Here is a 72,089-nt window from a genome sequence, read left to right as displayed (position 1 = left end):
AGCCTTTTACTTCACATTTTTCCTTTCAAAATTTCCCAACTTTGACAAAGCATATCTCCCTCAATTTTTTTAGGTATGGAATAGTTCTAGGACTTTTTAGAAACCTTAGAGAGTCCTCTAACCATTGTCTTTGGTCTCATATCAAAATTCTTTTCCATGCTCTTTATATGTCCTTTTGAAAAAAGTGACTTTTTGTTGACTTTTGAAAAGGACCTATAATGTTTTGGTCCATATCTCCCAAATGAAGCATTTTTAGACTTGGCATGTGAGAGACAAAGTTGTAGAGAATTCAATTTCCTTCAAATTGAGCTTTGGATGGGAAATTTCTGACGTTCCATGTGGAAGTTATGGCTGGTCAAAGTTCACTTGACTTTCTCCTATACAAACCCTAATTTAGAAACTTTTTGATTTGTTGATTTTTGATCTTTCCTTGATGAACCATGATCAATTCTTGATCAAATGGTGAATGATACTTCACTATGAGGATCTTGCCAAAAAATTAGGAGTTTTGACTTTACTTTGACCACAGTTGACTTTTAGGTTAACCTAGTCGACTATTGACTTTCTGAACAATTGAGTGACCAATTCTTTGAGATGAGACTTGATACTTGTCATGGAGATGATGTGATATATATTGAGCCATATGAGATGCCTTGGAGTCATTGATTTATTGATTTTCCTTTGAATAAGCCAAACCCTAATTCTCTGATCTTTGCTTAGGAGAGTGTGTATTTGAATTTGAATAGGAGAAATAGTATGGGCAAATTTTGGGGTATGACAGCTATCATCAAAACACAGAGACGTATTGCAGAACCAACTCTTGTTCTTACAAAGGTGACTGTCATGACTTGCTACCTACATAGAAAAACAACATTTGGATGCCCTAACGCTCCTTTGGGATGTTTTCTTATCATTGTAAAGTCATGTTTCGTTTTTAGCTCGTGCTCTTCCTTTTCTTTCGAACACTTGTTCGTGTTAACCCTCTCTAATACTCGTCTGTATCTTCCTTCAATACACGTCCGTATTGATTTCTAAACACTCGTTTATGTTAATCTTTCTTTTGATAGTCATTCGTATCATCCCAAACACTCGTCTTTGTTGATTTTTCTTTTAATCTTTCTTTTGTGATACTCATCTATATCATCCAACACTTGTCCATGTTAATTCTTTGTCCTTGATACCTGTTCGTATCTTCTTTCGATACTCGTCTGTATTTACTTCTAAACCCTCGTCCATGTTAATCTTTCCTTGATACCCGTCCGTATAAAAAGGCACTCGCCCTTTCTCTTTTTCTCATCCCTCTCTTATTTCTTTCTCTTCCTTCTTATTGTTTCCTCTATTTTTTTGAAAATACTCTTGCAATATTCATCATCATCATGGCTCCCAAAAGGATGTGCACATCTTAAAGTTCTTTGTTTTCTACTTACTTCTTAGAGTTCTTTTTATCTCAAGCAAAAGAGGATCGGTTCAACAAATATTATGCAAGAAAAAAGATTCTTCCTTCCTATCACTTGGAAGAAAATATTTTAAAATATTGTGAGTTTTTGAAGTTGTTTGATGAAACCTTGTTAACGAGGTTAAACTAGACATTAGTAACGCCCCAAATTTTCGATTAATTTATTTAGTTGAATTTTAAATGCCTTATTTGACTTTATTTTAGTGTTGGAATTTTTATATGAATTATATGGTATTTTTTGGGATTTACTAGATTTTTAATTAATTAGAAAAATAGGAGAGTGGAATTTGGGTGGAAAATAGGAATAATGAAAATATGGGGTAAAGTGGTGAAAAATAAAGGTAAGTTGAGACCAAGGTAAAATAATTAGAAATAAGGAATATGTTAATATTAATAAGAAGGGTTAGTGGAGCCTTTGAGTTATCAATACATGAAATTGGAGGAAATTAGGAGAAAGAGTAAATTGTAAGAAGATGCAAAATAAGGGTTTGAGAGATAGGAAGAAACCATAACCAAAGCTTGGATCTTTGCTGGAAATTGAGGTAAGGGGGATTACTCTAATATTTGTGTCAAATGCATGAAGGATAGAGAGCAATATTCACCCTCCTCTAAGTTTTCTATGTTTTTCTCCATTGTTGATACTTAATGTGGTTGAGAAAGATTTATATGAAACTTAATTCATATGTTGTGATAAATATGATTTTGTATGCTCATTTTCATATTGATTTTTGTATGTCTTTGTATGTGCCATTTGATTGGGTTGTTATTTATGTTTGGGGTTTTGGTGTTATGAACATAAACTTAGATTCATGTAAAATTGATGGATTAAGTCTATAGTTAGTGAATATGTGAGGTATTAATCATGGTATGATATGCATGGGTTGTTTTCTAGACGATTTGGGTGATCGCGGGTCAAAATTGGAGCTTTGAATGAGCTCTCATGGGAGAAATCATGTTTCTGGTTTTCTATACAACAGTGACAGGCTGACTGTCATGCATTCGAGGAAGCTGACGGACGTTAGTCGAATGATGGGCTGCCCGTCATGGTCCCCAAGAAGGATTTTATTACTGGTCATCACCTAGGCGAAGGGCTTGTGAGGGAGAGGGATGGTGGATAGGATGATGATTGTCACCCTAATGATCGGTTGACCGTCGTGGACGTCGTTGGCCGATTTTGGGCAGTCGATTCAGTTTTCGATGTTGTTTTTCGTGCACGACTGATGTTTTAATGCCATTTTGATGTGTTTCACGAGTTTATTTGTTGTGAAAAAATATTATATGAGTAAATTATATTTGAAATGTGTGTATAACTATATGATGAGTTATAATTATATGTTATTGATGGTTAGATGTGTAGTTCGAAATGAGAATTATTGTGATTTTCTTGATTGGTATTGTGTACGGTTCAAAGTGGAATCAGTGTTGTCGTTGCACATGTATGTTGTGGTTATATGTTATGCATCAGTGTTGAGAAGTAATGAGTCGTTGGTTCCAAATAAGAGATCAGTGATGAGTTTGGGTTCGAAGAGGAACCGAGTTCAAAGAGGGACCGCAATGAGTGGATGACTGTTAGTAACATAACTCTAATGTCCACAAAATGGTACCACATCCATTTGAGTCAATATTTTGTTCGCATTGCATACATAATCGCATTGTGATTATTTTATTGTTGAGAATAAAGTGTGTGTGATTGATTATTGTGTTGAATAATGCTACCTTTTCTATCTTTTGCACCGCTAACATATTTGAGTGTATTATCACCCCTGTTTCCTTTGTTTGTGGTGTCTAGACTCTCTTAGGGTACAAATAATCAGGTATAGGAGTAGCTTCCATATGAGCTGGAGGATGGCATAGAATACTTCTTCATTTATTTATTGATTTCGAGTTACGTTTAGATTTTACTAGTTGCTCTGATATGTAACACTGGGGACGGGTTGATTTGTTACATTTTACGTTTCAGAAATGTTTTGATGTTATTTTATAAAGTATTGAAGTTGAGAACAATAAATAATTTATTCAAACTATTTGAAGTTTATTCTGATGCTATTCCTTAAGTATGATGTCGTTGAAGATGTATGTTGAGCATGTGTAACACCTTTGTATGAAAATTATATCTCTATCTTTTATAATAAAGAGTCGGGGTTTTAAGGTGTTACAACATCTATGCAGAAAAGTTTCTAGATTTTGTGAGAACTCTGTATCTCAACTATGTTGTGGGGATCCTTACCATTAATGAAGTCTTTAAATTTTGATTTTAGTCTTTCTATCTTTTTCTTCTTGAATAAAGTCTTTAAATGTTGAATTTAATTTGGTTTTAGTCTCTAAAGTTAAAATACGCATGAACATCCATAGGTTTCCTGCAGATTTTAACTTTAAGGATTAAAACCAAAAGAATTTTAACATTAAAAGATTATTTCTAAAATAAAAACGATACATGAGTGAAAGAATTTTTAATCAATATATGATATACTAAGATATTACAATAACTTAATATTAGAGTAATAATACAGCAATGTAATATATATATATATATATATATATATATATATATATATATATATATATATATATATATATATATATATATATATATATATATATATATATATATATATATATATATATATATGCGCATGAAAACGAAATTTATATTTTAAAAAATGTTCATAAACCTTTCCCATCTGGATTGAGCTGCAGGAAATGGGCTAATAGAATTTCAGTACTCTATGAGTTAGATTATACTATTTTTTTCAAAATTCTTACTATAGATAAACGAAAAAAATGACCACATGAGTTTCTAACCAAATGGCTTTTCATCATATCCAATATTTGTTTGTTCTCTTAATGTCCACATTTCTCACAATTCAATCTCATGAAGAACTAACTCCTGATTTTTACAATGAAGTTTGTCCTCAAGCATTGCCAATCATTCACTCAATTGTTTTCCAAAAACTTAACTCTAAACCACGCATGGGAGCACATTTACTCCGCTTGCATTTCCATGACTGTTTTGTCAATGTAAAATATCACATACATATTCATTTACATATTATTATTATTCATAGAACTATCTTAAATGTTTATGATTGCAAATTTGCAATACTATAACTATAGGGTTGTGATGGATCGGTTCTGCTCGACGACACTCCTAACTTCATAGGTGAAAAGAATGCAGTCTCAAATATTGATTCTCTTAAAGGCTATATGTTGGTTGATGTAATGAAAGCGGCCGTTGACAAAGCTTGCAATCGTCCGGTTGTATCATGTGCAGATATATTAGCCATTGCAGCTCGCGATTCCGTCTCCATTGTAAGAATCATAGATGCAATGCAACTATAAACCTTTCTCTATAACTAGTTCAATATCTTTCAAGTGATTATTTATTATGTTTTATAGTTGGGAGGTCGAAGCTATTGGTACGATGTGCCACTAGGAAGAAGAGATGCAAGAAATGCTATAAAGAAAGATGCGGACTTTTATCTTCCTTCACAACTTTTCAATTTCTCTCAACTTCTCTCTAATTTCGAGCTTCAAGGCCTAAACCTTAAAGATCTCGTAGCACTTTCCGGTGCTCACACAATTGGAATGGCAAAATGTTCTAGTTTTAAGGAAAGGATTTACAATGACACAAACAGGGATCACGATTTCGCAGTTTCCATGCAAGAAAATTGTCCTATAAAGGGCGGTGACGAAAATTTTGAAGCATTTGATCATGTCACTCCTAATAAGTTTGATAATTCATATTACAAAAACTTGATTGATAAGAAAGGTTTACTACATTCTGATCAAGAACTCTTTAAAGGTGATGATGGTAGTGAAAGTGATAGATTGGTGAGACTTTATAGTAGAAATCCACATGCTTTTGCTAGAGATTTTAAAGCTTCCATGATTAAGATGGGTAATATAAAGCCTCTTACCGGAATCTTCGGAGAGATTAGAACAGATTGTAGCAAAGTCAACTCATATTTACAAGGTTTAAATGAGTGATTAAGGTTTATGTATTGATTATGTGTTCTTGTTCAAAATCTAGAGAAGTTTGATAAGAAACTCAAGAATCTTAATATTTATAAATAATAATTACTCACTATTTTATGATTCAAGTTTTTTTGCTTTATTAGGACCTACAATTTTGATGTTATTATTGTTTAAATATTTGGGGCCGCACAATGTATGCAGAGACTAATCCCGCGAGATAATTGAGATCTTATATAATCTTGGACAAACAAATTTTTGAAGATCATCCATCTTTTCTAAGTTCTACCTTCTCATGATTTGTGGTTATTAACATCATCACACTCCAAAGCATAAGAAAATACATCTCAAACACAATGAGATTGAGAGGAAAAAAGATTTAAAAAAAGGATTATGCTATACTAACCTAACGGAACCTACTGATTCAATCAATTGATCAGTGAACCAGCACGTCTACGCTTCAGTTATTTGAGCTATTCGAACGATTTTTCATCCTTGTTCTAACCATTTCGCCGGTTCAATGTCTGGTTTGGTTTTCAAAACACTTTGTACAAGATCATATGCGTCGGTACATTAGGATGCCAAGAGTGGAAACATCTTGTGACCTATGAATGCCTTCTTATAAACATTATATCCATTTCTATAGTGCTCAAGTGAAAAGCATAATTGTCTTATCGCCTCGCGTTTCTCTTCAGCTCCTTCTATTATCTCAATCTTTTGCCTCTCAATCTCATCTTCTAGTTCCTGTTCTTTTGATTCTAGTTCGACCACATGTCTATTTGCCTTTTCAATCTGCTTGACTCTTGAATTCATCTCTTCTTTGAGTAAACCAACTTCTTCATTGAGATTATCTCTCTCTAATATTAAACCTCCAAGTCTCGCATTAAGATCTTTGATATTATCCTTTCTTTCGTAAATCTCTCGCCTCAACATCTCAATTTCATCTCGGAGTCTCTCTTCCATGTGATTATGTTGTTCCAACAATTTACACACTTCAGTCTTTAATTGTGATTTTTCAAACAAATTTTTCTGTTCCGTCTCGGACAAAACGGCTTTTAAATCCTTGATCTCATTTTCTCTTTCTGATAGACTTGTTTTCAACTTTGCAACCCTTTCTTGAAGCTCTATGTTATCTCTCTTGTCAGAATTGAACTTAGTTTTCCATGTAGCAGTTTCCTTGTGAGCCAAGTTAAGTTGATCCTGCAATTGTTCATGTCTCTCATTTGCCAATTTAAGCTCATCTTCAAAGAATTTGAGTTCCCTTTTCATCTTAAGATCATCTTCGGTTGATGTTGATATTTCGTTAGTACCGATGGCGCAAAAGTCCATTTCGGATCGGTCTTGACACGGTCTGGAACAAGTATCATCGTCCTGATGAACCGATGATTCTATTGACTTATTTTTTTCAACCTCGATCTCAAGTTTATGAATTTTCTCTTGTGAAAGCCTCAACTTTTCATTCACAATCTTCAACTCTTGTTCATATGCATTGATTTTGACACCATCTTCACTATGTTCTTGTTCTTGTTGTTCATATACTAAAATCTTGTCTTGCGCCTCACGCAACTCGATTTCCAATTCAATTACCCTTTTAGTCATGCCATTATCACTTGCATTCCCAAAGAAACCCGAATAACTATAGAAAGACGAAGCATCATCGTATTCATCATCGCTATCTGACAAAGTAGAACATGCATCGCCATCTTTTTGACATGACGAATCATAACCATTATTATTTCCGCCAGAACCGAGAAAGAAATCGAACCCTGGAGCGCGTGTGCCCGATATTCTACGTACCATTTTCCTAGGTGAAGGAGAAGGCCAAGAAGAAGAAGGTGGTTCGGAACCGTTATCAGAAACACCGCCCGAGGCTTGAGATTGAAGATCAGAAGGTATGTTTTTCCACAAATCACCCGCAGCAGGCTCGTAACGTTCGACTAATGATCGATAACCGCGGTAAAACTCTTCCACGAGGGAAATCAATTCTGGTCTCTTTTGGTAATACATTTCAGCTTTCTGTGCAAATGAATCTCCATTGTCTTCAATTAGTTTCATCATTTGTCGAACATTTCGATCCATTTCGGATGTTAGAGATCTTTTTGCTGATTTCTTGTGAGTCATTGTGATGGAAAAAAAAATGATTACGATGGCATGTAAAAGTTTGTTAGAGATTAACCACCTTCCCTAACTGTTTGAGAAAATGGTTAATCCTTTTCTTTCAATGAATGTAGAAGGAAGAATGAAACAAGATTTTGTTAATATGATGATACAAACATTAATTTGTTTTTACCTGTTTTAACTTTTCCTTGTTTAGAATAACCTTTTTAAAAGGAGCTACAAATATTGTTATAACAACATAATAAAAATACACGACATTTTAAAATATTCTTACATTGCCAATTTTATTTGATATATATAATTTTACAGTGTTATATAAACCTATCATACTGTTATTATATAGATTTTAAAAACATTTTAAAAATAATTACACAATGTAAAGTGTGGCAAGTATTATACTATAAATAACAGTTTTAGGCTCATTAAACAAAGATTAAGACTATTTTCAACATTGTAATAAACTTTCAATATATCAAAATTTGATTATATAACATGGTATGAGGTATCATAATCTCGTTTAAGATCCGTTGAGACATTCTATTATCGGACCATCTATAATTTATATCCACTTACCAGACCCAATATTGATGGACGTGAGAGGGAATGTTAAGAGTCTGATAATATATGACCTAAATATATGTTTATAAATGAAAGCAATCCTAACTTTATAAGTTGGTCTTGTAGGGATGAGGCACAACTCAAATTCTAATATAGTATCGTAGAACTCCCAATGTTTGTGACTCGCTTCCCCTAATGACCGTGTGGTCTGCGATGGCAAGATGATTTTGCTTGATCCATATAGCAGTACATTACTGTTCCAATGTCAAATTTTATTAGTCCTCTCGCAGTCTTGTTAGAACTAGTTGTCGATTGCCTTTGAACGGCAACCAAAACTTTCAGTATTGTGTTTGTTTTCTTGTTGACAACAGAAGTCGGCATGATTGATGATAGAGGCATGTTGAAATTTTCTTGTGGATTCGCGTGTGATGGTTGAGTGTCTCGGACCAATAAAGAAGTCGCCGACCAATAAAGAATTCTCCGACAAAGAAATGCCTTGGATCTGCAAAGGAGATGAAGGAAAAATCGTAATCATCAATGGTGATGGTAGGGGCGGATGTTCCCTAATGTGATAGTGGTACAGTTATCTTTCCTTTGTTCACCATTTTAGATGTTGATTGTGTGTTGAAATCATTGAAGATCATTCTCATAGACAACCACAATGATCTTGAGAAGACTAATGTGATTATCAAAATAGGCAGTGAACTTGTATTAGAAAATGAACTTTAGTATATCTTGCACATCAAGGCAGTGAACTTTAGTATAATATAAAATTGTTCGTGCTGCTGCTATGTTTTAAAATAACTGATTTCCCTCATCTTTAGAGTATATCAATGGCCAAGATATTCCACATTAGTTCCACTCTTTTTTAAGATAAGGATCCTAATCTCACTTGCACATTCTTTTAGAGTGAGATTAGTAACTATACAATATGTTCTGAGCATATCAATGGTGTACAATACGTAAATCAAATCAAATTTAAGATAAATTGAACTTTTATAATCAACAAGATAATACAAAATCATTTTTAATTTATATGAAATTTGATAAATAAAAGTTGATGTAGTCGTTGTAATTCAGAAAAATTTTGACTATACAATTGATAAATCAATAAGTTTCATTAGGATTTTCTTTGCTTTGGATGAGCGGAACCCCATCGTTCCTCCAAACTATTCTGTCTTCACATAAAGCCTCTACCACCTCAACATATAATCGGTGTTCCTAAATTTCAAAATCAAAACAAGGAATTGTTAACCCGTATTCATCTCGTGAAAATCAAAATGCTAAATTATTAGTATTTCTGTTGCATAAACTGTCATTACCTCTCTTAAAACCCTAGCAGACAAGTCTTCTGCAGTATCGTTAGCAAGCACCGGGACAACACGCTGGGCAAGGATACGCCCTGTATCGTAGTGTTCATCCACATAATGAATTGTAGGACCTGAAAATCTAACAAAGACAATGATGCAAATATAAGTAGTAAGGAAAAAGCATAAAAATGTTTTCTAAAAACAAGAATACTTATGTTGAGAGAGAAGTGTACCTTGCGCCAGAAGCAATTACTGCTTTATGTACCTTCATACCATAGTGGCCCTTGCCTCCAAAAGCTGGAAGAAGTGATGGATGAATGTTAAATATCGACTTTTCATAAGCTCGGATCAGTTCCACTGGTATAAGTTTGAGGTATCCAGCTAAAAGAATAAAATCAACCTCCAACCTCCTGTTGAAAAAATGTACCATGTGTTATAGAACTATTCTGATGTGGAACAGAAAATTGGTGATGTGCCGATGAAAGTCACGTATCAGACACATTAAATACTAACAGTTAAATGCAATTGCAGAAAATGAAATAAAGACGCATCTAACCTTAGTGTATCAACAAGGTCATTAGGACATAATCCTTCGGATTCTTCCTTTGCTTTAGGGAACAATATAACTGGTATATCATTATTTCTTGCGTACTCAGCACCTCCACACTCTGGTATCAAAACAAAAGAAAACTTTAGTAAAACTAAAGATTCAAAGTAAATCAAAATAGTGTCAATATGTGTGTAGTCAATAGCGGCGTGGCGGTCCTATACTTTATTTTAGATGTCCGCCACCGGCCGCATCCAATTTGAAGCAAACAAACATTTGCGATAAGGAAGCACGGGCTAGGATAGTTCAATTTATGGGGTGGTTTTATAAGTGTGGAATCCTCTTCAGTGTGTTTCGCGACAAATCCTTCAAGCCAATGATTGACTCAGCAAGAATCACGCTTTTTACCACTAAGTGGGGAAGGGACATTCTACTCATGCCATCCTTTTGGAATGATGTGGCCTACAGTCTTTAGGTCGGGGACCTCTTGTGCACGTCCTAAGGCTTGTTGATAATGAGAAACAACCTGCTATGGGTTACATTTGTGAGGCTATGGATAGGGCCAAGGAAACCCTGATGAAATCTTCCAATAACAATGAAGACAAGTACAAAGATATTTCTGCCATCATTGATAAAAGATGGCAATGCCTTCATCAACCATTGTATGCAGTTGGTGATTACCTTAATCACCAGTTTTACTATGGTGACGGAAGTTTTGAAGGGAATGATGATATCAATGATGTGCTTATTAATTGTATTGAGAAGCTAAGTGCTACAATTGAAGAAGATAAAAAGCTACTGCTGAACTAGCATATTATAAGAGGTGTGAAGGACTCTTTAACTTGAAGGCTGCAATAAGAAATAGAACTGCTATGGCTCCTGGTAAAAAAAGTGCTTCGTTTCGATAACTTTAATTAGGTTTCATGACCCGAAGCAATATAGCTACATCTTATCTATCTTCTTAATAACAAGCAAAAAAGCAGGAAAGCTAGCCAAGACCACAATTAGAGGATCCCTATCGTTAACACATTACGGAGACTTTACGGCATCGTACCGCAATTGCGATGAGAACCTCAATCACGTGTACAGACCATTTTAACCACTATAAAAATGGCATCAATATGCCTCAACACAAAGCCCTTATCTGCTTAAGATTTGAAGAAAAAATTGACATTCGAAGCCTCTCACAACTGTGTATGTCAAGCACAAACGAAAGCAAAGGGATAGTTAGATGGACAATTACCGCTTTTATTCGTAACCAATACAATGATATCTCCATGAACCGATCCCCTTTTGGCTGCCTCGTGAATCGCTTTGAAGTTAGACCCTCCACCCGACACAAACACAGCCAACTTTTTCCTTCTCCCCGTGACCTGAGCTCTCTCCTCATACCCCTTGTTTGGATCTGCAATATCCCTACTATTGCTACACCAAACTTTCCTCCTAGAGCTATAACATCCGCCTTTTTTTGCAATGTTGATAGAGTAACAATCTCCACTCAAAGCCTCGAAATTCTGGGACTGAAGAGAAGGGTATGAAGAAGAAAGTAAAGAAGGGAACTTCAAAGAGCAAATTTGCTTTCCAATTGGAGCTGATGGTGTGTGTGATAATTTTGAAGAAAACCCAGAAACAATATGTTGAATTTCCATGGAAATTTTGGTTAGATAAAAAAAAATTAAAAAAAAAAAAAGACGCTTTGTCAACTTTCAAAAGATGCTGAACAAAATAACTCCCATCAATTTGTAGCTGTTACAAGAGAAAAACATAAAATCAGTTGTCAAAAAACCACACAAGTAATATACAACTAAACTAATAACAAGAATACTTCATTTTTCTTCAAAATCAGTTGTTAGATAAGCTCATTTTGTAATCACATTTTATAAATAACTGCAAAATAATTGATTCTCAATGAACTAGTGAGCTAGTGTGCAAGTCTCATTTTCTCAAACAATAAAAACATCAAGGCATCAATGATACAAATTTTCAGCTTAAGCAGAAAACCGCAACAATAAATCAAAGTAATGGGTTACTTACAAACTTGAAAGTGAGTTTCCGGATAGAAGGGCCGTGTGAGCACACTCATGAACCTGTGCATAAATAGATATATTGAAACAGAGAAGACATTGTCGCCGAGAGGCGGCGAGATGACGAGGAAGCGAGACGGAGTGGAGTTGAACGGCTATATGGAGAGGCCGTTAGACGGAGAGGCAAAATACGGCGAGAAGGTTGAGTTTCGAAGGAGGGGTTGAATTTTAGAAGGTTTTTTATTTTGAGTGTTAATATATGAAATATGAAATCGAAAAATATATTTAACTATTACAGCAATGCTATATTTACACTTGATTTACGACACCGTATTGCATACACCGTAACATTAATGCTTCATTTTGGTATGGCACAAGTTTCAAAGCATGTAAAAATAATAAAATATAAGAAAAAGTAGAATGTATAGTATATAAATACGGTGTCAATGTAAAAATGAGTGTAAATATATCATTTCTCTAACTATTAATAGATAGTATTAAAATTAGGGTAATGATAGTATATATAAAAGAAATTGAAAATTGTGCATTGGTTTTATTAAAAATTGATAATTAATTTTTTTTATTGTTTTTTTTAATACAAACGTTTTAAGATATAGGTTAGCATTATCCTTAAAATATTTTCAGTAAAATGTGTTTTTTCACTTTATGAAGTGCATTTCACACTCATGAACATCCAAAGATCTCAATTTTACCTAAAGATTAGGGATGGCAAAACATAAATGTCACTATTCCCGCAAAAAATTGAGATGGACTTTGTCGAGAGCCAGAGCAAATTCACAGATATTGCATCTTGTAAATTTAAAATTTGCAACAGAGCTTTGTTATATTTGTGTAGAATTATAATTATTTTTTCTTTTTAAGTGTACGTTTCTTTCAACTTTGCTGGGCCGCATAAATGGCTAGGTTAAAATTTACTATTTCTTTCAACTTTGCTGGGCCGCATAAATGGCTAGGTTAAAATTTACTAATAAGATGTCAATTTGTATCGTAATGGAAATCTCCGTCAAGATTATCTCTTAAAGCAAAATGCTTTTATGAATACCGTCATTTGCTGTAAACGGCCACAACAAAATATTAACGGCCACACTAACACTTTTATAGCTTAAAAGAGACTGATTTTAAAAGGTAAAAGATAATATTTCAAAAGTCAAACATATTAGACTGCAAGATACATTTGACCTAGATTTTAATACTAAACGATAATGTTCTAAATAAAATTAAAATGATTTTTAAAAAATTGCAACTCATTCATTCTCATCCCCTTTTAAAACAACATAATGAATAATTTGTTTCAATCTAAAATAATCGACAATAGAGTGAAAATGCAGTTCCACCTGTTTTAAAATATCAAATAGAGGCTAAGTGAGTGGTTGGTTTGGCGTTTAAGGATGCACACTCGTCATGCAGTCATTTCAAGGAAGCTACAGACCATAGGCTAAACTCAAAGAACCATCAACATATATATCGAAAACATGCCAAAAATGTACTGGAACGAACTCAACTCAAATAGGGTGTACATCATGTGTAGGTCAAACAAAAGTTGGGAGATGGTTCATTCTCCTTAGTTTACACATATAGATTTCAAAAATGAAGGGGAAAAAAAGACAATCAAGTCCCCCCTGCAGTTCTACGGCCAACACGAGCAACAAAACCAGCCTTGATCGGTGCAACTGATCTTCCTGAACCACACTGCAAAACCAACAAATATAATTATAAGATATACGACATTCAAAAATACAAGATATTTGTTGAGTTTAACTTATAAATTTGAGGGCAAGCAGTGTATGATCAAAGCCTAAAAGAGATAAAAAAGAGAGGAATTTGGCACATGGAAATTTCACCTTTTCACACCGGAGAAAGAACAAACGGTTTTCCTTAGAAAGTATTGTGTCGGGACTTTTGCATCCAAGGCAAATGACATATTCATCTATAAAAAAACAGAATATAGGTCAATTTTTACAACCATAGGCATAATAGTTCCTATACAGCAATTCGATATACAGAGGATACTTACTGACGTATCGACGCAAAATTCCTTCAAAATTCTTTGGTGCAAACCTTCCCTTGACAACTAATCTCTGCTGTCCATCTAGAGAACCACTTGTACCCAATTCCGCAAGCAAGAAAGCCATGACATGATCTGGCTGCCGATGCATCCTGAAAGACCATGGGTAGCAAGACATAAACAAAAGGAGAGTAAGGAAGACAAAGTTTTGAAGCAATATTAGAAAAAATGCAAGTGGTATATTATACATGTATAGCCAATAGGTAAATAACAAATCAACATACGTTTTGCAAAGGTCCATAAAATTCACAAAAACAGTTTTCTTTGTGCCCTCACGGAGCACTTGTGGAGGCCTCATGACAGTCCTCCGCCTGTCTCCAGCAAGTTCGGGATTATTCTCACGTAGAATATTAAACACTCTGCCCAAAAGCTGCACAGAAAAACATGAGAATGCAGAGGGGTGAAACAAGATCCAACCGAAATTATGACGTCAGAAGAAAATGCAAAAAATTACAACCGGTCAGGAGCAGAAGTACCGAAAGTAAAAGTGCTTAAGGTAATATATCATGAAGCCATTTTTGGAGAACCCATACCAATACTAAAACAATGATTCGATAATCTAGATATTCTATATAACATCTTACATCATACAAAAAAGACACCCGTTAATCCAACAAGGATAAAGCACCCTTGAAAGAAGAATCCATATAATCAGACATATATTTGAGAACGTGGATATGTAGATCATCCCAAAAAAGATGACGTGCAAAAGGTAATTAAAAACAAATGTTTGAAAACAACAACACGCGCCCAATAAAATTAATATGGCGACATAAAAGTTGAGATCCATATGAACCACTATCCTAATATTTTATACCTCCTCGTATTGATAATCACGATCACTCCCTTCCCAAGGGTAACGAGGTTGCAAGGAAACAGCCTCTTGGCCATCTTCTTCAGCGTGATCTGAGGAAAGAATTTAGAAAATCTTAAGCATTCAATTAACTTCCCTTAAGACGTTATATAAAATTTGTGTTCAAGAGACGACTTACCATCCAAATCTTCATTTATAGCATCAGTACTCTCTTCAATTAAGTTACTGATTTCAACCTACAAACAACAATTAAAAAGACATTGTGAAATTGCTTCCAACGAAAAAACATTGCAACATCAAATGCATAACAGCTTATGACATTGAAGGAGTGAAAAAAAATACATTGTTTGTCAATGTAACCATATAACATTTCAAATGACTTACAGGCTTCTTTTTCTTCTTTTTTGCACCAGCTAATGTACTATCAAACCCCTCAGAAACTGCAATTGGAAAGCTAATTAGCATCATTCATTCGTTCATTCACAGGCACAATAACATGAATCAGACAATAGCATTGAAGACAGAACAAATGCTATTTCAATTTCAATACCTGACAGATTTTCTGTCTTCTCAGCCAACTTATCTACTGAATCATCATCAAGATCTACAACTGCAGGTTTCTTTTTCTTCTTCTTTTTAGTAGGATCAAATGGTGCAATCTGCAATCAACAAAATTAAGCCATTCAAAAAGTTAGCACAATTTAAACAAACCGAAGAGCCAACTAGGAATACGGCATACTCAGAAATAGCAATTCACATAATTTAACTTAAAAACTAAAATTTTTTAAACAGCCTCATAACCAAACACATGAAACATTCATAGGAATACAAATGCATAAAATGAAAATACTAAAATCAAGTGAGGAAACTTACATCAGGAACCTCCTCCTTCACATCAATTTGTGCTTCATCTGCCATGATGGTAGCTGAAACCTAAATAAAACGAAACTAATCAATAACAGTAACAGTAACAATAACAATAACATTTGAAAAAAGATAATGATAAAATCAAAAACCCTAAAAGAGAACCAAAACGGTTAATTGGCCAATACTAATCAAAATGGAAACTTTTCAATCTTGAAATCTTAGGGTTAAGCTATACGTGATGAGAATACAGAATCAGTAATTAAAACGATAGAAAAAAAACATAAACATTGCACGAAACACACACCAAACTGGGTAATCAAATACGGAGAAATTGAATTGAAAGGAAAAAAGACCGATTAGGACATTGAGAGAGAAATAGGGCATACGAGTTCAGCGGTTGAAGGAGAGAGCGAGAGCGAAATCTGGTGTTTGCTGTTGTTATCAACCACTGTGTCTGCTGCTATTGGAACGAAATCAAAAACCCTTTTCTGCTCTTTCGGAGACGGTGCGTTTCATTTGATATCTGCACCTACTATTTATTTGAAAACTTATACCTAAAGGCCCGTTAAAAATATATTAACAAAAAAGCCCCATATTGGAAAACTCAAAATATGAATAATTTTGTAAATTTACAAATTTTATGGGTATTAAGAAAAATAGTTGAAACTTGTAACAATATATTTGTAAAAAATTGTAAGCCAATTTTCCATAAATATCATTACAGTTAATGATATAATAGAGTAGGGAAAAGAATTTCGTGTAAACTATAAACTAGTGTTTTAAAAATCGGACCGGACCGGCCGGTCGGACCGGTCCAACCGGGAATCGGTCAGGTAACCGGTCTGGTTCAATAGCTGGATCGGGAATGTCATAGAATCGGTGTGAACCGGTCAAAACCGGTGTAAACCGCTAAAACCGGAAAAATCGGCGGTTTTTGTGAACCGGTGGTTTAAATGCATTTTTTTATTTTAAAAAATTAAAATAATGTCATTTTGACTATTTTAATTAAAAATTAAAATAAATAAATTAAATAAATAAATAAATAATTAGATTTAAAATAAAAAAAATATTTTTCTTTTTGATATTGAAATAATGTCATTTTGATATAAAATAAAATAAATAAATAAAGTAAAAATTAAAACAATTGATATTGAAGAAGGAGATCCCAACATTGAAATAATTTTTCTTTTATTGAAATCAAATTTAATAGACAATGAAATTATTTTGTTATAATTATTCAATTAAATTATGTTCTGATTAAATTTTTATTTATATTTTAAAATTATGTACTATTTGATTGTGTGTGATACCTATGTGTAAAATTTTAATTTTAATTATGAACTTGTGAATTTTTTTTATAATATGATATTTTAAAAAAATTTAAGTACTTGTTATATTTTGTAGGGACTGAATCATCCGGTTCGACAAATTTTATTCCTATATAATTTTGTTATAACGACCGATCTATTCAATTAATTATCTGATTTAACCCGGTTTAGTCATGCGGTTCGACCAGTGACCTAGTGGTTCGACCAATAAACCAGTGACTCAGTACCCTCACCAGTTTGATGTCCGGTCCGATTTTTAAAACATTGCTATAAACGCATTTTTTAAATAATTATTTAATGTATGAGGAATTTTGAGGAACTTAAATTTATTATGAATGAAATTAGGCACTTACCCACGGGTTTGTCATAAATATTATTATTATATTAAATTTTTTGCAAAATTTAAAATAATAAATATATTCAATTTAATTAAATAAATTGATGAAAATAAAAAATAGCACGTGGTTTTCATCAAACAATTTAACATCTATATAACAATTGAATTGAATTATTATGGTTTTCACATTTTTATCTTGAATATATTTAATTGTTAGGATTAAAAATAATTTTATTTGGTATGAAGATTGTCAAAAGTGAAAGATGCAAATCATAAGTAGGGAGCACCTTAATTGTCAATTGGGATAAGGGTTCAACACTATATGGTGTGAAGAGAATAATTTGAGTCCATTTCCATAGTTATGGTTGACCTAGATGATTATGCTAGCAATAATTTGATAGGAGCAATTAGAGTTATAAGTAGTTCTTATTATGTGATTCATTATTCAAATGTGATAATGTGGTAAAACATTGATGAATGTTTTCATAGACGACACTAACGATCTTATGAAGAACAAATTTACTTATAAGAGTGAAAATGAGTCAGATATAAGGGAGAATTTTGGGAATTCGCAAATGTCCTCTAAGTTTGGTACGACGTTGATGGGGTACATGTAAACACTCTTACACTCAAATAAGTGATCACTGATAGCGAGAGGTATATTTTAGGCTAAAAATGTGTCTATATATCTTGATTTGACGCCTTACTTCTCTTTTAAAATAATCTTAGGATTATGAGAACCTAAAACCTTCTATGCAAGACATTTGTCTAAGGAGAGACAAAAAATTGTTCAATGTGACATAGTTGTCTGAAAACTATTTGTTTTGTAATCCAAGTCTCCTCGTTCAATCATTTTCCTTCACCGATTTTTCTTCTAGGGCATATTCATGCTTACTCCGAGGTCCCAAAATCTTCCATAATTTCATTGTTAGAAAGGTGATGTCTTTCATCTAAAGTAACCTATTTGACATCACATCAATCAAAGTGAACATTTTATTTATTCGTGTTCTATTGTCTTTCCAACTCTGAACATTATTAATTTTAACTATTTTTTAGTATCAAATATTTGTCCTGTCTAGGACTTGTATAATAAACATTTTTTAATCAAATTCTCCTTGTTCAATAATATTGTTGTAATTTATTACAAATGTGTTCTAAAATGACAAAGTGGTTAAAATGAGTAAATGCTAATAAATGCATGCAATAAAGTCCCACATTGGAAGATTCACTCATTTTCAAAGTCTATTATAAATATATAAAAACTAAAGTACCTGGTTATTACACTTTAATCCATCTAATTAAAATTTAAATTAGGCTAATTATAAGGACAAAACTGACTTATTACAAAATGCTGGATTAATATTGATTTGGTCATTAATGCTGCTTATGTGTCACACCACAATTTTTATTGTAATTTTTTATTATTTAATTATTTAAACTATTTAATGAAGGACTGCTACACGTATTTAATTTAAATCAATTGTATTTGCACTGGTAACTGCAAAGACTTGAATCATTCAGTACCTTTTTTGAAAAAACACAACTTCCAAACATCTTTCAACTTTTGATATCCATCATTAGCACCCATAAATATGAATGCAATATCTCCTCAAACCCTAAACTTCCCTTCCTCCAAACTCTGCAGTCAGATTTTCTAATTTTTCTTCTTCTTTTGAGTATGTTGTTGTTTCAATTTCGTAAGCTGAAACAGTTTAACCCAGGTTTTTTCTTATTGGTGTATTTGTTTTTGTTACAGAGAGAAGCAATTACTCAATAAAAATCCCTTTTTGCTTATTCGTGTTTGTGATTTTGCTACAGACAGAAATTTGGAAACACATAAGCACCGAGAGAAAATTGCTTTTTGCTTTTTTTGCTTATTCATGTTTGTGCTTTTTGTTAGACAAAAAATTGAAAACACATAAGTTATTCTGTATTTTCTTTGTGTTTTAATTTTAAAAAACTTGCTCTATATTTGTGGACAGTATGTTAACTTTACAGATATGAGATTGCTTTAATTTTAAAAAACTTGCTCTATATTTGTGGACAGTATGTTAACTTTACAAATATGAGATTGCTTTGCTGAAGGAAGAATTAAAGGGAGGAAATGATAAGGTTACTGATAAGGGAAAGGTCAAATAAGCATTTAAAACAACTACAGCAAAACTCTCTATCATCTTGGAGGAGTTGTCACTCTCCAAAACACAAGTATCGGAAGTTGAGAAAAGATTGTCGTCAAGATGCAATCACATGTTTCAGTTTGGTGCTTGGGTCATACATTATAGATTTCTTCTTCAATATATTTTAACTATTTGTGTAGAACATTTTCCAAATTCAAATTTTAATAATAATTAACATGGACGGATGATTATTTACAGGGTCAAAACACTTAATTGGAATGTAAGTTTTTGCATATTTTTTGTTGCAATTTAGTTGTATTTTAAACATAATAGAGGCTTTTTAATATTGAGTTGGTACTCACTACTCAAAATCATTTCAAGTTGATTGAAGATTAATAATATTCAGAACTTTATTATAAATATTTTATTATAAGATTAATAATATTTAGAACTTTATTATAAGTACTATCGTATTGGTAATTTATTAAAACTTTATTATAGGTACTATATTTAATTATTTTGTTAAGTTTACACTTACATATAAATGTGAGTTTAATTGAAATAATTGAATTACATTATGAATATATTAATTTTATGGTAATAATAAATCAAATTAGTTAGTTGACCATAAAATTTTTGTATACATTTATTATATTTTATAATAAGAAACACTTGATATCAAAAAATAATAATATTAAGAAACACTTACTAATGGTAAAATTCCTCAAAAGATTTTTACTTTTATTTAATTATTATTATAAAATATTAATTACATGCATTAACTTTTCGGATATTATACAAGTTAATTCATTAAATTTTCAAGTAACTTTTTGGATATTATACATGCATTAATATTTTTAAGTTATTTATTTTATTCATCATAGAATTAATACTAACATACTAATTTTTTTAATTTGGTAATATTTTTTAAATTGATTTTATCTCTATTATAATATATAAAAACAAAAGTACTTGAAAATTCCACTTCAAGCACCATGGTAAAAACACTAAAACTATTTTTTTGTTGATATTAAATGTTAGCTCTTGAAATGAATAGCTGGTCTTATCCCATGATTTAGATCGATGGGTTTACTTTCTTTGAAAACATAAAATCTCCACTACCTATAAATGCAAAAAACTCTTGGCCTTCCAAATTTCTATTGATCTTATGGAATTTCACTCTTCACTTTATCTTATTCTTCCTTATTTTTATATGTTAAAACTTTTTTTCTCAAAATGATTTATTTTCTACCCTTAATTTTTCTTTTATTTATTATATAACATTTTTGAAACAATAAAAATGGAAATCTATTATAACTATTAAAATTCAACTTTTATACGGAAGATGAAAAGTGGAAAGCCAATTTTTTTAGTTTTCCATTCAAATTTTTAATTTTCTTAAATCTTAAAGGTAGTTAAATGATAATTACAATAATAATGCTCAAGTTATCATTTAATGTAGACTTTAAGAAATTTTATTATTTAATGTAATTATTATTACTAAATTGAAAATTAAATAATTTCTCTTAAATGATAATTACAATAATAATGCTCAAGTTATTATTTAATGTAGATTTTAAGAAATTTTATTATCGAATGTAATTATTATTACTAAATTTCTCATAATTATTTTCTCCATTTTTTATTATACGTTTGCTTTAGCCTTTTTATACATACCAAGAAAATCTTTAAATTTTGCTAATTTTGTTAATATATTATACGATGTTCCAATACCTTTTTGAAGTTACATTTAAATTTTTTTTCCTAAATAAATCATTATGATTTGATAATGAAATATTTAAACTGCATTTATTTCATCCATAAAAATGTACGTGTCTTTCCACTGATCCCACATTCCCACTAATAAAATAAATTCTTAATAAAACATGAAAAAAAAATTAACTTTTATTATTTTCTCTCTCTTGAAACTATACCATTTTTTTATCCTCATTCCTTATTTTTCTCTCTGAAACACTAAACCACTTTAAAAAATTGGTAATAAAAATATACTGTGTTTTTTAATTTACCACCATTAATAAAAAACTTCTTATTTTAAAATAAAAAAAATTAAATTCACATTATTATTTTCTTTCTCTTGAATAAACATACAATTAATAATAACATATATTAATTTTTTTAATTTGGTAATATTATTAAAATTGATTTTATATACGATTAAAAAAATTTATCATCACAAATTAATTGATGTTATTGCGCATGCACTTTTTTTTTTTATTTTAAATCTTCCAATAATTTTTTTATTCATTAACAAAATACTATGTACTATTGGAAAATATTTTTATAAACGGAAATAAGTTATAAATATTTTTATAAATGTGAAAATTTTAACAATTGATACAATTTTTTTATAAAAAGAAATAAGTTAGATTTTTTTTTATAAATGGACACATGAAGTCAAGATGATTATTTAGGAGATAATTTTTATTATGTTCACATGTTTTCTTATCAAGTTTATTATATCTACGTACTATTAAATGTTCTAGCCATGTTAATTTTTTTTTTAATATACTAATGTGAGACTAATGTGATTATTTTAAATATATGAGAATAAATATATATTATTTACCATACATAGGTTTTAAATTTCTATTTTTTGTTAATTGTACATATTCAAGATCTAATTACTCTATTAACATATCCATATTTTTATTATTTGTTTAATTTTTAATTCATTTAAGTATACATTAAACGTAGAAACATTTAATATTTGACGGGAGATTGCATATATTTTAGTTTTGAAAAAAATGAGCTAATATCTCAAATAGGTTTAATACATTTTATTCTCTAACTATGTTTAATTTGACGGGGTTGTTATACATTTTAAGTTTGGGAAAATGGGCTAATATCTCAAATAGGTTTAATAAATTTTTAGAATTAACTCATTTGGATTTAACTGGGGTTTCTTAACTCATCTAAATTGACGGGTAGATGTGAACGTATCTATGAGATACCAGTGATTGACGAATCATTTTAATGTTTATCTTTTAACTACTTCTTTTGTTATTGTTTTATATATTTGAAGTTATAAAATTAATTGACGGGTAAATGTGAATATATCTATGAAATATCATTATTGATTGAAATTACATGAATATTTATGAACTGCAAAATAAGTTATATTATGTTTGATATTCCAAACACATGAATTAAATTTTGATAAATGATTATAAGTTATAAATATATTAATGTTATCTAACTGAAAAATATGATGTCATATTTAATAATTTAGTCATTGATACGTATAATTTTGCCTTCTCCCATTTTTAGTCACTGACAACTTTATGTTGCAATTTTAAGAGTTACTACGAAAAATGGTCTTAAAATCTTAATACACGACAAAGAGAATGTTTCGTGCTCCACTACTACAAATGTTGTATACAAGGAGGTTTTTCAATCACTTTGTTAGATGGTAAACTTATTCTTCTTTTCTATCTTATATCTGTAGATGAAACACACAATATTTATATGCCTCAAAGTTTTACATTATTCATATATTTTTTTATACATTTTATAATGTAGGTATATGATGCATGTTGTTGGCTGGTTGCAATCATACAAGAAGATAGCATATGATATTTATACAAACAAATATGTTTATTGTTTTTATTTAAAGACATAAAAAAATGAATGTATTAATAGCTCTTTCGTTGTTTTACCGTTGTGTATTATGTGTTTAACATTTATTAACATTTACTAAAACTTGGAAAGTATTTTGGCTAAATATATATGGTTTATTTATATAAGGGAAATTTACAAGTGATATACTGATACATGTAATATGATATCCGACCAGACCCGTGCGACAGCACGGGTTTCCTACTAGTCTTTATAAAGAGTTAATAACATTAACTCAACAAAAGGACAAAAGAGGATAAAGTGCCACATTGACAAATGTGGTGGTCCCAAGCATTATGCCACTTGTCCCAATCCTACAACCACTCGCCGGTGTCGCCACCGGCGACACCGGCTCCGACTCCGACTCCGTCTCCGGGGCGTGGGCGTAGAGGCGCTAGTGGCGGCTTGTAGACGGCACTTGAGCACTTAGGTACGTCGCATCGGCGCGATCGGGCTATTCGCGGCGTTAATGAGGCGGCTCCGGCGGGCGACGGCCGGCCGAAAATCGGAAAGGTGGCAACTGTTCACAAAATCATGCAGAAATGAAACCATGCAAATGGTGCATGAATCAGTACAAGTGCAATAGTCATAACTTTTGAAAATATATTATTTCATGAAGGGTCGCAACCTCTGAAACTGATATTTTCATGGCCTATAAAAAGATAGTTCCGCATTCAGAAATCACATCACAAGCAATCCGAAAAATCCTCTGAATAATTCCAGATCATTCTTCGCTGCATTCGAGTTTTCGCCGGTCTTGCGCAAACTCGATAAGGCTGAATTATCCTGGGTATTCCTGCATCAAAACTCTAAGACATTCGGGAGTGCTTGAAATACTTTAAGGAAAGTGATTTCATTCACGATTCCAGCCTCGGTCCTCTCGATTGAAACACATTTTCTAACAATCTTAAAGTATATCCAACCATGGCCACCGACGCTTCTGTTTCAAGCATCAAACTCATGAACCTGGATCTTGTGAAACTAGATCGCTTTGATGGAACAAACTATACCCGTTGGCAAGACAAAATGACTTTTCTCCTGACTACTCTGAAAATTCAATACGTCTTGGATCCTGACTTGGAGGAAATTCCAGAACCCACTCCAGATGACACCTATGAAATAAAAAAGGAGGGAAAGAAACGTAAGGAAGATGAATTGATATGCCGTGGACACATTCTGAACACATTATCCGATCGTCTCTATGATCTCTACACTGATATCGCATCTGCAAAGGAAATCTGGAAGGCACTTGAATTCAAATTTAAAGCCGAAGAAGAAGGTACGAAAAATTTCTTAATATCTAAATACTTTGACTTTAAAATGTTGGATTCGAAGCCTATTCTTGCAGAAGTACACGAGTTACAGGTTCTCGTGAATAAAATAAAGGCCGTAAAAATTGATGTCCCTGAGGCTTTCCAAGTCGGTGCAATCATAGCAAAATTGCCACCTTCATGGAAAGGATACAGAAAAAAATTGTTGCATAGTTCCGAGGATCTCTCGTTGGAGAAACTTCATAAACACCTTCGAATCGAGGAAGAAACGAAGGATCGTGAAAAGACCGAGTCCGCTGGATTTGCAAAGGCAAATGTTGTTGCTGCAAAGGGAAAGAAAAAGTATGATGGCACAAAAAACCATCTTGGTCCAAAGAAAGATCATAACAGGTTCAAAAACTCTGGCGGACAAAAGGGCACTAAAAATGGATGCTATGCATGTGGCAAACCCGAACATTATGCTCGAGATTGCAGGCACAACAGGCCCAAAATTGAGGTTAATGTTGTTCATGCAAATGACGACATAATCGCTACTGTAAGCGAAATTATGACCATCAAAGGAAAAGTCCAAGGATGGTGGTATGACACATGTGCAACTGTACATGTGTCTTATGATAAAGCGGCATTCAAAACCTATACCGAAGTCAATGATGGACAGGAAGTGCAAATGGGCAATGAAGTCCGATCAAGAGTCGTTGGAACAGGATCCGTCGAACTCAACTTCACCTCTGGAAAGAAAGTCACTCTTATCAATGTTCTTCATGTTCCCGACATGAATAGAAACCTCGTTAGTGGGGACTTGTTGGGAAAACCAGGCATTAAATCTGTATATGAATCGGGCAAGTTAATATTGACCCGTAATGGTATATTTGTAGGAAAAGTATATTCCGCTGAGGGAATGATCAAACTATGTACTACCGATAATATTATTAATGAAATTTCTAATTCTGCTTATATGCTTGAATCTATTTCATTATGGCACTCTAGATTAGCACATATTGGTATTAGTACTATGGATAGACTAATTAAATCTGGATTGATATCATGTAACATTCATGATTTCGGAAAATGCGAAATATGTGTTAAGTCTAAAATGATTAAAAAACCTTTCAAAAGTGTTGAAAGAAAAACAAATGTTCTTGATCTTGTGCACTCTGACTTGTGTGAATTCAATGGAATGTTAACCCGTGGGGGAAATCGTTATTTTATAACATTTATTGATGATTGTTCTAGATTCACACATGTATACCTCTTAAAGCATAAAGACGATGCCTTTAATGCTTTCAAAACATATAAAGAGGAAGTCGAAAATCAATTAAGTACTACCATAAAAGTACTTAGAAGTGATAGAGGCGGTGAATACTTCTCGGCAGAATTTGATGCATATTGTGAAGAAAATGGCATAATACATGAATGTTCTGCGCCTCGCACACCACAACAAAATGGCATGGCCGAAAGAAAAAATAGAACATATCAAGAAATGATTAATGCTATGTTGATGCATTCAGAGTTGCCATTTAATTTGTGGGGTGAAGCATTATTATCCGCATGTCACATAATGAATAGAATTCCATTAAAAACAACTGGAATTTCTCCATATGAAAAATGGAAAGGAAGGTCACCAAATATTGATTATTTTAGAGTGTGGGGGTGTGTGGCATATTACAAAAATATGGATCCCAAAAAAATAAAACTAGGTCCTCGAGGGATCAGATGTGCTTTCATAGGATATGCACAAAATAGCAAAGCATATAGACTTCTAAATTTAGAGTCTAATGTAATTGTCGAATCTAGAGATGTGGAATTCTTCGAAAATCTTATCACAAAGAATAAGGAACCAGAGAATCCCACGATCAAAGAATCTTGTGACAATGATTCGACGCGGATTGTTGAAACACAACCCGAACCAAGAAGAAGCAAAAGGGCACGTAGGAATAAGGGTCTAGGACCAGATGAAATCGATTCTCAACTTATTTCCGTTTATCTAGTTGAAGGAAATAATAAGAATGATGTTCATAAAATTCCTATTATTCTTCAAATTGAAGATTATCCTAAAACATATAAAGAAGCAATGACTTCTAGAGACGCTTCTTTTTGGAAGGATGCTATCCAAGATGAAATGGATTCAATTATGTCAAATCACACTTGGGAACTAGTTGATATTCCGAAGGGATCAAGACCCATTGGATGCAAATGGGTGTTTAGGAAGAAGTATCACATCAATGGTACTTTAAACACCTACAAGGCGAGACTAGTTGCAAAAGGATTTAGACAAAAGGAAGGTATTGATTATTTTGATACATATGCACCAGTGGCAAAAACTACGACGATTAGAATTTTGTTTGCACTAGCCTCCTTGAACAACCTTATTGTACATCAAATGGACGTTAAAACAGCATTCCTTAATGGTGATCTCGACGAGGAAATTTATATGGAGCAACCAGAAGGCTACACACTTCATGGAAATGAACAAAAGGTATGTAAACTTGTCAAATCTTTATACGGTTTAAAACAGGCACCAAAACAATGGCACCAAAAATTTGACACTGCCATACTTTCAAATGGGTTCATTCCAAACACTTGTGTCAAATGCTTGTACACAAAGGTGTGTGGAAATGCTATTATATTTCTATGTCTATATGTTGATGACATGTTGATTATTAGCAATGAAATGAATGGAATCTTAGAAACAAAAGGTTTTCTAACTTCCACATTCAAGATGAAAGATCTTGGATTAGTTGACACTATATTAGGGATCAAAGTAAGACGAAATAGTGGGGGTTATGAACTTAATCAAACACATTACATTGAAAAAATGTTGGAAAAGTTCAAACACCTTAACTTCAAGGAAGTAAACACTCCGTTCGATCCTAGTGTCAAACTTCAAAAGAACAATGGTAGATCCATGGCACAATTGGAATATGCAAGTGCAATTGGATGTCTAATGTACTTAATGCAATGTACTAGACCAGACATAGCATTTGATGTTAGTAAAATGAGTAGATTTACTAGCAATCCAAGTGATGAACATTGGAAGGAAATAACAAGGATTTTTGGATATTTGTCAAAGACTAAAAACCTTGGCCTTCATTATGGTAAGTTTCCTGCCATACTAGAAGGATATACCGACGCAAGTTGGATATCAAGTGTTGGAGATTATAAATCTACAACTGGGTGGATATTCACAATAGCTGGAGGTGCGATTTCTTGGAAGAGCAAGAAACAAACATGCATTACTCTCTCAACCATGGAATCAGAGTTTGTGGCTCTTGCATCTGCTAGACAAGAAGCAGAATGGTTGAGGGATCTCTTATTAGAGGTTCCATTAGCTAAAGAAAATGTTTCAAAGGTGTTGATACATTGTGATAGTTAAGCCACCCTGGCTAGAGCATTCAGTGAAGTATACAATGGAAAGTCTAGACACATAGGTCTTAGACAATCTCTCGTGAGAAAAATGATAAAGGATGGGATCATTTCACTGACATATATACAAACAAGCTACAATTTGGCTGATCCTTTTACTAAACCACTGGCCAGAGATTTAGTAAAGTCTACCTCGAAAGGTTTGGGATTAAAACTCCTTGAATGAGGGTTCCAACAATGATAGCAACCCAATCTGAAGTTAATACATCTTAACCTAAGATTCAATGGGTAACAACAAGTCGTTGATTTGGAAGTTGGTGCAACATTTCGTGATAAATGTTGACTATTACGTAATTGAGGGTTGAGTTTTAAGGAAACTCTTAATGAAGTTCTATATCGAGGATATGTATCTAAAGAGATACTAATAAAACTTCACCTATATGAATTTCGAGATGGTGTCGTCTCAAAGTGAGAGTTGGAGTTTCTCTCATGAAAAATTCATGAAAACAGGAAAAGCACATGGCCATAAATAGTGCTAGGCGAGATATGTAGGCGAAGAAACCTTAAAAGTGTGTGTATAAGCAATGTCGGTATGATCACATGGGATAATGGTTCAAAGCATAGCTACCTAACGTTCCGATTAGACTTTGCGTTGTTTTTACTAAGGTTAAGTTCAAATCGAGAGATACCTAACTGTATTAACACTTTTATCTTCTATATTCTGGAATTGGATTTGTCATTATTAGAACAAGTGGGGGATTGTTGTAATTTATTACAAATGTGTTCTAAAATGACAAAGTGGTGAAAATGAGTAAATGCTAATAAATGCATGCAATAAAGTCCCACATTGGAAGATTCACTCATTTTCAAAGTCTTTATAAAGAGTTAATAACATTAACTCAACAAAAGGGCAAAAGAGGATAAAGTGCCACATTGACAAATGTGGTGGTCCCAAGCATTATGCCACTTGTCCCAATCATACAACCACTCGCGGGTGTCGCCACCGGCGACACCGGCTCCGGCTCCGACTCCGACTCCGGGGCGTGGGCGTAGAGGCGCTAGTGGCGGCTTGTAGACGGCACTTGAGCATTTAGGCACGTCGCATCGGAGCGATCGGGCTATTCGCGGCGTTAATGAGACGGCTCCGGCGGGCGACGGCCGACCGAAAATCGAAAAGGTGGCAACTGTTCACGAAATCATGCAGAAATGAAACCATGCAAATGGTGCATGAATCAGTACAAGTGAAGTCATAACTTTTGAAAATATATTATTTCATGAAGGGTCGCAACCTCTGAAACTGATATTTTCATGGCCTATAAAAAGATAGTTCCGCATTCAGAAATCACATCACAAGCAATCCGAAAAATCCTCTGAATAATTCCAGATCATTCTTTGCTGTATTCGAGTTTTCGCCGGTCTTGCGCAAACTCGATAAGGCTGAATTATCCTGGGTATTCCTGCATCAAAACTCTAAGACATTCGGGAGTGCTTGAAATAATTTAAGAAAAGTGATTCCATTCACGATTCCAGCCTCGGTCCTCTCGATTGAAACACATTTTCTAACAAATATGTCTTCACCAATTGATCTTCTAGTACATGTCCATGCTTAATTTGGGATCCTAAAACCTCCTTTGAGTCCATAACTAAAAAAGATTGTGTCTTTTGCCTGAAGTAATCTACTTGACATCACATATATCAACATTAAAATTCTCTTTTCTTAACCAAACAGTCCATTGTCTTTTCAGCTCGAAATATTATTAACTTTAACTAATTCTTTAGCATGAAACATTTGTCTTGTGTATGATTTGTATAATAAACTTAAATTATAATATAATAACTATATTAATTTTTATTAAATAGATAGTGTGCAAATACAAAATTTAAATAATTGATTAGAGTTTTTTTAAGAATGAATCATATGTGTCAATGACTTCTTTAGTGACAGTGTAAAAATATTAATTTTGATTAAGTTTTAGTGATAAATATTTGTCTTGTTTATGGTTTTTTTAATAAAATAAATTTAATTTTTTTATTCTTATTTTTTATTTTTAAGATATAAAAATTAATAAACTAATTTTCCTTAAAAAAATTATTCAGTTTATAAATTGTATGCTTGACTATACTCTTTTGATAATTCATTTAGAGTATAAAAACTAAAAATATTGAAATGTGAAAAATTATAAATGTTTTATTTTTATGTCAAAAATATCTTTAAAAATACTTATTTAAATTATTTTTTATTAAAGTATAACTTTTAGAAAAAAATGAAGCATTAATACTGTAAATTAATTTTATTAATTTTATACTGTCAATTAATGACGATCATGTATACTGCCAAATCATACTGGAATTTTTAAATTACTTGTATGACATGACATAGTGATATATTTGTATCGGATTACAATGTAAAATTTCTTTGCATTATCAATACATCTCCATTAAACTTTAACTTTTATATTAAAATATTAAATATTTCTCTCGTTATTATTCAAAAGTTATAAAAAAATTAGATTTAACTAATTTGTTAATAAAAAACTAATTTTTATGGATATGTGTCAATGTGATTAATTAATAATTTATTAATTTTATACTCTCAATTAATGACGACCATGTATACTGCCAAATCATACTGGAATTTTTAAATTACTTGTATGACATGACATAGTGATATATTTTTATTGGATTACAAGGTAAAATTTCTTTGCATTATCAATACATCTCCATTAAACTTTAACTTTTATATTAAATATTTCTCTCGTTATTATTCAAAAGATATAAAAGAATTAGATTTAACTAATTTGTTAATAAAAAAAACTAATTTTTATGGATTTGTATCAATGTGATTAATTAATAATTTATTTTAAAAAATTAACTCCAAAATAATGAAGTATAAAAATAATTGTTCTCTTTATATCCAATATATTTGTCACGTATATATTTTTTTATAATAAACTATAGTTAATATATTATTTATATTTTTATGTAAACTATAAAAAAAATTAGAGAATAATTGTTATGCAATGTCGGTATAAATTATTTTACACGGTCAGTGCATCACAATCATTATAAGTAATACTTTAGATATAATTAAAGAAAAAGTTAAATATCTACAAAAGTTTAACAGTTATGATTTACCGACAGTGTAAACCTTTTTTACAAGTGTCAGTATATTTCAATTAAATTCAAAAAATTAATAATAAATAATAACTTTATACATAAATTGTAATTTTAATAATCCTTTTTAAAAATTCATTAGAAAAAAATATTATAAAAACAATAATATATATAACATGGTTTTTGCACAATAGGAGGAACAATATATTTGCCATACTTTTTTTCAAATGTATGGGAATTGTTGATCACAAATATAAAATATGAATTTATATGAAATATTGTGGCAATTTTCCATATAGTCATTATAATTTATAACGTTTTAGAAGTTTGTAGGTTTAATAGAAGAATTTAAAGGTGTTTTTAATGGTAATGTGTTTTCTCAAGTTTATAGGAGATACTTTTATTTTTCATCATAGATAATGGTGAGATAATACATTAAAATGTTGTTAAACTTAACTCTAACCTACTTAAAAAAATTAAAGTTTAAGATTGATTTGTATTTTGGCATAAGCTTTTTTTTTAGAGTTGAGTATGATTTTTTTTTTTAAATTTAGTTGATCTATTAGCTTACTTAGTAGCCCATTTTATCTAAATATGTGTAAATAAGCAAGTCAAGTCATGTTTAAATATATTAGAAAACTAAAAGATCAGTAAAAATTTGTTTTCATTGACTTGTCTAATCTTATTATGATAATTTTTATGAAACTATTTATTTAAGAGAATTTATAATAATAATTTACGATATTATTCTTAAGATGTTTTATGTACATTTTTATAAGTTTGTCAAGATATCTAAGTTTAACTTATGTATTTTAATTCAAAATAAAAATATATATAATATATTAATAATAAAATTATTCATTTTCATTTTAATATGAGGATATGTGATGATCATTTGAATTTAAAAATATTAGATTGGATGACACGTCATTTAAACCACATAACATTGTCTTTTCTTTAGTCTAAAAATATCAAGGATAATTAAAATCTAAGGATTTTATGATAGAGGAACCAATTATAACCTTGTGAAAATAAGAAGACCAAAATTTCAATTAAACTTTTTTTTACAATATTTAATCACAAAAAGAATTAATTATTATCTATTAAAATATGAATAATCTCACTCTAATGTGAATAATGTCAATTACTTTTTTTAGTTGTTTAAATATCTTTGTAGTTTAAGAAAGTGTCGAAGCTCTTTTACTATAGATACTTCTAATTACTTTTGCATCATATTAAAAAAATCGTTGCACAAGGACTCCTTACTCATTAGAAGCACTAAATACAATATTGTACTATCCAAAAAAAAGTACAGTTATGTGTGTGTCCCTCCTGTAAGGGCAAGGAGACTCAGAGGCCCGGGTAGGTATATTACACGTTTGAGGGAGAGGTCTAGCTCACGACGGCAAGTAGATTTGTACAATGGTTTTTAGGCTATCATAGGGACCAACTCACATGAGGTGAGAGGCCATGTTGCTGGTTGGCATTGCTAGATTGTAGGCAGACGGTTAGAGTGATGTTGTTAGGGTTACTCTGAGCGAAGTGCTCTTTTAGTAGCATTGGATAATGTGTAAGTATTACTTGAGAGATTCTCCTATCGCTTGATGGATAGAGTATTTATAGGAGCTTTTCCCTGACCTAGGGTTTATGCCCCTAGACGTGGTCTTAATTGCTCCTCTTTATCAAAGAGATCATTGATCGGCTATATTTCCATAGTCAATAAACACTTTCACTTATTTAACTCATACATTGGACGGACCACATGGGCAACTTCATAGGGTTTCGTCTGGACGACCCATTTGTTAGGTGATGGGCGCCCCAAATTTAGGACTTTTGCCAAATATGACACTACAAATATCATCGACGTAAATTTGCACAAGTAAAATGTTATGCTCAATTTTTTTAATAAACTGAGTTGTATCAAACTTCCATCTTTAAAAATTATTTTCAGGCAGAAACTTGCTCAACCGTTCATACCAAACTCAAGGGGCGTTACAGACCCTAGCGATTTTTGTTATGTTTAAATTGATTTGGAAAAGAAAATTTTTTGAACTTGGTAGATTGATCCGCATACACTTCCTCTTGAATGTAACCGTTCAAGAATACGCTCTTTACATCTATTTGGAAGAGTTTAAAATTCAAAATGCATGAGAAATCTAAAGGAATCCTTATGGCCTCTTATCTAGCTAAAGGAGCATAAGACTAATCAAAATATATGTTTTCATAAGACTAATCAAAATATATGTTTTCATATTGATTGTACCCTTTTTCAACAAGCCTTGCTTTATTTCTTACAACATTTTCATTTTCTTCAAACGTGTTGGGAAAGATCCATTTGGTTCCAATCACCAGTTTAGATGAAGATTTGAGAACAAGTTTCCAAATATTATTTCTCTCGAAATAATTTAACTCTTCTTGCATAGTAAGAGAACAATGTTCTTCAATGAGACCTTTACTGACATTATTTGGCTCAATTTAGAAAACCAACACCATATAGTTACATACCTGATTAAGGAAGTGTTGAGTTGTGACTCCCTTAGAGATATCTCCAATGATGTCTAGGATTGGATGATATTTTTTTGTCCTTCATTAATTAGGTAGGTATTGATGAGTATTATTTGATATCAGTTAGATCTTGATCTTTATTTTCCTCTTGATCTTTATATTTTTCTTTATCTTGATATTCTAAAATAGTGTTCTTTAAAAAATCTACACACACATAGAATTCTACCTCTACAACATATATGAGGTTAGTACATCAAAGATAATGTGTGTGAATTCTTTTATAATTATGATCTTTTCTAAAAGGTTTTAATAGAGAAAATGATCAATTTTATTTTGGAATTTTAAAAACATTGCATATAGAAGAATGAGATGATATGTAGTAATGCTTAAGTATCAAAATAACAATACAAAGGAAAATGCCATTTTATTCCAGAGTTTTTGGTATCACACACTTTGCAACACATTACTCACAAAGTTTATTGGGTGTTGTACTCTCTTTCTTTACTCTACAAGTGTTAAGCTAGTGACATCTTTTATGGGAAGATAAGTAAGGATTCAACTAAGAACATGAAGCGCGTTTGGTTAAGACAGACAATGATGAAAGGAATCTCTTCATTTTGATGAAGGCGTGTTCGCATTGGAGGATCATTAAAAACTCTCAAACTTTTTAAGGATTTGATACAATGATAGGGAGCAATCTACTAACTTGAAAAAGAAATGGAATAAAGATCACATTTATCCTGATAGCAGTTGTACTTCTTGATGAATGTCAGACTTTACATCTCTAGTATCGTCTTTGAATCCAAAAGTGTTTTTTAGTTCAACAGTGATTTTGTATTTTTCTAACTTGTTTAAATATGATTTGTAGTTTTTCATAATGAAACTACATACCTCAGATTTTGTCCATCAACTTTTGGTAGGTTACCTCTATACTTTTTAGTCTAAAAACATGATACACTAGTAGAAAGTTGACTCTTCCAACATGAAGACCATCCATGTTATGGACTTGGTATATTTAAAGAGAAAGCATTAATTCTATTACGGTTGTAATTTGAGTTTTAGTTCATAATTTTATTTTTAATAAGTTATATATAAAGTTGTCAAAGTATATTTGCTTAGTTGATAAGGAGTTGACTTACACATTAAAAGATCGTAGATTCATCTCTTGCTGCCAATGTGAGGATATCTTTGGTGGAAAATATGTAAGTACCTCTATAAACGCTCTTTAAGTCTTGAGATCTGTCTTGATTCTGGTGAGTTCTGAAGCCCAACTCTTCCGAACTTAACTTGACAAAGAAATTATACATAAATGTAACTATGAATCATTAATGATACACTAGTATCTATATTCTTAAATCACTAGTATAAATATTTTTTATTTTTTATTTATTTAACCGTTGATATATCTAATTACTATATAAATTATATACATCAATTTATTGAATGAATAAAAAAATACTCTTGTAATAAATTGGAAAAGTTAGAGCCAAAACAAGACATTAAGATTGGACCAATAGTTAGTTCAAATATGTAAATTGAGAAATCAATTTTAGTTTGAATTTTCACAATTGAGCCGCCGCAATCAATTGGTTGGTAGGTTGGGTTCCAATTCCATATGAAAAGTACAACTAGTAAGTGAAATGTAAAGAAGCATAAACCAACCATAGTATTAGTGGGGCGGAGGCTGCCATTATTATTCTTAGTTTCTTATCAACCACGAGCAGCCACCTCTTTGTGGGCTATATCTCATTGGCCCCACACACCTATTTTCCTCCACCACTTTAAAACGTGATTAATCAATCAAAATATTAGTGGTAATTAATCACTAATTAATTACCACCTAGGTTAAAAAAAGCCATGTATCATATGAGTCATTTGAAAGAGTAACGTGTAATCCGTAAACAATTACTACTTAGTAGTTGAGATATTTTTAGTTATGTGTAAGAGTGAAATTCCTAAAAAAAAATCTAGAATAAAATAAATAGAGCATGCAATATCTATAACATGTGTCAATTCTTTGTTGGAACAATAATCTTAACCAAATCTTTTGGTTCATATAGAATCATAGAATCTTACTCGATGAATCATGAAATCTGGCATCTTCTTAACAAAAAGGCGAGATTTAATTTCAAAACAAATACTACAATTATAATAATATAATATAATCATTTTTAATAATTTCCACCCATAATTTTCCTTGTACTAATATTAATGTAGCTATATATGTCCCCCTATTTTAGACAAAACGACAAAAATAATTACAAAATAACTTATGCCAAAAATATCCTCTTAAAGATAACGTTTACTCTAGTGCTCTACACTCTTACAAGTTGCATAAAAAAAAATTAGTCCCAAGGGTAGTTTGGAAATTTCATCAGGTAACAACGGATAACGACAAAAATATTAATATTAACGATTCTGGATTTTTCTTCGGAAATGACTAATAAGTCCTTGCGGTTTAACTGGGCCACGTCAGGAACTCGTCCAAGTCAAACTCACCGAACTCTTCTTTTTCTTTCCCAAACCCGATAAAGTTAACGTCCGTTAAACTTAACGGCGTATCAATATCGAATCCAAACGCATCCACAGTTCCGTAACGAAAACTGTCAAACGGCGTCGAGTCGCCGTCGTAGTAAGGCAGAACAGACGTCGGAGAAGCGAAACCGTCAACGGCGAAAATCTTTGACGGCTCGTTGACATCTTTCTCAACGGCGTCGCTGTCTGGAAAATTCCCGGAAAAGTTGGTAACTGCCTTTGGACCCTTAAGCTTCACGGCGGCTTCGTCGTACACAGCTGCAGCTTCCTCCGCCGTGTCAAAAGTTCCTAACCAGACACGTTTGCGTTGGTTCGGGTCACGGATCTCGGCCGTCCACCGTCCCCACGGTCTCTGACGAACGCCGCGGAACATGTTTTGCTGCCGGGGATTTCTAACCACTTTTCCACGTCTTTTGAAACGGGTCGGGTCAGTGGAGCAAGCTGAAGAAGAAGGTGAGGTTTTCGGAGAATCAGATACAAGAGGAAAGTGCATGTGCATGGTGATTTCGGTTATTTCTCTCTTCCCTTTTCGAAGCTTTTGTGGCGGTGACGGTTCATCTTCGCCGGAAGAGTCGGAATCGGTTGCGTCATGGTCAGTGAGAATGACCCGGAGTAGTTTCATCTTGTTTTCGGGTTTGGTGGTGGTTTTGAATGATGGGTTAGTTTCAAAATTTGATCTTGAAGCTTTTAGCTTCGGATTCTGAAGCTTGAAGGTTGAGTGTACGGTCATGGAAAAAAAAGAGTGAAAAAACCAGAGAGAGAAATTGGCGGGAAAATAAAGGAGAGTGAAAGAAAGAGAAAGTGAAGAATGGTGAATAGAAAGAAAGAGAGAGAGAGAGAGGGGGGAAATAAAAAGGGAGAGAATTAAAGAGAATTTAAGGGAGTGTTGGAATTGGAGGAAAGAGATAAATATTTATCTCGTGATAGGGTGAGAAATTTGGTAAAGGAATTGAAGAAAGGGTGTGAGTGAGTGAGTGAGAGGGAGTAGAGAGAAAATGGAGTGTGAGTGAGTGAGTGGGAGGAGGGTCATGACTAATGACTCAATATTGTGGATGTGTCATGTGAGTGTGAATGTCGTTGTCGGTAGCGGGATTGTAATAAAAAAAAATCTACGTTTTGCAAATGTTGTAACTGCCTTTTTGACACGTTGCTTCTGTTGTTTAAATTTTTGAAAGATATTTATTTCTCTTATGTTCTTCCCCAAGTTAGATATGTGTATTCAAAACTTGGGTTTTTATATGCGGTTGCTTCAATCCTAGCCTCTTGCTGTGAAATTGAAAATTTTTATAAAGCTAATGAGGGATTGAAAATTTTGATAAAGCTAATGAGGGATCGAGAAGAGATTAGAAGGGAGATTAGTAAGTAGTAACATTGAAATTGCGCGATTGACGTGAGTTTTTATGGTTTAGTTTATTTTTGGTCGTATTATTTTATTTTCTAGTAATTTTTTATTTGGTAAAATATTACTAAAGCGGTCAAATAAGTAAGTGACTAGTGGCCATACCGTTGGGTATGTCCAGCCCATGATGAACTGTAATTTTGTATCCATACTTTTTTTTTTCAGAGTCTGTGTCTATTCGGGGTGTGCTAGATTAGTACTATTTATTATTTAGTACCTATACTAGTAAGATACTCGTGCTTCCGCACGGATAAATTTATTTGATATTGTATAAAATTTAATTAGATACGTATAAATTTAAAACAAGTTGTTTAATTATAAATGAAAAATATCATATAAATTCAATTATATTAAATAATTATATATAAAAAATTGTAAGTTGGAGAAAAAAAATGAAATTTTAACATTTAAAAATAAAAAAGAAAGTAAGAAAGTGTGAAAAAAATGTGAGAGAAATTTTAAATTTTAATTAAGATAGAGAAAGTGTTTAATGATCAATTAAAATAAATTAAATATTGTGTTGACTGTGACCCGTAAGATAAATAAATATTTAATTTTATTAGAATTAAAAAATAGATTATAATTTTTGTGTTAATAAGTAAGTGGAGAAAAATTAAAATGAAAGTAAGAAAGTGTGGAAAAATGAAATGTGAAAGAAATTTGAAATTTGAAATAAGAGAGAGAAGATGTGTGTTGGGGAGAAAAAGTTGAATGCTAAATATTGCAATTGACATGTGGCAAAAGTCTTCATTTTCATTGGACAATAGAAAAGTGATAGGATGATTTTGTTAATTACTATTTTGTCCAATTTGTAGTGTAATATTTTTTAGTAAGAAGAATAATTTTGTCAGTTTGGTCAATTTCTTAGTAATATGTAGATAGTAGATTAACTGAATTAAATTTTGGGTAATGTTAATTTGTGTCCTAAAAACACATGTTAAAGAATTCATAAATAATAAATTTGTATTGAAAAAAACAATAAAATTATTAATTATAATCTAGTATTGAATTCAGCATACAATTTTCAAGTAAATGATACTATATTTATCTTTTAACTTGTGCTCTTGAGACACAAGTTAGCATTACCGGGGAATGCATTGAATGAATTTTTTTTTTTTTTTTATAATTTGGTAACTTTAGTGTGATTAGAAGATGTATGAATGATTAAAATATTTCATCTATTTTAAAATACTCCTATCTTTTTTTTATACTATTTTTTTTTATAATTTAGTAATTGTTGTTTAAAGTTTTATATATAGATTAAAAAATCAATAATATTGTCATAAATTTTATATTTTTATTAAATTAATCTTAGTAATTTGTTCAAAGTAATGTTAGATTCATAATTAAATGATACAATTAAAAAAAATATTGCATCGTTTCAAAATGAGTATGATTTTAGCAAATAAAATTTATTTTAAAATAATTGTTATTCTCACTTTTAATATAGAAATAATTGTTACTTTTCCAATCATGCACTTTACCTATCACTTTTTACAATATTTCAAACACATTAATATGGCTAATTTAGTAAAGGTGTATTTCTTATGACAATATAATTGCATTTTTTAATTTGTGAGCAAAAACCTTAAACAAAAGTCATTTTAAAACGGATGTAGTAATTTCTACATTGAAAGCGAGAATGACATTCATTTTGCAACAAATATTTTTTTCTTAAAAGGAGAGTCATTTTGAAACGGATGTAGTAATTTCTACATTGAAAAGTGAGAATGACATTCATTTTGAAATAAATATTTTTTTCCTCAAAGGAGAGTCATTGTGAAACGAATGAATTAAATTATTTAATGAGAGATGATGTTTGGTTTAGAGAAAGATAGAGCCAAAGTCACCAAATGCCAAAGTCACTCAAACTTTGTCCCTTTTGATGTTGGGTATAAATTAATCAAATATATCACGGTTGATATAAGAATTAAGAGAGAATATAATTTAGAAAATACACTGTACTTAAACTAAGAATCATACAAACAACATTTTGTGAAAACTTTTTTTATAGAAATTTCGTAAATCGGCTGCGAGGTCTAAATCGATCACAAATAAAAATTACCGTGAGATATCAAAGAATTTTTGCAAATTAGCTAAAAGGGCAGAAAATGATCACAGACCTAAAATATCATTAGAAACTTTGAACATTTATATCAAGGATGGCGTCTCAAACATATAGATCCCAAAATTTCTTTTAGTGGGGGAGAGTTGTAACATCCCAAAATTTCTTATTTAATTAATTTAATTAAGTTTTAAATTAATTAATTTGAATTAGCATTTTATTGGAATTATGTTGGGAGAAATAATAAAATGTAGTGTTGGGCCATTGGTGGAGTTAGTAATGTGGGGGTGTTAGTGTGAAGGAGCCCATTACTAAATTATGTTAAGTTTTCATAAAATAAGAAAATAAGAGGAAATTGAGAAATAGAGGAAGAAAACCTAAGAGGGAGAGAAGAAGAACTCATGGGCAAAAGCTATTTTCGCAACCCTTTGGCAGCCTTCACAAATCATGTCATAACTCTCTGCTCGTAACTCCAAATCAGGTAATTCTCGAAGATTTGGATTCTACACGAAATTTCCTTCAATTTGATATATTAATTCGTGTCAGGGAGGTTCTCGATGAGGGAGATAAGCGAGTTTGAAGATTGGGAATTCTTGCTGAAAGTGAAGAAAAGAGGCTTACGGGTTTGATGGAGAAGAAGGGGAAAAGTCCAGATTCTTGGCTAAGGTAAGGAGGGACTCTTTCGATTAACATCTATTATCGGGTTATGGACAATAGGACTGATATAGATATATTATTTCGTATCGATTGAGTCATATGATAGAGTTAGGGATTTGAGTCAATTTGGATGATGATTGATCATTTGGCTAGAATCCATGATGTTTGTGTTGTTGTGGTTCAAATTGATAAAGTATGTGTAAATGTTTGAATGTGTTGTTGAGGCATGAAATGACATGGAATAATTGTGAATTGATTCTGTTTTTTTGTGTATGGTCGAAATGATTCGATTTGGGTTGTGTTGGATGGAAATAAGTTGCTGTCAAAAGTGCTTTTTTTGCTGTTACAGGTGATGTAACCGGTTACGGTCGGGCTTGTAACCGGTTACGGCTGTGAAAAATGGGGTTTTTGGGCTGGTTACGAGTTCGTAACCGGTTACGGTGTTTTTCGTAACCGGTTACAGCTGAAACTGTTTTAGAAAATTATTTTCGTAACCCGTTACGCTGCAGCTTTTACGAAAAATATTTATTTTCAAAAATTCGTATCTTTTGAACCGTAAATCCGTTTTGGATGTCGTTTTCGGCGTTGGGTCGATAATTTCATTTCCTATCTGATAAAATATATTAGAGAGCAGTAGCTCGATTTTATTTTAAAAACCCGGTATTTTTAGTGGTGAATTATACTTTTATGCATAAGTGATAATTGCATTTATGCGGTGGTATGCGGCAATGTATTTGCTATGTTGATGTTGTGTTTGGTGTGATGTGAATATCTTGTTTGTTGGATGGATGAAATATTGTTGACATATATGATGAAATGTGACAGTATAAGATGTTATTTTGAAAAACATTATGATGTGATGATTTGTTGAGAATGATATGATGATGCTTGCTTTGTTTTAGAATGATGTGGATACATGTATGTTCTCCCTTATTGACGATGATGATTGATGTGGAAACATGTATGTTCTTTAATGATGATGATGATTGATTGTATTTGAATGATGCTAATGTATATAAACATACTTGATGATGATGATGTTCATGATGATGATGATGATGATAAAATGAGTATTTGATGATGTTACTCATTAGACTTGACGATGGTATAAGTATGTTGTATATGTTGCATTCATTCATGTTCATTGATGATACTGTATCCATAAGGGTGTGTTGGATCAGTGAAGGGCATGATTCCCATTGTGTGGAATCTGTGCTGGCAGGGCCGTATCTTGATGATGTTGGATCGGTCATGGGTTATTCCCATTTGATGATGTTGGTACCACATGCATAGTGTCAGTTGCATTCATATGCATGACTTTTATAACATGATTGGATGAATTCCAGTGTTATAAATATTGATGATGTGTCGGTTGATTGTTTTGTGATGATGAAACTTGTCTGAATGTCTGTTTATGAAACAATTGGGTGAATGATGTAACTATGATGTGTTATTATTTATGATTCAATAACATTTGTTAATTTGAATGAGACTCACCCTTACTGTTGACATTTTCAGATTGGCGAATAGCGGCTTGTGGCTTTGGTGAGGATAGCTCATAGGCCAGTTGTTTAGTTAGCGTCAGGTGTCATGCTCTGATATTTGTAACACTGGGGACGCGATGTTTAGAGTTTATGTTTTATAACTCTGGTTATATTTTGATGTTTTGGAGGATAAGTTTTAAAGATGTTAAACTTAATCTGTATGATCTTGATTTCCGCTGTGTTAACATGAAATGTTTTATTTGATGACGGTTCGCCTCAGTGAATGCATGACATGACTGAACGATGTTAATTAAATTTTGAATTGTGGCACCCTTGTTTTCATGTTTTACTCTGAATTATTTTATTAATTTCCGCGGGGTTTAGAAGGGTGTTACATTAGGTCGTCATAATTTTCATTTGGTTAATGAGATTAACTTTGTGTAAAAGCTCTCTTTGGCTTGTGAGATTTTTTGTGAAAGTCTTCGTTTGGTTCCTGCGCTTGGCTTGGTGTAAAAGCTTTGTTTGATTTTGAGATTGCCCTGTTGTAAAATCTAGTGTTTTGTTTGGAGGATAGCCACTTTAAAACTCTTGTTTAATTGTAAGAAGGTTTGTGGGTATAACCCGTAAAAAAACTCACATATGATATATTAGAAACTCTTAAGATGAAATTTTTGAGGACATGAGTAGACCAAATGGTTAGGTTGAACCTCTATAAATTCTGGTGCAATTCTCTCAACTTTTATCCCTTTATATTTTCTATAATTTTCATTTTTTAGTTATTCAACTGCTTATTCTTTGTATGCTTTATAAAATTATTTTAAAACACTTTCATTTATCAAATAATTTTTAATTGAACATCGTCTTTCAAACCTACACAATTCACTCCCCTTCTTGTGTTTAGAACCACTTGTCCTACACACTTTCTAAATCATTTGTAAGTTTTTGGGGCTTGTGTAAGTTATTCACGGTCAAGTACGACAAAACAATTAAAGGTCATATTTAACCACATTATGATTATACTACTGATAAATATTTACGAGACCATATTCAATTAGAATTTAACCATGAGAAATCTACAATATAAGAAAAGTAAATGTCTTGGAAAGTACCAAAATGTCCTGCTGCTTCATTACTCTTCCACGTGGATGCCTTCTGCTTTCATTTTGTAACTAAATCTTCTTTGCTTTGTGGTTCACATGCTACACATACTTATAACTAAAATCTACTTTAATATAATAATAATTTTATAATATTTGCTTTCATCATTATGCTCATATAATTAATGCACTGTTGAACCCTTTCATATATATCATTTTTTTTTTTACTATTATTAGATCAGTAACACAATGCATAAAATATTTTAAGAAATATTTTTAATATAACAAAATAATTAATATATTTTTCTCTCTCTTTTTTTTTTCCAAATATTATTTTCTTTTTTATATTCATAAGGTTTCTCTTTAATTTTTCTCATACTCTTTTCATTTATAAATTTTTTAGCTTCAACTTTTTTATTATATTTTTTAAACTTCTATTATCCACATATTTTATAACAAAATTGTATTTTGTATTAAAAATTCTTATTGACCTAAATGTTTTTATGCGTACCAAACTTTTTTTTTATATATTCAATTATTATTTTTTCACGGGTACCAGACATTTTTCTATACATTCACCAGACATTTTTCTACACATTCAATTATTATTTTTTCACGGGTACCAGACATTTTTCTATACATTGAATTATTATTTTTTTACGGGTACCAGACATTTTTCTATACATTCAATCATTATTTTTTCACGGGTACCAGACATTTTTCTATACATTCAATTATTATTTTTTCACGGGTACCAGACATTTTTCTATACATTCAATTATTATTTTTTCACGGATACCCAATATTTTTCTATTAAAAAATAATCTAAAACAAATGCGCGTCCCGTACCAGAACCCGTGCGAACGCACGGGTTTGATACTAGTTTTAAGTTATGTGTTGCGGGCTGTCTTAGACATCCTTAATGATAGTTATGCCTTATATATTTAAAAAGCAATGAAAGGAAAAATAAAAGATGAAATTACAACAATTCAACCTAGCAACGTAAAAATCACATTATCTGCTCAAACGATCAATCTCGTAAGTTTATACAGAAAAAAATTACATATTTTTAAATTAGTTTTATTAACTTTAGTTTTATAATCCAATAAAAATATTTATAAATTTAAAAATAAAAAAATAATAATTTTATATTATTTTAAAAAATGATTGAAAATACTAAGAGATAATTTCAATAGTTAAAAAAATCATAAGTAGATAAATAATTATATAATATATTAGATAAGATAAATAAAAATATCATTGATATTGAAAGTATTGCATTGATACAAATACTTAATTTGATAAAATATTAATTTAATATTCTTATTTTTTGTAATTTTTATCATAGTTTTATTTATCAGTATAATAATTTCATTAAATTAAATAAAATATGTTTAATTATTATTGTTACCATATTTCAAAATTTTACTTATATTTTATAGGAACATATCTGTAATATGTATTTTTATAGCTAAAATTAAAAAAACACTCTCAATTATATATATATATATATACATATATATATATATATATATATATATATATATATATATATATATATATATATATATATATATATATATATATATATATATATATATATATATATATATATATATATATGGGGACGTATCAATGAGAACTTTGGTTATTATGAGAACTGAGAACTTTTAATAATAACCATACGATTTAACTTCAATGCTTGAGATTTCACTCAAATTTTAAGATACAATAATTAATAGATAGATTCTGGCTTAAATACATATCACATAAATGCATATCTGACCATTAATTTTAAATCGTATGGTTGTTATTAAAAGTTCTCAGTTCTCATAATAACCAAAGTTCTCATTTGATACGTCCCCATATATATATATATATATATATATATATATATATATATATATATATATATATATATATATATATATATATATATATATATATATATATATATATATATATATATATATATATATATATATATATATATATATATATATATATATATATATATATATATATATATATATAATTTCTTCACCCACCTCCTAACCTTCTTGGCCACATCTGGTGAATTTACCACAATACCCCTAGTTTCGGAAGTTCATTTCCGAAAACGTACTTTTTTTGAAAAAAAAAGTGTTTTCGGAAATGTATCTCCGAAAAAGTGTTTTTTTTTAATATAAAATATTGATTTCGGAGATGCATCTCCGAAATAAAGTTATTTTTCAGAAAATGTGGTGTTTTCGGAAGTTCATCTCCGAATTCACCCCCCTTGGAGGAATTCGGAAATGTACTTCTGAAATATTGTCTGGACAGAAGAAAGATGAAAAACAAGAATGATTCGCTTTATTTAATCGGGTGAAGATTACATCGATCACATTACATAAGATTAAAGTTACATATTGTTAAACACGGGTAGGTGGGAATGAGTCAACATTTTGATCTCAAAAGGTGTGAACTTAATGTGTCCCTCGTCGTTAAGCGATGGCGAGCGGTACTCGAGCTTGACAACCTTTCAATTCTCGGGTAAGTGGAAAGAAAGTCTCACTTAGTCCAAACCTCATCAAATCGACGCATACAATATCATATGCACTTGCTATTAGATGACCCATATCGGGGAATGACATCCACTTCGAAACCGGAGCGATACCGGTAAGTGATGGAACAAGTGAATCATGAATTTTCGCAAAGTTTTCTTGATTTTCATATAGTCGGCCGTAGATGTCCCGATACGAAGTCAACTCCGCAATAAGTTCCCGTCAGACTAAAGTGTGATTATTTTCCCCTTTACCGAGCAAACCCGCAACGACCCGATATCCACAATTGCCGTCGCCTCCAACATCAACGATGTTATCGATATATTTGTGCATAAAAAGTGGCATCTCATCAATGTAGACAATGGGTGATTTTTTATCGGCGGTGTGCGAGGTGGCTTCGAAATACGGGCACCTTTGTTACCACTACACTTGGACTTCGGTGTCGGTGAATCCGGGAACGATGCATCAACATGTTTAAAGTAGGAAGGAGATCGTTTTGTTGACGTGTCATCTTGTGTAATTTTGGACTTTTTCGGTGCACCTTTCGTCTTAACCGGTTGAGATGGCGGTTTCAAATCGGTGGTCTCCGGAAATGCGATTTTTTGTAATTGTTCTTTTATATGCATTTTCGTTGTGTCATCCGCTTTAGCAAACTTCTCCATTATCACTTCCAACTCGTCGGAGATGGTGATTTTGGAGTCATTTTCTTACGGCGGGTCAAAATCATCAAAACGAAGCTTCTTCCAATGGTCGGCTACCTCATCCATGCGTATCGGTGAATTCAACATCTTTTTTTTTGCAACTATACAAGCACATGGAAGGCCGTATGTCTTTCTAATGGTGCACCCACATAATGAACTATCCGGCCCCGTGGTCTCCGACCGCTTAGCTTCATGAAACAAAAAATTCAAACCCGTTCGGGATATGTTGTAAATCAATTGGGAGAATAGAATTTGGCCCTTATACCGGTGTTCCATAACCGTCTTGCTCCGACCGAACGATGTTTGAATTTCATTGTGTTGATTTTGGAGCATTTGGTTGACGGTGTCCCATCCCCGACACAAATCTCCCTTGCTATCACCTAACCACCTCTTGAAGACCGCATGTGCGGATTCAACTCGGTTAGTCGTGGTGCAACCAAGATATCTAACTCGATTTGTCCAAGCGCGCACGACTTTTTCTCTAACTTTGTCAAGAATGGTGGATTCGACGTAATGACAAAATGTCTTAAAGGAACCACACAAAGACCTAAAGTGTACCAATTTCTCGGTATACACCTCTTCGGAGTATGCATCCAAAATTTCCCTCCATGCCGCCATTATCCTATCAACCACAACACCGGCTTTGATAACTTTACCATTTTCATCCGGCCTATCTTTTGTCCCAACCGCGGGTTTCAACTTGCTTCTCACGTTGCAAGTTATGTGATACCGGCAAAGTAACACGGTAGATGTCGGGAAGACGGTATCGACCGCATTCATCAAAGCATTGTCCCGGTCGGTGACAATGACGTTTGGCATAACCTCTTGATCAACTAACAAAGACTTGCAAATTCCCAAGGCCCATGTAAAGTTGTCTTCTTTTTCACACTCCAAAAAAGCAAACCCGACCGAATAAGTCTTGTCCGTCGAGGTCACACCGACTATCTCTAGAAGAGGAAGCCTATATTTGTTTGTCTTGTACGTCGAATCCATGACTAGAACGGTTGGAAATGTGTTGAATAATTTGATACTTTCGGGATGAGTCCAAAAAATATCACGCACCGTAACTTTGTCCTCGGAGGTTCGGAAGCTTGAAACATATTTGTTATCGCCTAGTAGTTTCAAAAGTTGTTGCATTTCCGACCGAGGGCCCATATTCAAAACTTTGAGATTGTGTCGTTCATTGTAAACTTGTTTGATATTTGAAACGCTATCCGGTTTCTTACGCTTCAAATCGGCAAGTATGTTGCGAGGCGCCACTTTGACTATCGTTAAGTCCGATATCACATTCCTCTCTTCGCGGGACAAACGACACGCCATCGGATGTCCGTGTAACTTGACATCCAAGGCATGATTATGAATTCCACAAATTACGGTTAACTGCCACAAATCATCAACCCTCCGAGTAGCACGCAACTTAAAAGGACACCCGCACTTTCTCGATCCCGTGTCGTCGTGTTTTAGCACCCGGTTTGATTGTACATAACTCCCACCTCGTTCGCAATTCAAAACAACGAAAGCTTTCCGCCTACTATTTCTGTTGTCCGACCTTAAAATAACAATTCCAAATCCAAGTTTACTAGCTTCGTTCCGAACCCACTCAATCAATTGTTCGCGACTACCGAAGCTCCGATCATTTGTAAATTCTTGCCGAACATCAACCGCATTGATCATAGGATTAACGTCGATAACCGGATCGTTATTAACGTTGACAATTGCCGGAACTACTGCGTCATTGTCTTGCACATTGTTGTCCAGATGCACCATACCTAAAATATGCCAAAATTATCAAAATTGGCCAAAACTGTTTTTTTTAACTGTCAGGGCATATTTCGGAAGTTCATTTCCGAAATTTGTTAGGTAATATATTTCGGAAATGAACTTCCGAACCATATCAGTTTCAGCATAAAATTCATCAATCAATGTAGTGAAACAGGGGAATAAATGAGTGATGTTTACCTGAAATTGTAGCTTTCTGTGCTCCCTTTAACGTGATCAACGGTTTGAAACTTGATTTTAGGACGAAAAATGGATGGAGATTGATTGGGTTTTGGAGAGGGTTTGGGGAAGTTTTGGAGAAAAATGATGAAATAGTAAAGGAGGGAAATTTGTATATGCAGCAATATTTTCGGAAATGAACTTCCGAAAATATTCACGGTTTTGAATTTTTTTGACTTCGGAAATGTATCTCCGAAAACACCACTTTTTTGGTGTTTTCGGAGATGCATTTCCGAAGTCAAAAAAAATTCAAAAAAAAAAAAAAACTTCGGAGATGCATCTCCGAAGCAGGGGCAGTTTTGGGTTTTCGCTGGGAGTGACCCCATAGGAAGGTGGGTAAAGAAATTATATATATATATATATATATATATATATATATATATATATATATATATATATATATATATATATATATATATATATATATATATATGATAAAAATGAATACTACATCAATATTTGAATAAATAAAAAACGGTATAAGTCAATCCATCAAACTAGTTATATTAAGACCGAGAAAGCAATTAAATTAATTACTGTTGTTTCCTGATATTTCTTAATGACAATCAATCATACATAAATGACTGAGTCAAATAAAAAATCATAGTACTATATGATATATGGAACGACGCAAAAAAGCAATATGGCTAAGGATGAATAAAAGTATAAAACAAGATAAAGAAAACGTTAACACCGTCTTGTAAGGGGAAATTGCTTAAAAAGTTTTAGTTGAGTTAGGTTTTGGCTTCAAGACGAAGCAAAGTTGGCAAGTCAAACACGTACATTGAGAGAGCCAAATAATTATTTTGAAAAACAAAAACAAAAAACAAAAGTTTCAGAAACTAGTGACCCTATTTCTGTTTCCTTGCTTATTCTCGTGAGGGTATTGATGATTGATTTTAATTATGTATCTACTTGTTACGAGACTTAAATTGTTTTTACTATCTTTTTGTTGTTCCCTTAATTTGTTTCAAATTGATGGTAAGATTTCACCAATAATTGTACAATACTTCGTCCTCTCAAATTAATTGTTTCATCAGTCTCTTAATAACCTTTTTGTCTCTAATATATAATTATACTAGTATATGTTAAAAAATGTCAATGAAATCAATATGTTTATTTTATCCATCTCATAAAATCACTCTTTCTATTTTATTTTTAAACAGTGTACTTCACCATCCTCATTTTTCGTCTAAAAAACATTAAAGTGGCATTTTTTTTATATGTGGCATTGTTTAAATGACATGGCACAAGACCAATGAATTATTTACATTTTAATGGAATTATTAATTGTTTGAATAAAATAAAAAATAAAATAAGTTTTAAAAGAAATTAAATGGAGAAAGGAGAAGAAATCTCTCAAAATATAAACCCCTGCAAATTCATTTCCACTTCACTAGATTTATATTTTCTTCTCATGTTCTCGATTTTAGATATTCAATATGGTGTTTGAAGCAAGCAAGAAAAAGACTACCCAGGATGTCTTCGCCGCTAAGAAAGGAGGCAAGGTAGCATTTGTTATTGTTTCATTGAAAATGCTTCAGAGAAAGTAGTTGATAGTGTGTCAAAAATTGGGGATATTCAGATCACATTCCTAAAGCTCATAACCGATGATTTAGTTCCTTTATATGGCATGGTTCATCGCCATTGCATTGTACAATTTCACCAGCACTGGACTGAAAAGCTATACCCTGATCTGTTTGCTCTCTAATTTATGATTAAAAGAAATGTCCGGATTTCAAACTCCGAATTCAACTTACGAATTTTAAAATCTGAACGCTTTCATTAAGGTACGCATGTTGTAATGCCCCCAGATTGCTTTAACGATTACCGACTTACCCCATAAACAAACACAGGTCTTTTCAGCCAGTTTTATCCTCACTCACACGCTTTTCGGGAAACTTCCCAAAAGGTTACACATCTAAATCTTACTCCAATTCAAGCCTCCTTAACTAGGAGTTCTTATTTGTTAGTTTACTGAAAGGAAGATACATCTTGTTAGTATATGTTGTACTAATTAATTCTTATAAGTATTCTTTTAATCATGCAGTCTCATCCATGCACAGCCTTAGGCCTTAGGATCCTTCTCATTGGTTCGTCCTTGAATCACATCGTATTGGGAGAAGTCTGACTCTAATATCATTTGTAACATACTGGACCGCTTTCAGGATTACCGACTTACCCCACAAACCAACACGAGTCTTTTCAGCATGCTTTGTCCCCACTCACACACTTTTTGGGAAACTTCCCATAAAGTCACCCATCCAAATACTACTCTAAGTCAAATCTCCTTAAATATAGAGTTCTTATTTGTTAGGCTACCGAAAGAAAGATGTATCTTGTTAGTATAGGCAGTAACAGTCAATCCTTATAAACCTTCCTTCAACCATGCAGTCTCGTCCCTGCACAACCTCAGGATCCCTCTCTTTCCGATGTGAATTCGGCAACCACTCATTGCCCCCCTTCGGCCTCAGGTGTTACATGCGCCTTGTTTTTCCCTCTTCTTTCCTTCCATTTGAAACAAAACAAAATCAACAGCGTTATGTCTCCCAACTCTGACATTATTCCAAACTTTCTACCAAGTTTTACCGTGTACGTTCAAACCTAGGCTCTTCATCAACTTATACTCCTCGACATTCAAAATAGGCATAAACAACTCTCACATTTTGAAAGTTTCTCATATCCTTGTTTTTTAATGTATAATGTATGCAATTCATTAATATATTAAAGTTATGCTACATTATAATACATTCAATAGAAATGTACTTTTTGTTTTTTCTTAATAAGATTTCGTGTGAATTTGAGTCATTTGAGGTTAGGGATGTTCATGAGCGCATTTTGCTCTGGTTCGTTTTTGTTTGGATTTTGAAATCCAGGCCCTTGGTACGAATAACAAAATCTGAATTTTTTTATTATTCATTATGTTTTTTAATTATGTTTGTTGATACATTTCTTTTTAATTTTACAGAAAAAATGACAGACAAACAACAGAGCTACAAACATGATTGAGTGGCTTAACATGCTTCATTGCACAGGAAGAAAATTAGACTCTCGGGACCTGCAATTGAAGAGTCGTCGTGTACTACTGAGGAATCGTCTTCATGGGATCATGTATCTCTGATTTATGACGAAGCACATAATGTTCTTATTCATGCTATTGTATATGCACATGATCCACATCAACCAGACTTGATCTTACCTCAAGGGGTGAAAACATTTCACTACTTCCTCTGTATGCACACAATGTTGCAGTTCACGTGTAAAAGGAAAAGGTAGCGTAAATGTTTTGTTACTCTTTTAAGCAACTGTTTTACACTAATTGAGTTGTTTGATGTTGATGTATTTATTTTTGCAGTACTGTGACATGGTCTATTATTTACATCTGTTGAGATATGACACACAGAGACGTCATCATTTCATCTTATGATCGGTGATATGATTATCAAACTTGATGATGTATCATGCATCCTACATATTATGATCACCTGAAGATTAATTGACCATTCTAGATACTAGAATTACTTAACTTGAGGCCCTCAACCAGATGGAAGATAGAAGACATCATGGGATGTATTTCTAGATTTTCATTCCTATAAAAAACTATATTTACCTCTTAAATACGATTGTGGATGCTTCAGATGATGAGGCACAGGTTGCCTAGCATGGAGTATGTGCATTAAGGACATACTTTTTGAACTTGGTTGTCACTGGCATTTTTATGGACAAAAGAGTGATCTATTTTGATGTTGCCTACATTAAATGCTTCACGAACTTGGAGAGAAGTTACGATTACAATTGGGAGACATCTTGTTTGGTTTATCTCTACTCCAAGTTAGGTGAAGGTAGTTTATTGAAGACGAGACAGATGACAGGAAGCAACTGTGTATTTTAGGTGATTTATTTACACCCTTATCGATATTAATTTCACAATACATGTGTTACACACTTACTAATATATCATCTGAACCATTTTCACGCATAGATCCTCCAACATTTTCTAAGTATAACCGACTGGGAGTGTGTTGACGACTATAATAAGTATTATCCACGAGCGCGTCAGGTCATCTCACTTAAGAATAATATGACGAATGAATTGTATGCATCCTCGCAGATGATATCTTTCACACTGTACGGTGAGTATCATCATTATGTTGTTGCTATCAGGATAAAAGCCAAAGTTTCAGGAAGGTTCTCTTGTGAGCACTCCAGGCAATCTTAGCACAGGCACGACATGCACTATATTATAGGATGCATAGGAGTAACAGCAGTGTTAGATATACATAGTAGTTGTATTTTTATTTGTATTTTGTAAGGAATTTGAAAATTTATATGGTTCGCTGTATTTCATGAATAACATATGTATAATTTTTGAATTAGTTTATGAAACTTTGGCAATAGTTATGTTTTACTTATGTGTGTGATATATTGTGTGAATAATGAATGCACTTTCTTTCTAAATACTGTCAAAAAGTTCATAACATTCTCCAAAGGTGTGTCCGAATATTGAAATCTTAATCTACCTAATTAATCTAAAATATAAACCCAGGCAATGCGTAAAATTTTATCTAAGGGTGTGTCCGCATTTTAAAATTCAAACTCACTCATATGCCTAACACACACAAGCAAAACATACGACAATATTGTTTATGGAATGAGTCCAAAGTTTAAAATTCAGACTAACTTTTTACTTTAATGGGATGTTTTTCTAATGAAAAAAGTTGTTGTTGTATAATTTTTTACCCGGTCAAGTTAAGACCAATTGTAACTTAATTGGACCTATATGAAATAGTGAAGACTCGTGGTATAGTTATTCAATGATTCAAGGGAATTTCTTTTTAAACCCCTTAACCTTCTTGGGGGCCTTTGGCGAAAGTTTATATTTACCCCCTAAATTCGGAGATGCATATCAGAACGCACCACATTTCAATTTTTTAAGGGTGTTTTCGGACATGCATATCTGAAACATCTTTTTAATAAGTTTTGGGCTATTCAGAGATGCTTCTTCGAATTAGGGTTTATACATTAAACCCACGACTGCAACCCCTCATTCTCTTTTGTTTTCAAACTCAAACACCCAAAACCCCCAAAATATCTACTTTCAAAACTCATATCAACTGATTTCTACTCATCTCGACAAATTGCAACTCATTTCAACTCCTAATATCAACACATTTCAACAACTCTCAAAGCTCCAAACTTGAGTAAGTTTCTTAAAATTCTATTTTCTACTTTGCATGTGTATAATAAGTTGTTTAGAATCATTTAAAGTTAATAGGTTGAAGTATAACTTATAAAATGTGGTTGTTTGGTGTAAAAATTGTGTAAAAGTTGCATTTTTGGGTGATTGAGGTTGCATTCTAGGGATGGTTTTGGGGATTTTTACTCCCAATTCCATCACCAACATTCTTTGGTAGAGAGAGGCTAGAAAACAACAACGGAGCAATGCATGCGGCATTTTGGCTATGTTCAGACCATACTCAGATCTCCATTGCAGGCTATGTCCGCCGGAATCTAGATGGCATCTTTGAGGATTTGGAGCATCATATGGTGCCACGAGAGTATCGGTTGATGCAGGCATCCAACAGTTAGCATTGTGTAAAGGGATACGTGACATGATTTTACACAGTGTCACACCCTACATGACAGCGGATGCTTCTGGACGTCCACCTAGGTCAACTCATGAAAAGATTTTGGAAAACCAACAGGCCCGGGATGACCATGTCACTAATGTCTTGGCGATCTGTCAGCGAATACAGTTGATTGGGTAGGAGGCTTTGAACTTTGGGATCATTGAGAGGGACGGTCTTGAGGCAGTGGTCATCATAGAGAAGGTGGTTAGGGAGGCAATAAGTGCAGTGGGATACAAAAGGTGGAGGAGGGGCCGGGGGTCAGGATTAGGATAAGCAGTAGACTATGCTTTTTTTTTTTATTCTAGAACAATTTATGAACAATTTATGTTTTATTTTTTATTCCTGAATAATATGTTGTGTTTATTATCATTTTCTATTTTTTTATCATTTTCCGTTTGCGTTTCGATTATCGTTTTAATCTAATTATATATCAAAATTTTGATGATTAAAAAAAATATCATTGTCCGTGATTTTAAAGATGCATATCCAAAATACTTTTTTTACGCATTAAGGGTGATTTCGAAAATGCATCTCCGAAAACATCATTTATAATGCATTTGAGGTGCATCTCGAAGATTTTCAAGAAATTTTTTCACTCTTACAAAGTGTATAAAAAATTTCTCATGATTCAAATATGTCTATCGTTCGCACCAAACTTATTGACGCACATATGTTTTTTTTTTCTTAGTAGGTTGGCATAATTAATTAGTGTGTGTGAAATTAATTAGTGTTCGTTTGTAAACATTATATATCATAGAACATGAAATTTGTTGCTTATATTCAACTCCAAAGTAACATTTTTTTTAATTAGAGGATTTAATTCATTACAATGAGTATTTTTTTTTATTTCAATGGAGAGAAAGTAGTTACTGTTAGCCGGTGCGGTTCTAGTATTTTCCTTATAGAACACCATACACAATTTTCATTTTAATAATCTATTTTGCTCCTTAAATCCCAAAATATCTCACTTTTCTCACGCATACTAAAACCCCACTTTCAATTTCTTTAAACAAATAAACCCCTCATTCCAATTGGTACCTCTTTATAAAGTAAAACAACTATCACACACAATCCCCTTGGGAAGAAAAAAAAACCACATTGACTTGTCAGTTGCTTTCATCATCCGTTAAATAAGGGCAGTATCATCATTCGTATTTTTTCAGTTGTGTTTGTGAAGTACTACTACGCCCAGTGTCAAAATCAAGACTGCAAAGAACGAGCTTTCATTTTCATGAAAGGAACATTTTACCATGAGCCTCTGCACATTCATTGTTTTCAGAATTTCCAACCTATGCAATAATAGATCTCCTTATAAGTAACACCATCGGTTTATAAGCAATTTGCAACTTTTATTTTTTTACGTACATTTAACTATTAATGTATATAGTTCATATATAGACTAGATACATTAATAGTCAAATGTACCAACAAAAAAAAAAGTTATTTATAATAGTGACCAGAGGGCATACTTGGTATGCCGGTCAACCCCGAACACAAGTCTAAGACAGAGGAACCTAAGCTGTATATATTAGAGTGCCAGAGTTGAGGATGGTCCAAGTCAAAGCTAATGCCTGTTGCAGCTTGGACTCGCAAAAAAAAAAAAAAAAAACAGGTCAAGATGGATTTTTTAGGTTGGAAAGACAGCAAAATTTAGCCAGATACCCAATCTCAAAATAAGTGTCTTTTTAGCTTTAGTGTCTTTTTAGCTTTAAAAAGTTGTCTCTTTGCTTTTCCAATGCTAACATTGATTAACTCTTACCATCATTACCTTATCTACACTACTTTCAAGATTTCAAGATATGACAATGTATATTAACCAATAATAATTAAGGATAATTTTGTAAGAGTGTTACTTTTATTAACTCAATCATTACTTTTCTTAATTACTTTTCTTAATCTGTACTCTCTCCGTTCCTTTATAAGTGTCACTTTTGGCAAAAAAAAATTGTTTCTATTTAATTGTCACTTTATAGGTATAAAGTCAATTATATCCCTGCTTTTTTAATTGACACGTTAATTGATGAGTGTTTATGAAAGAGAAATGATAAAGGTAAGGGTAAATTAGGAAAAAAGGTGAAAATATTAGTTCTTTTTTGGTTGTCTTGGTAATCTAAATTTTAGCAAGTGTGACACTTAAAAAGGAACGGAGGGAGTATATAACAACCTTAAACGAAACGACTTTTATTTTGAGATGAAGGAAGTATTAAACATAAATCAACCTCAGGAATGACAACATCATCATAACTAGGAATCTAACACAGACTTGAATATGATCATAGGTCAAAAAAATGAACATGCTATCAGTTACTATTATATAACCTTTAAAACTAAGACCAAACAAAAAAAAATTAATAAGGACTGTCAAAATTAAAAATGAACATGCAGCAATTACCTTGTTGGTAATTAAAATTTTCATTTATCATCCTCGGTTGAGAATAGCATGTAAACAACCAAAAAGTTTGCACCAAATGTCTCGTGAATATTCACAAATGACAATTAATTTCCCTTGCAATGGTTGAGTTCCATTGACAACAATAACAAAAACAATCATTCAAAATATCTTTGGTTTTACATAAATTCATGGTGCATGGTTGCATTAAACGGCTGAGAGGATGATTTGGTCATCCCATGGCATACTTCTGTGTCCAGCTGCGTGCGGTGGCTTCGTACTTGGTCCTGTCGGTCTTGTACATATGTGCGATCTCAGGCACCAAAGGATCGTCGGGATTAGGATCCGTCAGCAACGAGCAAATTGACAAAAGTACCTAAAATAGTGAAAGTTAGGTTTATTATTTGAGATTTAGAGAAACAGCATGACACATACACAACATCATCATTCCAATCGATGCTCATTAAACAAGGAGAAAAATAACACATTCAATTTCTAGCAGTAAATTTCTATGAATCGTATAATCAGGACAAACTATCTCTCTAGTCAACAAAAAGAATAGATATTTATATTCAGCCACTTCTGCATTTGAAATATTAGTGACCTAATTTTTCTCTTACGAACTAATCATCGATGAAGATTTACAATTCTTTGTTGCTTTTAAAATTTGGATATATATGACATTAAGCATATCTGGAATCATTCTTTTTGGTGGTAGGTTTTCAAATTTCCCAAAAAAAATAATAATAATACAAGCGCAAGTAGTACATGAAACACATAAAATCATCGATGAGATTACAGCAGTAAGTAATAGAAATTATAAGAGTACAAAGAGACATGGATAGATAAATTTTACATGTGAAAATAAGCCTCATTCCTTGATTAAAGTTTATGCTTCAATTGAATTTCCAAACAATTAGCAAAGTTTGTGATTCTAAATTTCAGTAGGCAAACGCATTTCAGAGCCAGAATTTGTATTTGTCCAATATTGGCATACGCATGTAAATAAGATCAAAACATGAAAACATATTTGTCCAATATTTTTCACATGGAGTTTGTGAATCATTCTAAAAGTAACACAACACAATCCAGGGTCACATATAGCTTAAACTTCATTCATAATCATCAATTATCAAGAACAAGTAAAATCAAACCTTGGAAATGGTCAATGCGGGGCTCCATTGTTCCTTGAGAATGTCGAGACAGATACTTCCATTACTGTTGATGTTTGGGTGGAACACCTTGGTCCTAAATGCAACCTGCAGTATTAAAATAACTTTATCATTTCTAGACTATTTAACTAGACACACGGTACAAGATTTTACAAAATTGACTAACAAGCAATAAAACAACATTTGTAACTTGTGAACAAATTAAACCAGACAATTATACTGTTAATTGTCGAGGAAGAAGAAAATGAATATTTGACGAGGAAATAAGAAAATGAAAGGCAAATATAATTGAAATAAAAGCTCGTCTAACAGCTTATTAGTTTTTTCAACACCATTAGAGGTCGTGAAGAATTAGTGACAAATAATCAGATTTATAACCAACCAGAGAACCAATAACCATGTGATATTTTCTACCATCCAATACAGCAAAAGCTAGCAAATATCCACATGCTACAGCAAAAGATAAATATAAAAGCATGTTCATGGACAAGAGGCACAAGCCCAAAATATGAAGGTGCAAACTTATTTTGAAGTGCAGATTCTGAAAGATATTTTAAGGGGAGCAAATATGTAATATATCTATTCGTGTTTAATGTGCAATACTCGGCGTAGTGGTATTATCGTGCTTTCTTTAAGCTCGCATACGCTTTTCAAACCTTTTTTGTTGCATTTATTCAAAAATAATAAACTCACTAGAAACAACAACAACACGGTCGGATTAACAAACATCTGCCCCTCAAATATATACAAATAAAGCAATCATGCTACAAAATATATAAACAAGATACAAGATCTGCCTTGAAGCAATTTGAATAACAAACAAACAAATCCAAATGAATTATTAACATCATAAAAACAGACAATACAAACAAGCAACTAACGTCGTAACAAGTTAGCGTTTGGTTACCTTTGGTGGCTTGAATGGATAATCCGGAGGAAAATGAATCGAAACCAAAAACACACCACCTGAATAGGGGCTATCAGCCGGCCCCATGATGGTTGCTTGCCAGTGAAACATATCCTCAGCAACAGGACCTGAAAATCACAACAACACACAGACTTATTAAAATTAAACCATCAACACACCTAACTTCTTAAACCATAACACTTCTAACAATAATTTTGAAACCCTCAAAAATCTTGTATATTCCTAAATCCTAATCATCCCAAAAACTCATAACATAACAGATCCTTAAGATTTAACAATCACCAACCAAAAACACAACAACAAAAAGGGGTAAAACAAAAACTAGGGTTTCACCTGCGCTGCATGAGGTAGGAGGATCCTTCTGCAAATCCTTGAGTTCCTTGAGGATGCGCTTGGATGCCATGCTCAAAACCAAGGATTCGGAAGGTGAGAATTTAGGGAGAAGAGAAAGTTGAAATTGAAAAGGGTTTGATGGAAGAAGAATTGGATTTGATTTGAGTCTGAGGGGAAAGGGATAATAAGGTGAGAAAGAGAGAGAAAAAGGGACAGGCAAGGTTGCGTTGTTTTTCTACTTCTAGAATGTTCTGTGTCCACTTTCCTATTTGCGTCTGTTTGGGGACGCGTTTTTTGACTTAAAAAACGCGCTTATGGAATCGCTGAAACGCGAATATGTTCTTGTTTAGCCAAACACGCTCTTGGATGCTTTTGCGTTAGATCACCGTCCTACGTTCATACACGGCATCTCAAATTTATTATAAAATTAATTGTTTGCATAACCTTTTTTTTTTCTCTAACGTGTTTTTGAGATTAAATATAGATATTTCTTTTTTGAAAAAAATTGCATTTTGATTTGTGCAAGATATTAGCTAATTTAAGATAGTTGGTACTTCTTCTTTTCCAAAATAAATGTCACATTTTTAACAATTATTTATTTTAAATATAATTTTTTTTTAGTTTTTAATGAAATTTTAATTTTTATCTTCTAATTATATCTTCTAATGAATGCTTATAATTTATGTTTCTCTCACTTTGCATTAATGATGATTATAATACACCAATAAGCAGGTTCAAAAAAAAAAATACACCAATAAGCAATAAGGATAATTTGTTAAAATTATCGTTTTCTCTTTCATTTATTACATTTTTTTAATCTGTGTGAAAGTGTCAACTATGACACTTATTTTGAGACGGAGGGAGTATTTGGTTATTTATCTAATAATAATTAGTTAGATTGAGTTAGAATATAATTAGACGCATAGTTATAATTAGTAGCCTTTATTTTATCACTATAATTTGACTTCTCTATTGAATTTTCTCTCATCTTCTTTGGTATCTCTGCATTCCAAATTCCGAAAGCTAGAGTTCCAACAATTTCTTTAAAGCATTATATTTCTACATGTCTCATGTATGAGGGATTGTGTGCTTTTCGAATATTTAATTCAAGTTAGATCCTGCACCTTTTTAAGTATTAGGCTCGACATGGAACAGCCCGCCCAAAGGGGGTAAAATGGACTAGACTTATAAGTGGGTCGGGCAAGACATATCGAACCAGCCTTGGTATGGGTCAATCCCCGGTTCAAATATGATTTAAATATGCATGTATGACTAATCATGGATGTCAAATACGAGGATCCCTTCCATCAGAGTTTGATTTTTGATCATCATTAAGAGGTGATGATTAGTAGAATCAATCGCATTAAAGGTCATCAATCGGGCCTTCCTTTGAGATGGGCCTAAATCTTTATATAATGGAAGAAGCACAAGAGGATGATTCACTCAAAACTTCTTTCAGAAATACGTGTATGACTCTTACTGACCTTGCATTAGTAGAGTTATCAATTAATGTACATAACATGTACATTTGGCGCCTATCGTGGGGTCTGATAAAATTGACTTGAACCACACATTCCCATTCCAACAATAGTTTGACCTTATTTCATGATGACAAAGGGTTTATGAATGTTATGGAGGAATTATGTTGTCATAATGAGACATTATAGGATAACATGCTGGATTTGCAACAGTAGAAATAGATGCAACATACAATTGACGATCAAGAGGATCCAGTGGATCCCAATCCCTTGTCGATGGAGATATGGGATGTACGGGTACAAGACAACTTCAAACCTCCCTCTTTGGCAATATTCAACGACAATAGTGATCCCAATAACACATTATCACTATTAACATACTCATGGATTTCATTGGAGCTACTAATTCCCTCGAGGGCAAATTGATGGTGGAAATGTTGAAATAGGAAGCCCTCGATTGGTACATGAGCCTCATTATGTTCTCTATCATTAGATAATAGGATCTGACGAGGAAATGATACACTAGTTGTAATACGGTGGGAGAACTGACTTTTTGTTTTGTTATTTCGCAAAACATATTGCGATTAGCAAAAGTCGCCACTGACTTTTATTTTATCCAATTAGGAAAGGCAAAAAGAACAGGAAAGACCTTTTTAAAGATTTTGAGTTCGGGAGGTAGGTTATTCAAAGGGAAGGTGTTAGCGCCATTTGTATCCATGGTTATCCATGGGCTCTTAATTGCTTAGCTCACTTTTTTGTTTGACTCGTTTGAAAGTGTAGTGTGTGTTTAGAAAAACAGTTGGTAAAAGAGTTTAACTTTGTAATGATCCTTGTACAGATGTATACAAAGTGTTATCTTTGGAGATGTTTTAAAAAAGGAAGTGTGAGAAGTATTTGAAGCTTTAATTTGTTGTGAGCTTAAAAGTTACCTACCCCTAATGTTTTGGTCTTTATTATTCTTTTCCTTTCGTTTTAAGGGAAAGAAACTATCCATACAATTGATTAGTAGGAAGTCCTTTCATTGGATGTGAAGGGACATCGAAGTGTCGTCAAATGGTCATAGAAGGCAACTTGTAAGGATGTCTTAGCATTGGAAGAGACTATCATCATTTATTGTAGGCAACTTGAGGGACTAGATCATATTTTGTAGGCAACATCGAAGGGTCATCGAGGGACTATGATCTTTTTATCAAAAGGACTATGACGATATTTATCGTAGGCAACATTTTCTAAAGGTATCTCTACACTCGAGGGACATGACCATTATATCAAGAAGGCAACCAAGAGGAGGGTATCCTAGAGATGAGTGAGTACGAAGTGTGTTATATTTAGTTATTTTATTTATCTTTTAATTAAAGGTGATCTAACGATTGTTTTTATCTTCCCATTCAATCCTAAGACATACATGTAACAAGTATATAGCGCAAAAAGTAAAAGCAGAAAATAAATCATAACTATTACAAGACTTCGGGGTGGGGGTTATAATAAAAATTGGGGAATGCGGAAAGTAAAAAACCTAGTTAAAGTTATTACGAATCTTAGCAGTTACATAATTTATAAAGGTGCAGAAAAATAAACCTAATTAAAATTATTACAACTCCTGAACAATTACATGATAAGAATAAATAAACGCGCGAATAGAATCGAATAATCGAGAAGAGGATGAAAAGGAGAGGAGAAAGAATTTAGAGTTTTTTTTATAAAAAAAATAGAGGTTAAGTGAAAACAAATTAATTTAATTATTTACTAAGTTAACCTAATTCTAAATTAATTAACCTAATTAATTAAAACCTAATGTCTAATTTTAATTAATAAACCCTAAAATCAAAAGTTAATCCTAATTAAAGTTGATTGGAAATTATGTCAAAAATTAATTTAATTAAGACATAGAAAACTAATTATTTTTAGTGATTTTTTAAGTTTTAATTGATTAACTAAAGTGATTAAATGAAAACCTAATTAAAATAAAAATTAGCCAAATAAAATTAAGTGAGAAGAAAAAAGCTATTCCTAATTATCTAGGTTAATAGGTTGGTTTAATCAAAATGTTTAATTGAAAGATAAAAGATTAGTTAAAAAAAATAAATTAGAAAAGAAATATATAAAAAACTAAGAAAAAGGCTACTCTGTGAGGCAGTAGGGTACACCTGGCAGGAGTAGTGGGCCACGTGCTAGCGGTTTGGTGAGGAAGTTGAAAAATTACTATTCACTTTCTAAGGAATAGGTAGTTATGATGACAATAATTTAACGCACGTCTCGATAGGACGTTTTTGGGAAGTCAAGTCGTGATTGACTGACAGTTATTAGACCTTTGAGTTTATAAAAGGTTTTAGTCGAAATCTGGTGATCAAAAAATGCCTACTTCTGCATGGATTCAAAATAGACATTTATGGGGGGCAATTTGATAGCTGGAGATTTCGACCAAAGGATCATAATACTTTAAAAGTGTTATGTTATGAAGAAGAAATGGCTTTTGTCAAGCTATTTTAAGTCTTGTCCTTGAAAGAAAAGATTTGTTTTATCGAAGGATGTGATTGAAGAGATTTTATAATCTTTGCAAGTACCCTTCGACAGCGGCATCAGCAGAGTCGAAGCGTTAAGCGGGAAAGTTTGAAATTCAAACGGAACGTTTTGCATGGCGAACGCATGGAAGCATCTGAAGCGAAGCAACGTTTGAAATATTGGACGTGGCAATAATCCACGTAAAGACTGTTAGGGTCGAACTAGTATAAATAGAAGTCTTAATGTTTAACTTAGTGTGTTCGAATTAATATACAGAAATTCACAAAGTTACTCGAAGTACCAGCGTTAGAGAAAAGAGAATTTGCTGATATAATGTATGTATGAAGAACACCACGTTTACTCTTTATTTTACTTATTCAATATAAGTTAAATTTACGTCAAAAGTCATTATTTTTCTTTCTTTACATTTACAAGTTTATTCATTTAAGTCATTTACTTACTGCAATTTAAGTTAAAGTCTTTTAAATGTAGTTTACTTACATTTTCGTTAATTATTTCTTTAATCTTTAAGTTGCACTTAGATTTATTGTTAATAGATTCTTGAAAGTTGAAATTAGTCAAAAGATTTTGATAATATTCATAATCCAGAAATATCATCAATCATGAATCAAATCACAAAGATACGAACTCTCGAGACACATGTCCTAGGATCAATCTAGTCGATCCTGTAAGTTACCAAAGTATATACCTTTGGAGGACTAGCGTTTGTTTGTCAGAAATTACTGGTAAACAAAGGCGCACCGTGATCATGCGTGGGAGTGCAGCGCTGAATCTGTAGGGAAATAACAAATGCAATTGTTAAAAATAATAGTGTTAATGGTAGGGTTCGAACCCAGGCCCTTACACCCAACACCAAAACACCTTTGCCAACCGTGCTGTGTGCTTTAACTGATATTAAATTGACTGTGAGATGATAAGAGATCATGCGTTTCTCCATGATTTCAAACACAAGTCAATGGTGGGTCCCAGCGCAGATGGAACGGACGAATCAGAATGTTGCTTCACGCCACGCAGATGGTCAAAAAGTCCAAGTTATTGTTTATCATCCTCTTTGTTTTTAGCCCAGCTTTTTTGCTATGAAACTGCTAGGGTTTTGCTCCAAATTTGCTATGACTTTTCGTAGCTAAATCTAGGGATTTTAAAAACCTGCAAAAACGAAACAAACACAAACAAGGGGAACCCATATCTACTAAATCAAAGGCTGCGGGTTCAATGAGACAGTCGTTTTGGTCTAAAATTGCTTGTAGATACGAAAATGAAAGGGTTGCTTTTGTGATCCCTAGCCATGGTGTCTTCCCATCCTTACGTGTAAGCTTTGATCTAATGGCTTAGATCTTCTCAGAATCATGTCACAAACTCAAACAACACATCAAACCCAATTGAAACACGATTATAAGTATAATACGAAAATCAATAATGTGTATGAATATGAAAAGTTTAGTATTAGCGTTTCACGTGCTATATGAATCAAATATGGATGTGTACTTACTCTTTATCACCTTGGGAATAGTATGGGGCAATTGGTTTGGACTGAAAGTGGCTACTTTTCCAAACTCGTCAGCCCTAGTTCTTGATCTTTTTTGAGATTTTTGTGAGAGTTTTGAGGCATCTTTCTTTCGTGTCTTTGGCATCTGAATAGGTTATATACTTATAAGGGATGAAATTAGGGTAACAAGTTTGAAAGGAATCAATTTTTTATTGAAAAAATATTTGATTTGATTCTTTGATCCAAATCTTTCTATTTTGAGTCAAATTCTATTTCCTACATGTTTCTCATGATTTCTTGACTTTAGGATGTGAGTTTGACCTGATTAAATGAGTGAGAATATTCTATGGTATCTTTTGTAATTTAAATCATGATTTAAATTTAAATGAATACATTCAAGGATAAATGAAATAATATCATTAAAATAAATAATATTTGGTTCATGGGCCTCCTATAAGTCTGGTATCAAGTGGGAATGTCGAAATTATAGGCCCATTACTCAAAAGTTTGAATTTGCTCATTTACGTTTCCATGCATTTTTCAAATTTTTCCCAACTTGCACCAACCATAACTCATTCAATTTTTATCACATGAAGATGATCTTGTACTTTTTGGAAATCTCTACTACGCACTTTGGAACTTTTTTGCATTTTAATATTTTATTTTGATGATATGGGCTTTGACAAAAGATAGCTTTTTGTTGACTTCTAGAAGGACCAGTAATGTTTTGGCTCCTATCTTTTAAATGAAGCTTATCTTGAACTTGAGCCTAACATCAAAGTTTTAGAGGATGAAATTTCCTTGAGAATAGGCTTTAGTTGGGGAAAACTGATGAAGTGTGTGAAAGTTAAGGCCAGTCAAAGTTCAATTGACTTTTACTTTAAAAAACATAATTTAGAAACCTTGAGTTTTGTTGATTTTTGAACTTTTCTTGATGAATCATGATCAACCCTTGATCAAATGATTGATGTTGACAAAAAAACGTTGCAGTTTGACTGTTTGACCATAGTTGACTTTTAGGTCAACATAGTCGACTGTTGACCATCTGAGCAGTTGACTGAGTAATCTTGTGATTCAAGGCTTAAAACTTGGTATGAGGATACTCTGAAACATATGAGATACCATGAAGTTCACTTGAGCCCTTGAAAGTTCAATTTCCCTTGACTAAACCAAAACCCTAATTAAGGATCTCTCAATTAGGAGAGACTTTGCCTGATGAGACCTTGAGTCCTCTTGAACAGTTGAGAGCCCTATAAGATGAGGAGATCATTTTGAAATAAATTGTCTTGAATATGGGAATGCAAATTTGAGGGTGCAACACTAGTTTTCAGTCAGCAAGCACAAAAATGTTTCCACCACGAGCCTCTTTAATGTCCACCAAGGCTATTTTGAGTCATTATGTGAATATTTGGTCTGCTTTAACAAAGAAACAATAAAGTCATACATCCTAACCAATAGATATTTGAAGGGGCTTTCTAGAATGATCTTAAGGCGGGGGACACTTCATTGAGTATTTGGCACTGAATTTGGCATCCTCAATGGAAGTTTATGTGCTGGCATGTAAACAGTCAGCATTTGAAGTTTTAATGACAACAACATATGAAGGAATATATGCACCTACAAAGAGTAATTAAAATCAACTGAATCAAATCTAGCAGGAGTCCTAAGCATCTTCAAAGAAAAATGTGGAAGCACGACAAATCTTGTCAGTCTGTCCGAGTGAACCAAGTATTCTAAAAATAAAATAGTAGCTTAAAAGTACTAAGGCAACTCATACTTACACTAAACATCCCTCAAAATAGTTTTATCAAAATAAAACATTTTCAAAATGACTTAGAATTTGTGACAGATAACTTATAGTTAGGAAATGGCTAGAGGGAAAATTTTGTTTTATCTAATCGATTAAAACCTTGGTCTAATCCATTAGAACATTTCAAAATTACACCCTAAGTCATTTAGACAGCACCTGAAAGATTTCCAACGGTCCTATATCATAACCTTCCATTTTTTGGATCCTAACAGCTATATTTAGATTATCCAATTGATTTGACCAATCGATTAAATAGTCAATGAGGCCCATAAATATTTTCCTTTTTAAGAGATCTCAACTACTATATAAAGGAGTGACTTCCTTCTTTGAAATCATGCCACTTTCCAATGTTTTCATGTTTTTTTGGAAGTTATCTCTCTACTCTTTCTCCTTCTCTCACTACAAAACTTATTTCTTCACTTGTGGTTGTCTTAGTGATTTGGAGTGAAATTTTATTTGTGAGGAGAATATCTTTGTAAGTGGTCGTGCTAGTCGTTTACAGTCTTAAAGGTGTTATACCTTTAAGATATCGAATTTTGGTTTTTTAGATAAACCATAAATCTGTGTTATTTGTTTAATAAGCTTCATCGGAAAAAGATTTATTTTGATTAAAGAGATCAACCATAAATCTCTAATAGTCTCGATAGAATAAGTTGGGGTAAAAGCCATCTATAAGTTGGGATAAGCTTTTTTGAATTCCAAGATCAGATTGTATTAAGGTTCGTGGGCATAACCGATAAAAGCTCACAAGTCTATAGTGAAAAATCTCAAGAAGACCTCTTGGGGACAGGACTAGGCTAGCGTTCGGCCAAACCAGGATAACTCTTTGGTGCAATCTTTCTACCCTTATTCTCTTTACTTTCTGTAATTCATTTTACTTACTTCACTTCTGCTAAGCTTAAAAACTTCACTAACACGACCTTAATCGAGAAAGGGAAATTAATCCCACTTTTCAAACACCATAATTCACCCCCTCTTGTACTTGAGGTCACTTGTTCAACAAGTGACATCAGAGTCTAACTCCTGTCAAGGACTAATCGTCTCAGGAGATATAGGATGACTTCAAGCTATTCACCAAATAAACCTTCATCCTTTGATGGAGAAGGGAATGGGTTATGGAAAGAGAAAATGAAATTCTTCATAAAAGGAATGGATAGTGGTATTTGGAATATTGTGAAAGAAGGACCATTTGTTCCTACACATATTGTTGATGATGTTGTAGTAAACAAACCTGAAAGGATTTGTCCAAAGAGGATAAAGAGAATGTGCAAAGTGGTTTGAAAGCTAAGAACATCATCACTACCTCATTTGATCTTTATGAGTTCTTGTGAATTTCTCACTGCGAAACTGCTAAAAAATGTGGGACATCCTCCAAATCGCCCATAAAGGTACTACCTAGGTGAAGAGGGCAATGTTGAACACATTAACCCATGAGTATGAACTTTTCACAATGAAACATGAAGAGAACATAAATCATATGCAAACACAATTTACTCATATCATAAGTCATACGAGGACTCTCGGGAAAACATTCTCAAATGAAGAATTAGTCATAAAAATTATGAGATGCCTAAATATTAATTGGTAACCAAAAGGCATTGCGACATGTGAATCAAATAATTTAGAGACTACGGACACATAAACTTTGTTTGGGAACTTGCAGGAACACGAGATGAAGCTCAAAAGAATGTCAATAGATGAAGAAGAAAGTGAGAAAACTAAAAGTCTAACACTTAAAATAGGATAGGCCGTCTCAAATGATGGTGTGGCTTTTGTAATAAAGATTTTTAAAAGATTTTCGAAGAAAGAGAAAAAAGGAAGTAGCAAAAGAAGAAGAAGAAAAAGAAGAAGAAGAAGAAGAAGACAAAATGGAGAAAAGTCATTTATTCCAACCTGTTATAACCGCGGAAAGAACAGACATATCAAACCAAACTTCTATATACTCAAAAGGGAAAGTAAAAAATAAACAATGGAAGAAAAAGGAATATGTCGCATGGGACGACAATGATATAGAACCATCAGATGATGAAGAAAAAGCTAACATATGATTGATGTAAAAACATCAAGGTAACGAGGTAACCTCCAAAATTTCTTACAATGATTTATTTAAAATATATAAGGAATTATCTAAACAAACAACCAAACTGTAAAAAAACATTTAAACATCAAAATGATAAAATATCCCTTCTTGAAACTAAAAATAAAACCCTAGAAAAAAAACTAAATCATTTTAGAGAAAAAAAAAAAGAAAAAGTCTTTCCACTTCAAAAACCGACACATGTAATGATTGCAACATCTTAAAAGATGAAGTATGCAACCTTCAGAAAACTCTATTTAAATTTACCAGTGGAAGAGATAATTTGAAAGTACTATTAGGAAATCAAAGAGCCTCCTACAATAAAGTGAGATTAGGGTATGACCCAACAAATAATAGCAAGAAGTTAGAGAATATGTGTAGGAATGAAATAACATCTCATTGCACTAAATTTAAATAAAACTATTGTAAGAAGGAATGTCATCTAGAAAGATTTTATTTTATTTTTGAAGAAAAGTCATGAGAGCAAAGAAGGACATTCCCCTTTATATTTTTACAGGAAATATCTTGAACATAAAACTAAAATATCATCTTATTTTTAAACTACATATGTATCTCAACAAAAAAAAGGAAGAAATGTTTATGATACTAACAAAAAAGGACCCAGGATGACATGAGTACCTAAAGTTAAGTATTAATCTCTCTTTTACAAGAATGCTTTAGAGTCTCATACATTAAATGGTATCTTGATAACGGTTGTTCAAAGCATATGATAGGTGACAAAATCTTATTTTTCACCTTCTTCCCAAAAGAAGTAGGATATGTCGAAGATCCTCTCCATTGCACATTCCTTCTTTATTTAGCACACACATCAAAAGACAAATACCTTAGTAGCACTGCACTAGTTGATAAAACTAAATAAGAACATAATTTTGGAAATTAAACTAAAGTAAAAAGAAGGAAAACTATTTACGAAAATTCAAAAACTAAAAATAACTAAATACAAAATTTACGAACATCACACTCTATTTACTTGTCGAAAATATCAATAATCCCTAGTAATAACACGAAAAACTTAATGGTGAATTTACTAGCAACTATACTAGTGTTGTTATTGAAGTAATAAAATTAAATTCGTCTCGACAGGAATTGCGAACTTAGAACAGGCTACCTTGTGAGATCTAATTAAAAACATGGCTTAAATAATTAGTTCGTCCCTGTAAGTTAGCGTGTTTTTGGTTTTAGTCCCTATATATTTTTTTTTCGGTCCAAGTCCCCATATGTTCATTCCGTGTTCACTTTGGTCCCTGACGTCTAACTTCCGTTAAAAAAATGATGATGTGACTAACGTGGCAGACATGTTTTTCGTTTTTTAATAATTATTTATTCCACCTAAGCTTCGCAATTTGTTTTTTCTATTTTGGTCCCTAAAACCTTAAAATACAAATATTTCCAAAATGGTCTCAAGGGGGATTGAACCCAAGACATTTGAAATATTACACAAATGCCTTGCCACCAAGCCAATTCTATTTCTTGTCATACATTTACAACTCATTTGTATATATTACATATCTTAAATAATTATTATTAAAATACTTGTCAAATAATGTATATAATAGTTATTATTACTACACATTTCAATATTGTAGGTAAATAGTGTATATTATTACTACACATTTTAATTCTTTACGTTTCATATTGTAGGTAACTAATTATTTAATAATCTATATAATAGTTAAAACATTTAATAAATTAATTATTTAATAAAAAAATATGTAAAATATTAATAATTGAGGTATTAATATTTTTAAAAAAAAACGCACACATTTTTTTCCAACTTAAAATATTTTAATTATTATTGGAAAAAATTATTTATTACTGTATATTATTATTTATTAGAACAAAACAATAATTATTATCAAAATTCAAAACAAAACAGTAATTATTACCAAAATTCAAAACAAAATTTATTTCAAAAAAAGTATCTCGTTATTATTTATTAAATATTTTAACGTTAATTATTACATCTTTAATTTACCAATTATCAATTTAATTTATTAAATATTTTTCCAATAATAATTAATTTTTTTTCCAATATACAGTAAAATATTAATAGTGATAGTGTTGAATAAAAAATATAATTAATTATTTAACAGTGATAGTGTTAATAATAACAGTAATAGTGATAGTGTTATTTAACTGTAAAATATGAATAGCAAAATTTAACACTTTTCATTTTAAAAAAATTCATTTAAACAAAATTAACACAAGTATGTAATCTATACTTATGCATTGCAATAATAAAACAAGAAATACAAGTGGCCTAGTGGATATACAAGGTTGTGGTATCTAGTAGGTACAAGGTTCAAACCTTGATGGAGACAAAAAATTTAAATCTCTGCATTTTAATATTTTAGGGATCAAAATGAAAAAAATCAAACAAAATAAGGTGACGTGGAATTACTGGGAATGACTGGATATTAAAATAAATGGAAAATGAAAAAAATTGGCTGCCACGTCAGCAACGTTTGCCACATAAGCATTTTTGTAACAGAACTTTGACGTCAGGGACCAAAGTCAACACGAAAGTGAGATATAGGGACTCAAACCAAAAAAAAAAAAGATACAGGGACCAAATTCAAAAACTCGCTAACTTACAGGGACCAATGAACTATTAAGCCTAAAAACATTAAATGAGGGGTTTTTCAAATTATTTTGGTTGAAAACAAAAGGTAGAAGTTTTTAGAACAATTTTGATTAAGGCGGTCATGTCTTATTATGAGAATCCCCTATTTATACTTGATTGATGAAACACACATTAAGAAACAAGCAATGACTACAGAGTTACACGACAGATTAACCTTACCACTACACCCAATCCCTTGGGTGTAGCTCACTAGCCTAAACATTAATTACCTGATCCCTCGGGTCAATTATACCATTAAACCAAACAACACAATGCATTAATCCATAAGTCATAATTCCTAATCATACCATCCTTAGTCAATTAGCAAATTCAATAGTTAAAGTTTGTAAGATTAATATCCCTAGGGTCAGTAGTCACTACTTATCAAGATCAATTCAAATGTCGTAACAAATAAAAGGCAATGAGCACAATCAGTAACTGAATAATAACAACGAGTCAGAACAATTACATTAACATAATCTGGTCATATGTCCCAATCAAGTAAAAATAGGTTCATCAACAAATAAGACACAACCTAAGAGGAATCTAGCTACTCATGTTGAAATAACTCATTACGATAAGTGTAAATTCGAAGAACATGAAGAATCACCGAAGAATTAGCTCTTCAATAGCTTCAATGGCCTAAAAGCTCCAAAATCGCTCCAATACATCACTTTTCTCTCTCCAGAATCGAACCCCTTTTTCTTTTCCTATTTCCACTTATAAAGTTGTCAAAAGTGTGTAAGTAAAAAGCTATAACGCGGGTGCGACATATGTCAACTCAGGCGCGTAGAGTAATGACGAGCTCAATGTGGGCGCATTATAGGGCAACGTGGGTGCGTTTTTTCCTATAGCTAGTAGTGCATTTTTGTTCATTTTTCACTAGATTTCTCAACAGGCGCGCTTTTCTTCACCCAAAACGTGATTTTTCAAGCTCTTTTTACTTTTTTGCTTCTAACTTTCTCATTTTATGTCAGATATCATTGTTGAAATTTATAGGAATCCGAATTTCATTCTTACATAGGGTGCCACTGTTCGGTTTAAAACTAGAAATGATCAAGGAAATGATGAGGTAATGCCTTGTTGCGATGGATTTATGCTTTTGGTGTGGCAGAGAGGTGATGACCTATAAGGTTAATATGGGTATATGTGCTTACAAGTATAAAGCTGAAGATCCTGAGGCTAACCTATTCCCAATGATTTGATGACGACAGGACCAATGATTGCTGAAGTCGGTGGAATTTAACATTCCAACTTTTTTATGATAGTGATTGACTTGAAGACATCTCAGGCCTTATCAAGTAGGAAACTCAAGGTTATATTAAAGTGATTATATGATCGGTGTATCTGGCAAAGAAATTTGAAACCTGATAGTTGTGAAAGTGAGAAAGTGTGAAAGCTTGCATGGTCGTGTCCGTGTGAGTCATGTAAAAGCAGGAGAGTAACTCCTAAGAAATTAAGGCAACTCATACACGTACTTAAAACATTTTAAAAAAATCTCATTTTAACTAACAAAACACCTAAATTGTTTTTAAGACTTAACTAGTTAATTAGAAAATTGTCACCTTCATTAAAAGAAATTTTTTAAACTACCTAATTGATTAGATCCTAAAGCTAATCGATTATATGAAGCAAAATCAATTATATAATAGATTATGATAGTGTCTTAATGATTGATAACGACTCTCTATCCAAACTTTCTAAGTTGGACATAAAT

At 32.3% G+C, this 72,089-nt stretch overlaps 6 protein-coding genes and 1 long non-coding RNA gene across 7 annotated transcripts; 2 read left to right on the top strand and 5 right to left on the bottom strand.

The window, feature by feature from the left end:
• Positions 1-4,242: 4,242 nt before the first annotated feature.
• LOC131629052 (peroxidase RIP1-like) lies at positions 4,243-5,543 on the top strand. Its single transcript, XM_058899849.1, has 3 exons — positions 4,243-4,474; positions 4,571-4,765; positions 4,853-5,543. The coding sequence occupies exons 1-3, from the start codon at positions 4,262-4,264 to the stop codon at positions 5,441-5,443; spliced, it is 999 nt and encodes a 332-aa protein (XP_058755832.1). The 5' UTR covers positions 4,243-4,261; the 3' UTR covers positions 5,444-5,543.
• A 159-nt stretch (positions 5,544-5,702) lies between these two features.
• LOC131629051 (protein NETWORKED 4A-like) lies at positions 5,703-7,678 on the bottom strand. The gene has a single exon (XM_058899848.1). The coding sequence runs from the start codon at positions 7,547-7,549 to the stop codon at positions 6,002-6,004; it is 1,548 nt and encodes a 515-aa protein (XP_058755831.1). The 5' UTR covers positions 7,550-7,678; the 3' UTR covers positions 5,703-6,001.
• A 1,463-nt stretch (positions 7,679-9,141) lies between these two features.
• Positions 9,142-12,221, bottom strand: LOC131629050 (phosphoribosylglycinamide formyltransferase, chloroplastic-like). Its single transcript, XM_058899847.1, has 6 exons — positions 11,996-12,221; positions 11,205-11,707; positions 9,971-10,082; positions 9,648-9,824; positions 9,427-9,553; positions 9,142-9,325 (listed from the first exon to the last, which is right to left on the bottom strand). The coding sequence occupies exons 2-6, from the start codon at positions 11,608-11,610 to the stop codon at positions 9,212-9,214; spliced, it is 936 nt and encodes a 311-aa protein (XP_058755830.1). The 5' UTR covers positions 11,611-11,707; positions 11,996-12,221; the 3' UTR covers positions 9,142-9,211.
• Positions 12,222-13,442: 1,221 nt separating this feature from the next.
• Positions 13,443-16,284, bottom strand: LOC131629049 (eukaryotic translation initiation factor 2 subunit beta-like). Its single transcript, XM_058899846.1, has 10 exons — positions 16,139-16,284; positions 15,759-15,818; positions 15,436-15,544; positions 15,270-15,325; positions 15,064-15,121; positions 14,889-14,977; positions 14,296-14,441; positions 14,021-14,163; positions 13,848-13,933; positions 13,443-13,695 (listed from the first exon to the last, which is right to left on the bottom strand). Exons 2-10 carry the CDS (start codon positions 15,801-15,803, stop codon positions 13,615-13,617), a joined length of 813 nt encoding a protein of 270 aa, XP_058755829.1. The 5' UTR covers positions 15,804-15,818; positions 16,139-16,284; the 3' UTR covers positions 13,443-13,614.
• Positions 16,285-35,407: 19,123 nt separating this feature from the next.
• LOC131629031 (pathogenesis-related genes transcriptional activator PTI6-like) lies at positions 35,408-37,293 on the bottom strand. The gene has a single exon (XM_058899829.1). The coding sequence runs from the start codon at positions 36,686-36,688 to the stop codon at positions 35,882-35,884; it is 807 nt and encodes a 268-aa protein (XP_058755812.1). The 5' UTR covers positions 36,689-37,293; the 3' UTR covers positions 35,408-35,881.
• Positions 37,294-39,794: 2,501 nt separating this feature from the next.
• Positions 39,795-41,885, top strand: LOC131629048 (uncharacterized). Its single transcript, XR_009291940.1, has 3 exons — positions 39,795-39,903; positions 39,969-40,088; positions 41,598-41,885. It is a non-coding gene; the product is annotated as an uncharacterized LOC131629048 (long non-coding RNA).
• A 14,014-nt stretch (positions 41,886-55,899) lies between these two features.
• Positions 55,900-58,620, bottom strand: LOC131629030 (ubiquitin-conjugating enzyme E2 28-like). Its single transcript, XM_058899827.1, has 4 exons — positions 58,355-58,620; positions 58,001-58,128; positions 57,076-57,180; positions 55,900-56,297 (listed from the first exon to the last, which is right to left on the bottom strand). Exons 1-4 carry the CDS (start codon positions 58,422-58,424, stop codon positions 56,154-56,156), a joined length of 447 nt encoding a protein of 148 aa, XP_058755810.1. The 5' UTR covers positions 58,425-58,620; the 3' UTR covers positions 55,900-56,153.
• Positions 58,621-72,089: the final 13,469 nt, after the last annotated feature.

This window comes from Vicia villosa, unplaced genomic scaffold, assembly GCF_029867415.1.
Source record: "Vicia villosa cultivar HV-30 ecotype Madison, WI unplaced genomic scaffold, Vvil1.0 ctg.000505F_1_1, whole genome shotgun sequence".
Taxonomy (NCBI): domain Eukaryota; kingdom Viridiplantae; phylum Streptophyta; class Magnoliopsida; order Fabales; family Fabaceae; genus Vicia; species Vicia villosa.
This window is presented reverse-complemented; position numbering and strand designations above follow the sequence as displayed.

Excerpts from the sequence above, each read along its gene's own strand:
- LOC131629051 (XM_058899848.1), bottom strand. The coding sequence starts at position 7,549 with ATGACTCACAAGAAATCAGCAAAAAGATCTCTAACATCCGAAATGGAT.
- LOC131629049 (XM_058899846.1), bottom strand. The coding sequence starts at position 15,803 with ATGGCAGATGAAGCACAAATTGATGTGAAGGAGGAGGTTCCTGAT. Across the intron at positions 15,122-15,269 it reads AAAAGAAGAAAAAGAAGCCT|GTTGAAATCAGTAACTTAAT; the intron begins GTAAGTCATTTG and ends TGTTGTTTGTAG. Across the intron at positions 14,978-15,063 it reads TATAAATGAAGATTTGGATG|ATCACGCTGAAGAAGATGGC; the intron begins GTAAGTCGTCTC and ends TTCTTTCCTCAG.
- LOC131629031 (XM_058899829.1), bottom strand. The coding sequence starts at position 36,688 with ATGACCGTACACTCAACCTTCAAGCTTCAGAATCCGAAGCTAAAAGCT.
- LOC131629050 (XM_058899847.1), bottom strand. The coding sequence starts at position 11,610 with ATGGAAATTCAACATATTGTTTCTGGGTTTTCTTCAAAATTATCACAC. Across the intron at positions 10,083-11,204 it reads ATTGGTTACGAATAAAAGCG|AGTGTGGAGGTGCTGAGTAC; the intron begins GTAATTGTCCAT and ends TTTTGATACCAG. Across the intron at positions 9,825-9,970 it reads GACCTTGTTGATACACTAAG|GAGGTTGGAGGTTGATTTTA; the intron begins GTTAGATGCGTC and ends TTTTTTCAACAG.
- LOC131629052 (XM_058899849.1), top strand. The coding sequence starts at position 4,262 with ATGGCTTTTCATCATATCCAATATTTGTTTGTTCTCTTAATGTCCACA. Across the intron at positions 4,475-4,570 it reads TCCATGACTGTTTTGTCAAT|GGTTGTGATGGATCGGTTCT; the intron begins GTAAAATATCAC and ends CTATAACTATAG. Across the intron at positions 4,766-4,852 it reads CTCGCGATTCCGTCTCCATT|TTGGGAGGTCGAAGCTATTG; the intron begins GTAAGAATCATA and ends TATGTTTTATAG.
- LOC131629030 (XM_058899827.1), bottom strand. The coding sequence starts at position 58,424 with ATGGCATCCAAGCGCATCCTCAAGGAACTCAAGGATTTGCAGAAGGAT. Across the intron at positions 57,181-58,000 it reads ATCCATTCAAGCCACCAAAG|GTTGCATTTAGGACCAAGGT; the intron begins GTAACCAAACGC and ends TTAATACTGCAG. Across the intron at positions 56,298-57,075 it reads CCGCATTGACCATTTCCAAG|GTACTTTTGTCAATTTGCTC; the intron begins GTTTGATTTTAC and ends TCACTATTTTAG.